The 72,089-nt window shown below is 36.4% G+C and overlaps 1 protein-coding gene across 1 annotated transcript; it reads left to right on the top strand.

Annotated features, from left to right (window-relative positions):
- Window positions 1–42,130: 42,130 nt before the first annotated feature.
- Window positions 42,131–71,535, top strand: LOC131678743 (golgin subfamily A member 6-like protein 25). Its single transcript, XM_058959029.1, has 2 exons — window positions 42,131–42,217; window positions 68,953–71,535. The coding sequence occupies exons 1-2, from the start codon at window positions 42,179–42,181 to the stop codon at window positions 69,841–69,843; spliced, it is 930 nt and encodes a 309-aa protein (XP_058815012.1). The 5' UTR covers window positions 42,131–42,178; the 3' UTR covers window positions 69,844–71,535.
- Window positions 71,536–72,089: the final 554 nt, after the last annotated feature.

Below are 72,089 nucleotides of genomic sequence, written 5' to 3'. Positions count from 1 at the left end.
GTAATGTGAAATATTGTTTGAAACTATATTCAAATTTAAATATATATACGAAAAGACAATAAGGTTTTTACGCGCATTTGGAGGGTGTTTTAACACGAACTTCAAATGGACTTTTCCTCATTCTGTTTCGTGTAGTCCATGTCGGTCAGATGAAAATAATAATAAATAAATAGGGGTGGAGATAGCGTAGTTGGTAAATCGATTGCCTTGTACGCAGATCACCTGGGTTCAATTCCCAACCCTGCACATAGGGTTAGAGATTTTTCTAAAGAGATTTCTCCCTAAGATAACCCGACAAAGAGGTGAATGACCCTAAGGTTAAAACCTCTATAATAAAAAAAAACCAAGTAAATATGCATAAATCGGTGTGTTGCACAACATGAGCACGGATAAAAAAATATTTCGATTACTGGGTCCGTAAGCCGTAGCTGGATTGTCGAAGTATTTTTTTGCGGAAAGCGACGCTGTCTTTCGATAGAATTCTAATACTCTTGCATAATTTAGTATTAAATGATCACAATCATTAGAGCTAACAGTTTTGTTAGCATAAAAAACAACCAATATTCCACGAGCAAACGATCGCCCCCGTCTGTGTGAGTCACTATTGTGATCGGGACACGCAGTATTCGGATAATTTTCCATTATACAGCTTATTTGGTATTATGTAGATACTCACTGCACGCTTCGCAGTCCATGGTGGAAAAAAACAAAAGATGGGTGGGTAATGTCTGCGACATAACCGGAGAGATGTAGAATACATAAGGAACACGTTCTTCAAATATGTTGATATTCATTGGAATTTTCGGACAAAAGGTGATTTGGGCGAGGAATATTTCAAATTATTCTTTACAAAAATGATGGTGGTCCTGACAAGGACCGTTTTTGTTGGCGTTGTTGGCCTTGGTGGGGAGATGCGCTGGCTTCGATTTTCGTTGGATGCTTCTGACTTCTTACTATTTCCGGGCTTAGCTGTTGTCCAGGAGGTGATTCTGACATGATTGGTGTAGGTGTAGGTCGTCAACCGGTTATAATTTTTCAAGCGTTGTTTACATTTGAAATTAAACCACTGGATCAATTAAAAAAAGTATTGGTCTGTGATATGAAAAGTACGAAATATATCTTCGGGTTTCTGCATTGACGTTTTTGACAAATACAAGATCAATGCATGTGCCTGCAAGTGTAGTTGCTTGTGATGGATCAGAGATCAAACGAAGCTTGAAACATTCATTCATAAAATAAACAAATTTCAAATTCTCTTGTTTTGAAACATCTATGTTGAAGTCGCCTGAAACGACCATTGGAACATTCTGATTTCTAGACTAAATATTCTACATTAAAAGATGGGTGGGTAATGTCTGCGACATAACTGGAGTGTCGTAACTACACTTGTGATGTTAATCCAAATCTAATGATATGCAACGAAATTACGTTTGCATGTGAAATTTTCAAATGATTCGTTATAATTATGGTTAAAAATTCTAATTGGGAATTCTTTTCCATCACCAACTATTTTTCTTTTTTTCGAATCTACAGCATTCTTTGAAAATATTGTTGAAATGTTATTGATGAAAAACTGAAAATGCGTTTGGCAACACTGCTCACTAAATGGATGGTGGGAAGACGCACATTCGTTTTGATTATGCTAGTATTAGTAGCAGGAAAGAATGAAAAGGAACATAGCCCGAAAACGAGCAAGCGAGAGAGCGATAGTAATTCGTATTCGCTCTACTAAACTAAAAAAAGATGGGTGGGTAATGTCTGTGACATAACCGGAGCATCGTGACTTCACTTCGAGACGTTAATTTAAATCTAATGATTTATGCAGTTAATCAAAGGAGGCTGCCAAAAAGTTCGAATAAAAGCACGCGACTAGTGTACTTTGCACGTTCTATATTTTATCAACACTAGAGAGAATCGAAAAAATAATTCAAAGTGTAATAGCAACATGCAATTGTGGCAACACTGGCCATGGGATGGTGGGGAACACGCACATTCGTTTAATTTATGATGTATTAGCAGCAGAAAGGAATGGAAAAGCAGTGCGCGAAAACGAGCGAGGATAATTTAAATTCTCTTTCTATCCACATATCGTATTTCTAACCTACTTGCTGAAAATTGTTAAACACCTCAAATGGATATTTCAGTTTAACTCTTATTAGAACACAATTAATTGGTCCTGAAAAGAACCGTTTATTGTTTTATTGCGGGAGCATAATTCAGACGCACTCCCCGCGACACGGTGAGCCAGTTTAATATATTTGGCCTGAAAGTTATGCGTTTGGTGCAGTATTTTGCATTCTCGAACAAACCAGGCGCACTATTTTGCATTCTCGAACCAGTAGGCATCGTTGGCTTCTCGGGGCATCATTACGACTGAGGTTTGTAAGCGTAGCTCGACTTTGCAGTCCTGTACAATCTCACGAACCAGACGCTGGAACGATAGCCTACAGATTAGTTGCCCTTTAGTTGGGGCGAAATTCTTGCAGGGCGACAGTTCCGATGAGTCACCAGTAGCTGGGGCACTGTTTCCGTCCATCGCCATTGCCAACTGCTTTCCTTCGGTGGACTGGCTGCTTGCTAGTGCTTGAACGAATACGAATGATGAGAAAAACCGACTGACCAATATTCATATATAAACACACGAGAAAGCACTACTATCGCTCTCTCGCTCGTTTTCGTTCCATTCCTGCGCCTTTCCTTTCCGTTCGGCTACCAATACTAGCATAACCAAAACGAATATTCTGTCTTTCCATCGCCTTCAATGTAGTGGCCAGTGCTAGCAAACTTGCATGTTCAGTTTTTCAATAACAACATTCAAACAATATTTTCAAAGAATGTTACAGATTTGAAAAGAAGGAAGGAAAATATTTTCACAAATTTAAATTCTTTTGTGTTATTTGTTAGCGCTGATAAAGGCTATTTAGTTTGCTACTAGCAAGGAGCTGCACAAACAAATCGATTTATGCAGTTAATCAACGGAGGCTGCCAAAAAGTTCGAATAAAAGCATGCGACTAGTGTACTTTGCACGTTCTATATTTTATCAATACTAGAGAGGATCGATAAAATAATTCAAAGTGTAATAGCAACATGCAATTGTGGCAACACTGGCCATGAGATGGTGGGGGAACATGCACATTCGTTTAAGTTATGATGGTATTAGCAGCAGAAAGGAATGGAAAAGCAGTGCACGAAAACGAGCGAGAGAGGATAATTTAAATTCTCTTTCTTTCGTTCCACACATCGTATTTCTTATATAGACGCTGGAACGATAGCCTACAGATTAGTTGCCCTTTAGTTGGGGCGAAATTCTTGCAGGGCGACAGTTCCGATGAGTCACCAGTAGCTGGGGCACTTTTTCGGACCGTCGTCATTGCCAACTGCTTTACTTCGGTGGACTGGCTGCTTGCTAGTACTTGAACGAATACGAATGAGAAAAACCGACCGACAGATATTTATATAATCGCGCTAATATGCACTACTATCGCTTTCTCGCTCGTTCTCGTGCCGTGCGTGAGCCTTTCCTTTCCGTCCGGCTTCTAATGGCCTAACCAAAGGAGTATGCCGTCTTTCCCCCACTAACTGCTCTCGTCAAGCAACCAAATACGAATAATCATAAAACAAACATGTAGTGGACCTATATATAAACTTTTCATTATTTTATTGTTCGGTTGGTCCACCATTTTGACGGCTCTGTGCGGGATGGGCTGAAAATTTTCATTTTTCCGAGTCGTTTTCGAAAGATTTTTCAAAACACAATTTTTTGTTATTAGTGCATGTTATACATACTTAAAATTTTAATACAGCATAGAGGAACATATTTTCAACAAATTGACCTAAAAATCAAATCATTCTGTTAAGTATGATAAAAGTTATTAACGTTCAAAATCTGACGCGGTGCCGCAGCCGATATTTTGAAACGGGACCCCTATATTGAAAGCTTAAATGTATTCTACATTAAAACAAACGGCAGCCTCTACGGTTGGCCGCATCTTCTCATCCCCCTTTATCATTTAAAAGCTAATTCATGCACCCGGAAATTTTTGCTGAAGCTGAAGCGCGGATCACCTAGCCTGAGGTACCAAGTCAAAAACTTGTCCCCTTGGTGTTGATGAAACTATTTGACAAGAGAAGGATACGGGTTCTTTCTATACTTCGCGTTGCAAGCTAGGTCTGTTCATCGGCTATGTGCGATTGTCCCTCACCAAGCCACATGGCAATAAAGTTAATTATGTTTCGCTTCTACTGTAACGAAGTAGTTTTCATACCAGCAGCGCACTTTTGCACATCAATGCCTAAGAGACCTCTACGTCATAGAAATCACGAACCTGAACTTTTGTTTCCTTCAGTTTTCATCGAATCGTTTAGTGCTCAGCAAAGTTACAAATAGGGAACGAATCGAAAAAACGTAATACATATTTTCTTTAGTGTGAAAAAGCGTGCAATCAGATCGGCATACATGTTTTCCACCACATGTGGTTACAATGCTGCGGCGCCGAGATTATCCAGCAACTCGACGATTGTGATTACGTCGGTTTTATTGGTCACAGTTGGGATCGGTAAAATTGGTCACTATTTTTTGCAAGTGCGTTGTATTTTTTTTTGCGCTAGCATTCACTCCAAAACGGATCAGCGAAATGTATGCCGATGGGACCATTTGCATGCTAATCCTAAAGTTGTACAAATGGGGTTAGTGCAGTGGTTTATTCAGAAGGTTGGTAAGAAAGTAAAGGAAATATTTTACGCAGTAAACTTGTTCAATGTTTATTGGATGTTACATAAAGCTGTATCTGATGTGACTATGTTGGGCATTGTGGAGTTGGGTAACTGCATGCGGGTGTGGTTAAGGGAAGTTTATAATAAAATAATCGTTTGTAAATTGTACGAGATCTTGCGAGTTGGGAATTTACGCTTACGTATAATGGTTATAAATGGAAGTCTTGAAATTGATACACGATGGGTTATCTCAGCTTTACGAATTTTAGCCCCAGCGATTTGATCGGTTTGAATAGATGTAGTCAAATTTGGAACGGTGGAACCAAATTACTTGATGGAACGAGAGTTGCATTGAAATCGTATCGTTCCGCATAAGAGTTTTACATTTCTTACAAAAGAAATGAAAAGAATTCGCTCAAAATTTGCAAGCTATTTTCGAGTCTCATATACCAATGGACTCCGCTTGAGAATTTGGGACAATGTCTGTATGTGTGTGGGTCTGTATGTATGTATACTAATTTCATGTAATTATCTCAGCAATGGCTAAACCGATCTTAACGAAACTAGTTTCAAACGAAAGCCCTAACGTGAGCAAGTGGCGCAATTATTTTTGCTGTTCGATATGTTGTTTACTTTCTGAGATATGGGTGATTTTTTTTTTCAAAACACGACATATTTTAAGTATATTTTTGAACAAAGAAATTTAGCCACGCTATGTGTAAATAATTAGAAAGCTTATAAAAATATCTTTCAAACAAGCTATAGATTGTCCATTTACGAACGGCGGAGATATTAAACATTTTAGTAGTTTATTCCTCATCAATTTTCAATATCCAAAAATAAGACCGTTCATAAAGAGAATTGCTTTACAGGTGTTTTAGGGGCAAAACTGAACTGATTTCGAATATATAGAGGTATGAAAACATACCAACGTGATTCAAGGAATTTTGTTCCAAAAACTTGATAATGAATTAACTATTTCTCAAAGATTTATATGTAAGATCACAACAAAGATAAAGAGCAAACATTTTTCAAAGATAAGGTATTTGACCCTTGCATTAGGCGTTACGATCAACAGTGAGTTTATTGTTTGATGGTATATGAATACATAGATCACCATATAATCCTCCTAATAGTGAGGTAAGACATTTTTCAAATAATTCATATTCATATAATACTTATGACATCACCGAGAGCAGCTGTCTTTTTGAATCCAAAACTTCTAGTGAAAAAATAGAACACACATGATCTTACCTATTGTAATGATCCAATTTTTCGCCATGTTTCTATCATCACCCTACTAACTTGAAGCCGTCGGTTAGAGCAGCATCTATCATCTCTGCCTAACGTATTGGCTCAAATGGTAGGGCGATAATTGGGGCATTCGATTCGAGTTTTCGTAGCGCTCAAACAGAAGAATTTCACCATTTTCAGGCCGTTTTAAATTTAAGACAAAATAATCGTATAGAATTCGCTAAAATTTTGTATAATTTCTATGAGGCCAATCGACCAATGTACCAATCGATTCAGCTCTGTAAATCGGGGCAATGTCTGCCCGTGTATGTGCATCATCTAATTTCTGTAATGGCTGAACATATTTTAACGACGCTTGTTTCGAATGAAACTATTAATTCGTACCAATTTAACGCTAATAATTTGTTTGATGTTATGTTGTGGGCTTTTTGAGGTATGCGTGCTTTAGTCGAAACACTAGAGAAATCTCTTTTTGGAAAAATATCTAACCCTATGTGCGGGGTTGGGAACCGCACCTAGGTGGGCTGTAGGATAATTCGGTCGATTTCTATAATAATATTAGTATCGAGTCAAACCAGCCGGAGTTCTAGCGGATTTCTACCTAAATTCATGCCGGAATCTGCACCAATTTTGGCAGAAATAGGCGGAATTACGGATTTTTATAGGGTAACTTGGATAGTGAAAGAAAAATTTTAGGCAGTTTTCGGACCCGGCTTAGTTTCCGGATCAGATACAGCTTCCGATCTGGACCAGTATCCAAATTTGGACCTCCCGGATCTGGATCAGTTTCCGGATCTGGACTAGTTCCCGATCCGGACCAGCTTCCGGATCCGGACAGTTTCCCGAATCTGGACCCATACCCAGTAATGGACCAGTCCCTGGATCTAGCCCAACCCCTTTCCCCTAACCAGGTCAGGACTTGAATCAGGCCCAGATTTGGTGCTAAGATCCAAACAAGAGCCTGGATCCGGACTCTCGGATCGGATACGTGGATCCAAACTATATGTCTTGCTTTCCGTACATGACGGGAAGGACAGTCAATGTTTTGTGCAGTCGCTACCTTGCTGTTGACGTTCGTGATAGAAAAAAAATCAATTTAACTACGACCGAAATACCCCACCACTATTCCGAGTCGGCTTTTTTCTGACTGTGCTTTAAAGCTTGAGTGTGAGCCGATGGGTATCTCCGGCGACCGACATTCATTCAGGCTTAGTGGAGGTCGATTTGAATATTTCCCCGATGGCAAAAATAATACCAATAAGTCTTCATTTTTCCGGACCAAAGACAAGCCATTTAACGTCATCGATAAATCGCGTGATCTAACTAAACAACACTCGACCGTGTACGAAAAAGTATTTTGTCTACGTACCCACCCAGGAAGTAGATATTGATGGTGTAGTCTCTGAAAATGGCCTTAATTGGGGGAGGCTCCTTCCAGATCCCTATACTTCAGTCAATGTAAATGCAAGCAATTGTGTTCAGTAAAAATTGAGGAGTATTAGAAAACTTATATTCCATCAGCCTCATTTCGAGCCTTTCGCCGGATTTGTTCTTCGAAAATTTGGTGTTTTAAACGGGGCTCGTCTACTTGTTCGCTTTTTTGTAATTCGGGGCATGAACTGAAGAACCCATTGTATGAATAAGGTGGGGTGTGTGGAAAATGCGGAGAGGATCAAGACAATGGCTCCTGGTCTCGGAAATTCCACATGGGACATCCAAAACTTCAAGTGTCTCTATATTTCAGTCATAATATTTTTCTAGGTTTACTTCCGACGTAGATCTTCCTCAATTTTAGCATTATTCGCCATGGCCGAAAACAATATTGAGGAGCGTTTTGGGGATCAAAACGTGCTATTATTTCAATCGGATTAGCCTTTGCTCGGTACCAGGTATTGAAGTTGTCGCTTGTTAAATCCGAATCATAGGCAAAAATTTATTGACATTCTATCCATATACATCGCACCTCAACTGGTTCGAGAAGACTCCCACGGCATGTCATGGGGTTGTCTTCATGCTGATAACCAATCTATCTTACTGCATGATATTCGCGATAATTTCAGTACGACCATCTTGAATACAGTGGAAATGACACGAATGCCTACCAGCGCGGCCAAGTGCGTTAGATTTATCGTTGTACTCTACCTAATTACTGTGTCCATTGATTGAAAGAGCTACGCGTCCACTATATCCAAAACAATCGAATCAAAATGAGAAATTCCTCCAGTGGCAGTGTGGAACGTTTTGACTGGCTTGTTTTTCTACACTGAGATTAAAGGTCAGACGAAACGAATTCACACTTAATTTAAATTACTGGGTACAGTAAAATTTTGCTGGGGTTTTGAACAGCAAACCGTTCGGTAATCAATTCAGTAAAACAATTTTGTACCGAACTCTCCGCAATCCGTTCTATACAAACGTCAAAAAACACTGGTCAGTCAGGAGTTTCCTCTGAAAATGGCGACTAGACAGATCATTTGCTGTTTGTACGTTTTTGACGAGGTTCGGTAATGTTGGTACAATTTTGCCAAACAATCAATCAGTATTTTACTGGATAATGTTTATCTACCGAAAAAAACAGAAGAGCTGATAAATTCAGTGAAAAATATTGCGGGTTTCAGTAAATTATTCGAAAAATTACTGAAAATCGCTAAAAAATGAAAACTATACCGCAAATTTTTAAACAATTTGCTGACAGCTCCTTAAAAATATCACTTTACTGAGCAAGTCGGCAAAAGAAATTACTGAACAAGTTTTGGCTGGGTTAGTGTGAATACCTGGCGCGAACAATCGTGGACGGTTTCCCACTCCGTTGTGAGCAGAGAGTGCTCAGAATTGTATGCGAAAATATCCTATGAGAACTTTTTGAATCGCCCAATTTTTTCCGAATATATGCGACGTTAGAAACGCAAATAAAAAACTTGTCTGAATAAAATTGTATATTAATATTTTTTGTCTATCGATCTGAACTCATTGTTTTAAGATGCAGATGTGTCAATATGTATTACCATGAGTATAAATATAATAAATAATTCCAAATTTTAAACAAATCGTAATTATCCTCAAGAAATTTAAATTGTAAAGCAAAGAGATTTGTATCTGAATAAAAATATGCAATTATTTTACATCGAGGATTCCCAAGCCAAGAATTTTGTGCGAAAAAACACATACGTGGTTAATCTCAGGTTTTGATTTGTTCCAAACTTTCGAGAGGGTAATTCCCCCCTTGGTAATTTTCAAGTGGGTAGTACTACCCATACTACCCACGCAATCCGCCGGCCCTGCTTAAACCCACCCTCTCCCTTAATATCTTAACGGGGGGTCTTAAGATGTTCTAGTATTCTGAAATATTTGTAAATGTCCAATCTAATTTGATGTGTAATTGTGTGGGTTTAGAAAGCTAAAACAGCTGTTTCCTAGAAAAAGTTTTTGTATTTTTGTTTAGAGTAGAGCCACTCCTGGCAACAAATTTTATATTACATCTTTCCTGACACAGAAAATATTTGTAGTTCTGTGAAAATTTGCGCAACGAGAAAACTTTAACTAATTTGTGTTCAAATCCTGCTTTCTTCTGAAGTTGAATATCGCTTCGAAACATTGCACTATGGGGAGACATGTGATCAAAAATCGTAAAGTACATCAGCTCCAATTTAATTAAAAAATCCTAGGGTATCTTAGAAAAGCATTCGACTTAACTGGGCAATATGGATATTTGAAGATAAAATTTTTGAAAAGAGTCATTCGCACGAGGGTTTTTTAACCTCTTCGTATCTCTATTGCCATTTGAAAACCCATAATATCTGTTTTGAAATAATATAATTGAAAAGGCAATGCATTGTGTTGGTGGGGATTTTTATGAAAAATAACAGATAAAGATCTAAAAATTTATTCAAATTGGATCCAGGAAAAAAAGTCTCACAAAGATCCCATGAACTCGCAATGGAGGATGCAAGTATATTGTTTATTGTAATTATTACGAAAGTTTCAGTTACCCATATGTTCCCTACGCTGAGAACGCTTCTGATGAAGGTTCAGCGGCCGTTGCAACTAGTAGAGTAGATTCAGATAATTCAGCACACGTTTCCTTTGAGTACTTCCTATGCATTTATGCATTGTACAGATAGTTGACCTGGCTACATTTTGGCCATGCACATTACTGTGTAGCATCAAATGACACTGAGTTGTACTGAAAACCACAAGGTACCTTTATCATTATCAATGGGACTACAGAACACGTACGGTGAGTCCTGGAGCGAGAAGTCGATCTTTCCAGTCCGTGCAGTGTATTGCGATAAAGAATAGTACTAATCTGCTTTCGAGGGTATCTTGTGCTTTTTCTGCCTCTTCGAGGCTCTGCACTTTTATTTTCTTTTGTGTGCGCGTGTTAACCGTTAGGCGGCCGCCAGAGTAGTAGTAGTGTTTCGTCTCTTGTGAGCTGCCTGGAGTGCCACCATTATATTACGTTCCCCTTTTTGGTTCTATTACTAACGTGCACTGGGCAATAGGCCCGTGCAAAAATGACTTCCCCTGACAGTGGTTCACCTCAAGGCACCATGGGCAACAAACCAATTTTTTTGTTAGAAAATCCAGAACTTATAAACCGTTAGTACTAGATGTTTAGTGTCTTCGGAAGACATTCTCTACAATAAGTGCCTTTCATTTTGGTTAAAACAAAACTAGTGTGGCTCTCTCGATTTTTGTAATAAAAAAAATATCTCCGGAACGAAAAAAGATAGGAGAACACAATCTTCTAGAGAAATATAAAGAAATCAATTCTGACTAGTAACATTATTGAAAATATCGTAACTCTATCTTCGACGGTTTTTGTGTTACAGATATATCCTTTGTTTCGTTTAGGGTGACTCTTAAAAAAATTCAGTTTTTTTAATATAACATCTGCGAGATTAATTTCTCGTGACAACAGTTAGTTCTTACAGATGTACATATTTCTACTTCAATGACTAGCTCATTAACTTTTATATTTTGACGATTTTATGTTTGAATTCGACATTTTCTAAGATAAACTACGAAAACTACGAAAATGGCAAAATCAACATTACGAACATCTGATAGTACTTTAAAAATACTACAAAATAAGGGACACATTGTTTGTCTCCTAACGACTCTTCATGTGAAATGTTTTCTTGTAAACTACTTCTGTTGCATGGGCCAAATATCTATTTTTTTGTTGAAAATCCAGTTCTTCAAAAGAATTTCTTCACAATAAGTGCGCTTCATTTCGGTGTGAAAAATAGGGTGGTCTCCTAGATGTTTGAAACACAAATAATTTCTTCTGAACAGTAAAAACAGAACTATGCAGCCCTTCTGAAAATTAAAGAGTAATCATTTTTGAGTAACTTTGTTGACAATTCCAAATCTATCGTTAACGGTTTTTATTTTACAGCGCTTTCCTGTATTTGGTTTGGTGTTACCCCTGAAAAACTACGGATACGGATCCTTAACTAGCTTGAATCTCGATACCGCTATTCAAGTGTGAAGTGTTTGATGAAAACCGTGAAACGTAGTTAGTGGCTCATCGATGTTTCCCTCGATAATCCGTCAATAACCCGGCCGTTATATATTATTTCAAAACAGATATTATACGGGCATAGCGTAGTTGGTAAATCGTTTGCCTTGTACGCAGCCCACCTAGGTTCAGTTCCCAACCCCGCACATAGGGTTAGATTTTTTTCCAAAAAGAGATTTCTCTAGCGTTTCGACTAAAGCACCCCTACCTCAAAAAACCATCAAACATAACATCAAACAAATTATTAGTGTTAAATTGGTACGAATTGGTAGTTTCATTTGAAACAAGCGTCGTTAAAATAGGTTCAGCCATTACTGAGAAAATTAAATGATGCACATACACGTGCAGACATTGTCCCGATTTACGGAGCTGAGTCGATTGGTACATTGGTCGATTGGCCTCATAGAAATTTTACAAAGTTTGAGCGAATCCTATACGATTATTTTGTCTTAAATTTAAAACGGCCTGAAAATGGTGAAATTTTTCTGTTTGAGCGCTACGAAAACTTGAATCGAATGCCCCAATTATCGCCATACCATTTGAGCCTATGCGTTAGACAAAGATGACTGATGCTGCTCTAACCAACGGATTCAAGTTAGTAGGGTGATGATAGAAACATGGCGAAAAAAAATTGGATCATTACAATAGGTAAGATCATGTGTGTTCTATTTTTCACTAGAAGTTTTGGATTTCCTGTATTTGGTTTGGTGTTACCCCTGAAAAACTACGGATACGGATCCTTAACTAGCTTGAATCTCGATACCGCTATTCAAGTGTGAAGTGTTTGATGAAAACCGTGAAACGTAGTTAGTGGCTCATCGATGTTTCCCTCGATAATCCGTCAACAACCCGTCCGTTGACGGATTAACGAGGGAAACATCGATGAGCACTCTTTGGCTCACGGCCCGGCGTATGCGAAACTGAAACAGTTCTAACGAGAGCGTGGAACATTCAAACCGTGGGATATTCGATTTCGCCAAGAAGGTTTGTCCGGATTCCGTCCCAAAACAGGAGATCCACCGCGCCGCGTCTTCTCACGATATTGCGAATGAAACACCTTTTTCGATGGTGGAGTTCTCACTTACTCTCTTATCATGTAACAATAAAACCCCAGGGCCAGACAGAGTCAAATTAAATCTGCCAGACACTGCTAGGAGACGTTTGTTGAATTTATTTAATAAGTTTCTTGAGGGTAACATTGTCCCTCTTGTCAATATCAATGATTGTGAAGATAATTAAAAAATGTACGGCAACTAAAATATTCATTTAATGAGGAATTTATTCAACGATCCATTTTGAACCTTGAATAAGGAAGAAACGTGGACAACCGTACCGACCGTTTCAATTTGAAGGGGATTTAGTAAATCGTTGGGAGTGACTTGGCTAAGAGGGTTAATGTTACTCCTTTGGTTTCTGAGATGGGAGAGAGGTATTTAGTCCTGCCCTGGCTAGTGAACCAAGTTTATAGCGCATCTACTCGCTTGGGCATTACGTGTATATAGAAATATATAATAACAAAAATCTATAATTTTCACTGTAATTGTGCAATAATTATTATCAATTCTGATGGGATTCGAGCAATAAATGACAGCAAGTAAATATTTTTTTATCAGATGATGAACTGCTAGCTAAATCTACATCTTATAACTCCAGAAGTTTGCAAACCTATGATACTTTTTCTTTGATTTCCACTATCACTTTCAGTTCACTCTACCATCCGATTAGTATTCCCCTTACTACTTGATATTTTTTTCGGTGTCAGGTTAAAAATAATAAAAAATCACGCTTTAATTGAAATTCCTTGCTTGTCAAGCATTCTTCAGTTTCCTCACAAACTAAATAAAAAATGATCAAAACTTCCGCTCAAAACATCACGTCTCTCTGTTGCAAAAATGCATATCCCTCCTAAAGATGCCACTCATTCAACAACTTGACCTCATCGGACGGATTTCCAAGTGCCGATCTTCGTCTTTCACTAACCCACCATACATGGTTTCTTTGGCTATGGCACTACTCATCGATGGTCAAAATGACTTGCAGATTGTTTAGCATGTTGACCCGTGTTGGGATAACTACCTTGACGCGTTATTGTGACTCTCGCGTGTGCTTTTGAGAGATGGCCATAACACACTACCCGTGACATAATTAACCGAAAACGAAAAGCTGTTCTGGACTGATTTCTGACCTGAAACGATTGAAGTCATCGATAAATAGAAAAAATAGATCTTTCCTGGGCAACGAATTTCCTATTTCTTGAGGCAACACAACATAGATTGTTTATTAATTTTTTCACAGCTTAGCGAAAAATGATCAGTCATTCAGTGTGAGTCAAAAAAATGCGGTATCGGTGGTATTTCGCCGCGTCGGACCCGTACCGGGCCGGGCTTACATCATATTCAACGCAAGGTCAATTGCTTCGGTGCATCTGGTCTGTTTGCATTCGTCTTCTGTGGTGGATTGTACATTCTCTTTTTTTGCCTTGCGGTCACTGTTACCTGCTGACGAAAAAGTAAAAGGATGAATATTTTTGCTCACTAACCCGTATCTTCATTTGGCCAATTATATGGGTTTTCAGGTTTCGGGTACCATTGGTTGTAGTAAATGCTGCTCTTTTTTCGTAGTAACCTTGACGACGATTGTAGCAGAAAATGCACGCTTATCATTGACAAATTATGGCTGCGCTTTGCTATCAACGCAACCTTATGCAATCGGGCTCTTTTCTACGTGGACAATTCAAGGGAGAAAAGAGGGTAAGATGAGAAGGTCAGTGTTTGTTCTAGGGGAAGGGGCGAGAATATGGCAAATGATAACAATAGAAGTTTAGAGCTATGTGGATGTCGCGGTACTCTCCTTACGTATGGGCACACTGGGTCTGGACCAGAGGCCCGGTGTTGAAGATTTTATTTTCGTAATAAAGCCTGTATTCGAAAAAGGGTGCACCCAATTTTCCAACTCTTTAATGCGTTGCTAAAATGGCAGAAATTTGGATTGAAAGTCTTCTTCTCGATGAATCGGTAGCATAGCAGCTCAGAATCGCATTTTGCTTCGTATCCCATATGATCAAAACGTTTAAAGAGCATCAGATAATCAAAGATAATGACACTAATGACAGGAAATGCAGCACAGCAAAGCCAAGATTAATCCAATTTAAGTGGCGCTTCAACACTTCGATTCACGTTTAAATTTCTTTTGAGTTAAAACAATGCTATGTTTTGTACTACATGTATACAAAGTTCGGAAGGGACCATTTATAAACCATGTAGACCGAAATTTAAGATTTTTTAACTTCCCCTCCCAGCTAGTAGACCCAAGTAGACTTTTAGTAACCATAAATTTCAAAATTTTTGTTGTCTATTACTCTATTTTATCCAGCATCCTACGCTAGTCCAATGCGTTGGATGTTTATTCAATGAACGCCCGACATCTTCAACTGAGCGTTGATGTCAAGCTGGCGTAAACGATTATTGTCAAAAAAGGGTAATTAAACGTATTACGAACTGAACAATTTAGACCACTATTATGGCACGTAAATGCTGGATACAGCAAAACTATCCGAGAACGAGTTACAGGGAATGAATACTTCTTCGTGAAGAAAATATACACTAAAATAATTTGTTTGATCTTTCATAAAAACCAAAATTTATATTAAAAATGTAAATATTAAAAAAAATAATTTTATATTGTTAACAGAAACCTTAAGAGAAAAGAAAGATTTTGAATAATTGAGAACTTATCGGTAAAAATGTTTTTCTTGCAATAATTTTATACACGTATTTAAATATCATACTAATTGATATATAAAACTGTGAATTTATTACAGAATATAATTCTAAGTATCATTTCAAATCAAAATGCATTTAACAAAAATCTTCCAAAATTCGATAGCTGTCGAGATTTTTGGAATTTTGCTTCAACAAAAACAATTAATTCGTGTAATTATGCCCTTTTTAAAAGTTATTCGCGTTACCTCATCATAAAATGTCAAGAGTCTAATGTTTATAGTTTTAAAGACGCAAAAGAAATTTTTTCAGTGTATTTGGATAATGGAGAAGCTTTCAAAAAAGAAAATATTTCCTAACAATAACTTTTGATATATTTTTATAATATATACTATTTGCAGTTAAAAATACAATTTTCATTTTGAATATGATTCTAAATGCCATTTCAAATCAAAATGCCCATACAAAAACTTTCCGGAAATGTTGTAGTTCTCTAGCTATTTCAAATTATGTTTTAACATCAGAATTATAACCAGTCGTTGCACAGTGGAAGAAATCCGACCAAAAAGGTAATTAATTGGAAGCCGCTGAAAAAGTATGACAATTTATACACCAAAAGTTGCGGAATTTCTTAGGAAATAAAATGCAATCAAAATTGCCGCAGTAAAAGTACAAATAATTATACCCTCAAAGCTGCGGAAAACTCTAGCGATCAAGACGCAATCAAATTTGTACACCGCACGCAACTGTGACCGGAGGTATGGGGCTTTGCAGATCCGGAACAATACCGGTTTTTATCAAATCAAAGGCCTAATTCAGAAGCTGAAATCTTAAATGAAAGGTACAACGTTCCTATAGGCAGCTATTGAATTTCTAATGGATCCGACTTCCGGTTCCGGAATTACAGGGTAATGAGTACGATCACGCAGAAAATGTCGATTTTAATAAATTCGGCAATGGATGTATAAAGGTGAATTTTTTCCAAAATGTGACCACAATTGCTTCGATTTGTAGTATTAGGTCACTAACAGACAAATCAAGTCTCTTTGGACACATTGACCGCCATCATCGGTTTCGGAAGCCCCGGCGGAAGTATCCAAATTCAGAATAACAGTCACATCGGTTTCTCGGAGATGGCTAGACCGATTCAACAACCATCCCGATCCGACTTCCGGTTCTGGAGTTACGGGTTGTGGCGTGCGGTCACAAAGAAAATTCCGATTCAAACCGATACTCCGATGAAAGCAAAAAAGGTAAAAATTTCGCTAAAATGTCTCTCAAACAACTTAAATTTGCAGTTCTAGGTCACTGGCGGCCAACCGAACTTTCGTTGACTACATTGACCACCATTAACGGTTCCGGAAGTGCCCGGGAAAATCGGCCATCTTTCAAAATTAACAAACTCACATCAGTTTCTCAGAAATGGTTGGGCCGATTTTCACAAACTAAGTCCCAAATGATAGCTGAAATTCCCATATAAGCCGTAACTCAAATTTTTTTTCCATGAAATTTCAGAAATCGAAATGATTCCAAACATGATTCCAAATGCATGAAGCGTCGAGATTTTATGTTATCCCGAAATTTTTTTTTCTTAAATTTAGTTTTAGGGGCTTTGCCGATTTCGCACCTTTTTCCAATTTAATATTACCGTGGCTGTTTTTTCTTTTGCAAAATTTTAGAACTCGAATAATGATTTCTTTTCTTGTATATAGTTGTCATGTCATGTATAATAAAAAAGAAATATATGCATTTAAAACCTTTTAATGAATATAAACAACGCAAAAAATCTTATGTTATGATTGAGAAAGGCACAATTGCACCGCTAGGTGGATTTGAACAGGTTTTACAAGGTTTTTTGGAACGTGTCTAATGGAAAACAGACAGAGAGCGAATTCCCGAAAAGGTGACCTTTTTATTGGACACACTGAGGGAAACCTGTTTTAATCCACCTAGCGGTGCAATTGTGCCTTTCTCAATCATGTACACGAGATTTTTTGCGTTGTTTATATTCATTAAAAGCTTTCAAATGTATATAGGGTGATGAGCCTATTTTCACCATACTAAGCAAGGTGCCTCACTAATTCGGTAATTTCTTGCCTTACAATCAATGGAATGCGTAAAAATTGACATCAACCGCTTTGCTTCGTTGTTAAGAACCAATATAATAACACAAATGCATTGAAAACAGTAAATTTCTCGAGTTTGAGCACAATGAAAACTCGAATCGAGTGCCCCTATTGTTGCGCTACCATTTGACTCAATGCGTTGAACAAAGATGGCAGACACTGCTCTAACCAACGGCTTCAAATGGGTAGGGTGATAATAGAAACATAGCGCAAATAGGCTCATCACCCTATTACATTTTTATTATACACGACATGACAACTATATACAAGAAAAGAAATCATTATTCGAGTTTAAAAATTTTGCAAAAGAAGAAACAGCCACGGTATTTTTTCCGTAAAATTTAGTAATTAATGGTATGACATGCTTTTGTAAGCATTAAATTCATTATGACATGTCTAACTGGGTATATATCAGTTTAGGATCGCCAATGATATTAAAAACTTCACATTTTTGCTCCCACGCTTATAAAATCTGAAATATTCAGATATATGTGAAAATAATACTTGTAATTGAATATCAAACCAAAAATTTCAAAAATTGTGGCAAAAAAATCAAAAAAAAATTTTTTTTGCTGATTTTTGTATGGAAAAGGTCAAAAAACAAGATAAATTAAACTTACCCTCTTCATAGGGTTCTAGAGGGCCACGCACCAAATCTTCTTAACTTTATTGTGCATAATTTAGACAGTGAAAAAGTGCCTGTTCGTGCATTTTGGTTTGCACCTTTCTTTCTTATACATAGTTGAAGTTGGTGTAAAAAATGTAAAAGTCTTCAAAAACTTTTAAACGAATGAGTATTTTTACATGCAGTCTTCGGCAATATTATGTATATTTGATACCTACACATTTGTCTAGAACATAGTTTGCACGAAAAGTCACAATGAAAAAAGTTGTATAAAAAAAACAAGATATAAGGGGGTTGCCATAGAAAACGCCTTATAAATCGATAACCTTTTGTCCTACAAGCTCAAGTTCTTCAACAAAATTCTTCACTATGAGCATTTCTAAAACTTTGTCGAAGACACCAACTTTCTACCTCATCAGGATAAAAAGTTATTTTTTTAGTTGGAACATAGTAAGCCATGCCTAATTTCAATTGTTATCAGATTGTGGGAAATACTCATACGAACAATTCCTCCAAAGACACCCTGTGAATATATTCGATGGTTTGGCCTCTAGTGATTTAAGTTTACGTTTTTGGCGTTTCCGACCACTGTGCGTTGTAGTCCCGGCCGGTCGGAAGAAACCGTCCGCCTTCCCGCCATCGTTTGCAGTAGCGGATCTGAGAAACAACCAGCAGTGGAGAGTGATGCAAGAATAAACGGTAAAGTTAAATTTATATTTGTTTGTTTACTTTTATGAATGCATACGAAAGTCCGAAATTCTTGTAGATGCACCTAGGGCGCCCTGATAAGAAGGGTCCGCCGTGCAAACAGAACCCGAGTAGATGGGCACCCGCTACTTACACATTAAAGCTGAAGTTTTTCGTGACATTACAACGAAACGAGATAACGCTTTTCTGAGAAAGGAGCATTGTAACGTCACGAATATAAAATATGGTTAAAAAGAGACGAAACAAACAAATAAATATTTCATCGCGCCAAGTTATTTGTTTGTTAGTTAAGAATAAATCATAGAAGATTGGTTCTTGATGAAAAATCTAATAGAGCAAACATTTGGACTTTTATAGTAATACGTTTAAAGCTCTAATTTCTGACGCGTTGTAAAGTCACGTTACATTATCGTTCATAAAACAATGCTCTTCTAGTAAATTCAGTTTATGAAGATTGAATCTTATGTAAACTTTAGTCTACTTTCTGAATCTGTTATAAGTTTTGATGTAGCCGTTCATTTGAAAAAGTTATTACGAATTTATGGAATGAAGGTGCGACAAATCTTTGTAAGGTCACGAAAGAATGCGTCGCTAGTTTTTAACCCTTGTGAAGGCAACCTAAAATCCTAACATTAAAGGGCAAGCCGGGCCTCTCAGGCCCGTCTAAACTCAAGCTCCTTTTTGCCGTTCTCACATAGAAAGGTTATGCAATCAGTCAAAATTTCGATTTTTTAACCGAGACCCGCAGGGCCAAATCTCTTATACCATTCGACTCAGTTCGTCGAGCTCGTAAAATGTCTGTATGTGTGTGTGTGTATGTATGTATGGATGTATGTATGTGGCAAACAATCACCGATTTTTCTCAGAGGTGGCTGGACCGATTTGTACAAATTTAGTCTCAAATGAAAGGTACAGCCTTCCCATCGGTCGCTATTGATTTTTTTTATTGATCCGACTTTCGGTTCTGGAGTTACGTGTTGAAGAGTACAATAACACAGCAAATTTCCGTAGAAACTGATACCACCATGAGGTCCAAATGATGCAATTGACATTCAAATATGTGCAATATTACTTGGCTTTGCATGTCTAGATCATTAATGACCCACCGAAGGCACTTCGACCACATTGGCCAGCTATGGCAGTTCTTGATGCCCCGGAGGAACTTACCAAGTTCCTAAGATAATATCATACCTATTTCTCAGCGAATTCTTTACCGATTTTTACAAACTTGATTTCAAATGAAAGGTACAGCATTCCCATTGGCTGCTGTTGAATTTCTAATTGATCCGACTTCCGGTTCCGGAATTACAGGATGATGAGTACGAAAACGCAGCAAATCCCGATTTCAGCGTATAAGGCGATGGATGTAAAAAGGTCAATTTTTCCAAAAGGATAGTACTCGGAAGATCACGTTGACTGTCGATTGGTTCTGAGCTCCATTTCGTTTGAACACGACCAATAAATGTTTCTGGGTTGCTATTAACCGGAGTACATATTCGGATTTTTCTTCCGAGTCTGCATCAGATTCATCGTCGGAAGCAATATCATTCACATCTTCTTCCTCGCTTTGCAAATCAGTTTCGGAATCGTCTGCTATTGAATTTGCTCGAATTTCTTCCATTATTTCAGATTCTTTGAGACGATTGAAAACATGGGCATATCGTCTTATACCCATTTCAATTTTTTGTTGCTTTTAGATCCTACAATTTGAATAATTACGACAACTATAACACAAAGAATAGACAACAAAAATAGACAATAACGACAGAGTTAGGTTATGTTGTATCCAAATAATTGTCAAGTAGACCACAGTGGGTGAAATAAAAGTATTTACCCAAAAAAATATGACACACGTCATTATTGTATGCTATTTTTCATTTCTTATAAAAGAAATGTATAGATTTCACTCAAACTTTCAAGATTTTTTTCTTATAAGATAAGGTAAAAAGATAAAATCAATCAAAACATGAAAAAAAAATCCTGCTAATATGAAGATGAACTCATCAAAATGTTTTTTTCAGATAAATATTAGTGTATAAAACTCGTGGTATTCCTAGTAAATATTGCATGCACACCGGGCCTGCCAGGCCCGGCTTGCCTTTTTGTGCATGTAAAAAATTCAAACATAGCTGCGCATCACTCCATAGATGAAAATTTCACAATTCTTTATTTTTGTTATAGATTTCAAAGCTACTTATCAAAATTTCCATGCCCAAGCTTATACTGCATACACATTTTTTTGTAACTAAAAAATTGTAACGTGCCGGGCCTCTGAGACCCGCTTGCCTTTTTGAGGGTTAAAAATATATTGATAATTTGCGGAGTTATGGCTTTTTCCTGGAACTTTTTTTTATGCAAGAGGCTTGCGTTTAATGTGATCACGATTGAAGACCAATAGATCAACTAAAATCCCAAAACTCAAAACATTACATTAATGTATTCCTCGAACCTTAACGATTAGTTGGATAAATAATAATTTTTCTGTGCATTCGGGAACGTATTCTCTAAAAAAATTCCAAAAATTGAATTAAAAAATTCTATGCATGAAAAAGAAATCGTTAAGATACGATAAAAATTAAATACGAACAATCGAAAATATGAAGAAAATCGATTGAGTGGTTTTTCGGCAATTGTGATCACGGAAAATCTTTTTTTGGGAAAACGATATTTTGAGATAATCGAGTTTAAAATTTCAAGTTACCACTGCTCTTGGTAGACGAAACGCGTTTCTAAGCACAATAAGTTTCGATCTATTTTTCGGATCTTTATGAAAATTTGGGAAAATATTCTCATAAGGTCGTACTTCTAGATAGAGTAATAAAAGAATTAGTTTTGAAAAAAATTAAAAGTTATGTAACACTTTAATGATTTTCGGACGGACCTTCGTGGAATTCCTCAATTTAGTCAAGATCTACGGAGAGTGCCCAAAACATCATCGGGGACACAAATGTAAATATCGGAAGTGAAGAATTCATTCATCCGGTTATTAGAAAGGAGATCAATCACCACCCAAAACAAATTAAAAATCATAGCGCAAAACAAACTGATTGCGTTAAATTGTTACGTTATGTCATTCGTTTGAAACTAATTTCGTTAAGATCCGTTCACCAATTACTAAGATAAATCCATACAAACACATATACAGACATCATACCAAATGGTTGAACTGAGTCGATAGATATATAAGGCTCGGCAAGGCGTGCCTCGAAAGAAGTTTTTAAAGTTTGAGCGAATTCAATACAATGCTTATAAGAATAGCAAAAATGAATTTCAATTTGAATTGATAAATATCCTGGATATAATGATCACGTCACAATTTGGGTTAAGGCATGTCTACGGTACGGGTCTTGATATCCACACGCAATGCATCCGCTTATTCAGCTTCTACAGAAGAAGCCACTTAGTTACAGATTTTTCAAAACAAACATGGTTGATAATATAGATGTATTCCACAAAGATATCACTTTGTCAGTATGTATTTTTCTATGATAATGAATTTAGAAGGTTCGCATTGCTAAAAGAAAAGCAAAAACTTCTAGCACGTACAAAAGAAAGGAATGATCGCACTACCAGTTAACTGAGATAGATCCTAACCACAGAAACCAACCAAGTTTCCCGTAATCAAACAAAATAAATTCCGCCAAGCCACCATAGTCCCTCCTCTGTGCAAGGCTGTTCAACTCCCAGAAACCTTCATACGGTATGCATCTGTGAGCAGGTAGTGAGGGGGAGGATTATCGCATCCACAGTCGTGAGCGGCATGCAATTATGCAACGAGCTGCGGGTATGGAAAGGCAAAATGAAAACTGGGAAAGTAGGTACCCTGGTGCACTACTGACTGGGTAGCAAGAGCTTCTCGTTACTGTCTTGCCTGTCTTCGGAAGGACTAGAATGGAGGTTCCCTCATTGCTGATGCTTCTTTTGGGATGGATAGTCGAATGCCAACTTTATGTAATAAACCAGCTGGCATAGAAAGGGATTAAACTTCAGAGCGAATATGGGGATTCGGTTTCTCGATGGTCATTCAAATACAGTTTAGAGGACTGAAACAATTATGAAACCGCAGAATGAAGCTGACAAGGCTGAAGTGGGTATAGCACTGTCATAACCAACCCTCGTGATGCGAAAAACAAATAGCAGATACTTGCATAGTGGAGGAACGTGCACATGATGAACCCGACTAGAATCGTGACTAAAATGAAAGTTTCGAGGGTGAACATTTATTTAGATTTTACCCAATAAGACAGCACCTGAAAGGCAAGCTAGCGAGGTGTATTAGTTGTTTTGTATGGTATTTGATATGGGCGAATATACATATCAGATTTCTAATAGCAAGCATTTTAACACTGTTCCAAATATATGAATGCAAGAATAGACAAGATGATCATCAACATTTCTCAGCAGATTGCATAAACGTTAGTGATCTTTCACGATTATAAACGCAGCTAGTGGTGCATCTAAATATGCCAGCCTAAATATTTCAAAACACATCATATGATCGCATCGTAGATAGCAGATTGATGGTGAATAGATCAAAATTAGCCGCAAATTATGTTACGTATACTAAAAGTGATTTACTCAACACACCTCTTTAGATGTACCCACTCTATACTTACCAAACATAAATTATCCTAAAATCAACTACATCAGATGGCTATATATCACGGAAACTTCACACGCCACCCAAATCCGTCACTCCACTTCAGTACCAGGGGCTCGGCAGTCAACCACATGAACGCTATTGTCTTAAATTTGTATCAGTACTTACATGAATGGTTGAAGTTTTTAACGACCTGTAAACATGAACAACAATTCTGGAGAAACATATACTCTCAACCTTTGGCAAACCGTGGTCACCGCTTTCAGTTCAATTCAGTTCAGGGCGCTACGCCTCTTGAGTCTGGAGAGTCGAAGCACTTTGGCAACCCACACAGTAAAAAAAAATAGATCTACGCCAGTTGAATGCAGCAAATTGCTCTTCTTGTCAATCGAGGTTAGGTACCTCTTCCTTCACCTCAATGGAAGTACCAGAGACGGCCGCGACGCAACGAGCGACGGACTCTCGCTGCATCTTACCGTCTTAGAGGTGCATATGTTGGTCGGTCGGTATCAGATGCGCAAACTCATTTGCTGTTACTAATGGTAGCTAAGCTGCACCACTCTGCTTTGCCACTCGCCTATCATAGCATCTGGTGGCGGGTGAGTTGATCTATCACTGGCTAGTACGATCTATTATACTATAGGTAGTTCAGTGTGTTACTGTTGCACAATGATTACTATCTCGGATGAGCTGGCGGTATGCAGATTTGTACTGATCATTTCGTTTCGGTAGCTTCATCGTCAAAGGTTGAACTGATGCTGTGAATGATGCAATCAATGGAATGTGAAAAAAATTTGCGAAGGACTTGTTTTCGTTAGACAACATTCAATGTTCGAGTTGATAAAAAATCGATGGTATGTGCCTCCGGCTAAAAGTCCTGTTCAGCAAGGCGGGTAATTTAATATAATTTCAATAGCCCCCAAGCGCTTTTAACATTACGTTTTGGATTTTTTTTATTTAAATAGGGAAATATTTATGGCTCTGCAGTCAGAATAAAATTGAACATCATGTTTTATAACGTCCAAACGTTTCGACCATTGTTTTTGGTCTTCACCAGCGTATATTATTTGTATTTTTCATGACCGTCACTTTTTCTATACGGTTTTTTGTCGGTGGTAATATTTTCCAATTTATAGGGGATGAAAAATTGTAGTGCTTATGGTTCATCTGTTTGAATAATTATTTCACTTGAGTATCACGACTTTTCGGCACAACGAGAAAATATGGATATGAAACGTGATGTTCAATTTTATACTGACTGCAGAGTCGTAAATATCCTAGAACAAAGACAGCCGTAAAACACCAAATATTTTTTTGAATATTTATTAACATTTGCTTGGATCGTTTGCTTCTTAGAAGACTGTTAAACAAATCGGTACTTTCTGACCTCTTCCTTTGAAAACTTTTTAAAGGTTGAACCACACACTGGCGCACGGTGGTCGAAAATTGAAGAAACCTGTTTTAATCGACCTAACAGTGAGATGAGACATTTCTTACGCATATCACTGTTGGATCATTCATAAGTTTGCAGAGCTCATGCGAAGTTGGCCCTAACTACAGGAGGGATGAACACAGTTTCGAGACCTGCACTAATAGAACCTCAAAATGAATAAATTATAGAAAAATCAATAAAACAAATGAAGTTTAAGGCTTGAGCTTGAGCTTGTGCGACCACCCCTGGCTGCTACTCACTCCGTTATCGATATGGACTAGCTGAAGTTGCACAGGGAATCACTATATAATTAGGCTTGGGAGTAGCGAAACATGTTTCAATGTTCAACTCCTGGTAATCCTAAAGTGATTATTGACCAAAACCGGCGCCGGCCAGGCCCGAACGTAGATCGCGGAAGGAAAGGGAAGGGATGTTAGCCTGATACACTACTGCGCACTCCACAAGTATCACGGGAGGATGATATTTGTTAGTAGGTATAGGGGTGCAATTCTTCACCAGAGTGGTGACTACACTATCTGGACTAGATGTCGACCCATCAACTCATGGGCCGGCGACCAACGCCTTTACTTCTCTTCCGAAGCAAGACGTGACCACAGAATTTTTCACTCCTGAAAAATCTCAACGACCTCGGCTGGGATTGAACCCAGACCAACTGGGATGGGTGGCGGTCACGCTTACCACTCAACCACCGGCGCCGACTTCTATAAAACAAATGAAAAAATAATAAGACAGAAAAATGAAAATAAAATTTAATTTGTTTCAAACTAACAAATGGGTTGAAATAAATAAAAGGAATGACTGAACAGAATTAATAAAATGAATAAACTAAATGAAGTGAAAGAATTTTATAAAATGAATAAAATAAAAAATATTTGAAACGAAGAAAATGAGTAAATAAAATAAAATAAATAAGACATAATAAATAAAAAGAAATGAATGAAATTAATTATATGAATAAAATTAACAAAATCAATTGATTGAAAAGAATGAAATAAATAAATAAAATAAATTTAATGATTAAAAACAATAAACAGAATTAAATGATTGAAATAAAAATAGCGATATTAAAAAGTTATAAAAAATATAAAATAAATAAAAATTAATGTTAGATTATGAAAATGAAAAAACCTAATAAAATGTATAAACTGGAAAAAAATTAATAAAATGCATACAATGCTAACAGTGCACGAACTAAGTTAAATGAATGATATGAATTAAATGCATGAAATGAACAAACTAATAAAAAAAATCAAAATATTGAAACGAATAAAATAGATAACATGAACAAAACGAACAAAATGGACAAAAAAATGGAATGAAAAAAATGATTAAAATTAAATGATCGTATATTTAAAATTAGTCAAATATTAAAAATAAAAAAATAAAAAGAACGAATAAAATCCATGGAGAGAATAAACTGAAAAAATAGTATATAGAATGAAATTAAAAGAAATGATTCAAATAAAATAAATGAATAGAACGAATTCTACAAATTCGAGAACCATTGTTTCAGAAAGTTCTAAAATAGTTCTGAAAATTCTTATATTTGAAAAATAAATGGCTAGATATAAATGCCCTTTCGAGTGTTATCATTCTTTTTCGTTTTCGTTCTGCTTTTCTTGACAACGTCGTTTAATATTATCTGGTGTTTCTACTGTATTATTGAACCTTTATTAGTTATCAGAGCGTTCAATTTGTTTTGGAGTTTAATGATGTCTTTTTAGTCACAGATTAATGAGAAATGACAGAGAGCGAAACATATATATATATATATATATATATATATATATATATATATATATATATATATATATATATATATATATATATATATATATATATATATATATATATATATATATATATATATATATATATGTATATATATATATATATATATATATATATATATATATATATATATATATATATATATATATATATATATATATATATATATATATATATATATATATATATATATATATATATATATATATATATATATATATATATATATATATATATATATATATATATATATATATATATATATATATATATATATATATATATATATATATATATATATATATATATATATATATATATATATATATATATATATAGAGAGAGAGAGAGAGAGAGAGAGAGAGAGAGAGAGAGATTGCGCTTCGTGAATGTGATAGGAAGGTATTTCAAAGTTCTCATTTGCATTGCTTTGATCTATTGTTGATTATTTTGTTGACAATAGCACAATAGTGCATTCAGTCGATTACAAAGCAATCTCTTTCCAGTTATCCTTATAACCTACAAATTGTTTCGTTCGAAATTCTCGTTCCGGAAATATCAATTAATGATTCCTATAGCAACCAATACCACAAAAAGAAATGATTCAAACTATCAGAATAAGTATTTGAATTTTTACAAAAGTAAATGGTTATTCCCTCCCCAAGGTTTATGGGTTTGGTATTGCAAACATCATTAAGCATATTGCGTGCATCAGTCCTACAGAACCTCTGACAGACAATTGCTTGAAGAAGGTTATTGCATTATGCCTCGATAGTGGTGCATCGAGGAGACCGAGAGGGCTTATGCGCCTTGTTTATGTTATATGTTTTTTCATACTCTGCACCTGCGCATACCAACGCTAAACCACTGGTCTATGCGCGGTGGCGTGGCCGACTGGCGGATCGACGTGGATTGACTTTTGCAGTGTGCCGTGTTTGCAAATATTGTTTTATTGGTGGTATTCGTGGACGGGGCTCACAGAGGGAGTCATTGTGTGTCCATTTATCGGTCGACTTCGTCATCATGCATATACTAATTAAATTAATTTAATAAAGTAGAATAAGTAGAAACCTATTAGTTGTAGCTTTGTAATGATCGTAGTTTTTTGTACTAGTGTACAACTGTTATGTGCTAGTCGTATGTCTATCTATGTATGTATTCGTCTGAGTATTTGTGACAGTTGGGCCAGGGAATGGATGCAGAACTGACGTATATGATAGAATAGTGGCTAATACTTCTGGTGATCAATCTGAGCATTTGGTTCTATTCATTCGGAAAAGTCGGGTTGGATAAATTAGGGTACAATGAATTTAACGACGCGCGTGAGTCATCCATTCCCGGCCAGCATAGCATGATGAAATTCTAACAGCATGCAATTGTCGTTAATGATAAATATACAACATTTGCTGCATTTAGACAAGTTTGATAGCATGTTATATGTGTTTTTCTATTCTACTTCATTAGTCTGTTTCTTTTGTACATCTATTAGTTTGCTTTTCCATTATTTATGTATACTAAAATAGTATTGTTCAATTTATACACTTCTAGTCAAGCTCTTTGCATCTTTTTTACTTTATTCGGCATATTATGATTCCTTTTATTAGTATATCTCTACCATACGCTATCTATACTCATATAAGTACAAGCGCTCGTGGCCTTCGCGATATCACAAACCTAGCCACAGACGTAACCATGCAACTGCAATAATCCACACATGCTCACGCCCGCGATTTCGCCTACATGAAATCACCCCGGTAGTTAAGTAAACGTAGCATCTTTAAACTTCCAAACGCGGTCTCAAACATTAACCCACCACTCGCGCGATCATGAAACGGTCAAGTCCGAAAGTTTTACCAGTCAGGACTAATGCCTCCAGTTGAACCCACCAAAAATGACGCTCATGTTCACTAGACGACACGTTCCATGGCCATGACCTGGAACGCTAGTGATATGGGGAAACTGATTCTCTTCTACCATCTGTACCATACATTAAAAATTAAGCATTAGATTAACGGTCCGCATGCGATCATTAAAAAATACACGCAACATGATTATAAAATCGAAATTATACACGCAAAGTCACATACACGTGACAAACACGTTAATATACAAATGCTAGAGCCCTTCGCGGCCATCCCCAGCACCTACACCCGCGATCTCGTAAACATGATAACATCCCGGTGATAAAGTGAATGTCTCAGCTCCTATAAATTTTCAAACGCGGTCTCAAGCGTGAACCTAAAAACTCCCGCACTAGCACGATCATGAATCGGTCACTTCCGGATGTATCAGCAGACTAGGTACATGCCTCCAATTGGATCAATTAAAAAAAGAAAGCTCCCATATCCACTGGACACCACGTTACATGGCGACATGACCGAGGACTCTAGTGATATGGAGTAACTTACACCCTGTCAGAATGTGTACACCAAAAACTAACTATCAGAATGAAGGTCCGCGTGACCATCCAAGAACGCACGGTTATATAGGAAATGCCACACGGTTGCAAAATCCAGTCTTATACACGCGAAGTCACATGAACGCGAGCACACGTGACAAACGTGTTAGCATACGAACGCTTAAGCCCTTCGCGATGAATAACGCACACCTACGTTCGCATTCACGCAAACTTAATAAAACCCCGGTAATAAGAAGAACGTTTTAGCACTTATGAAGTTTCTAACGTTGTCTCAAACGCAAACCAACAAACGTCTGTTTTCGCGCGCTCATGAATAGGTCACGTCCGAAAACCATTACTCTCGGTCCTAATAACTTAGGTCCATACATTCAGTAGGATCAATCAAAAAATAAAGGTCATATCCGCTAGACGACACGTTCCATGGCGACATCACCGGGAACTCTAGTGATATGGAAGATCTCATTCTCTTTTAGCATCTTAGCCGTACACCAAAAATAAAGTATTAGATTCACGGTCCGCGCGCGATTATCCAAGAACACACGCGAATATGCGAAAGTCACACGGTTATAAAATAAAAGTTATACACGCAAAGTTACACACGCGATCGAATACGTTAACGTACAAATACTCGAGCTCTTCGCGATGATACACGCGATCGCGAGTCCCTACGCCCGCACATACCTGAACCGTACAATGAATATTACATTCAGAATCACGGCCCGCTACAATTGGCCTAAAGCAGTGTTTTAGTGGGCGACATTACCTGTCTCGTCTGCAAATTGTAGTATGTGATTCTGACGGAGAGCCCTTCCGAGGACCTAGCTTTACAGCTCCAGTCGGACAACCCCCGAAAAAAAATTACAAAAGTAAGTGGTTATTGAACATGACCATTCCTGAACTTTCAAGTCTTCTTTTTATGCAAATAAATATTTTTAGTCACATTCATGAAAAAGTACCTTGGGGTTTTCAGTACAACACGGTATCATTTGTAGCTGCACAGTAATGCGTATGGTAAAAACGTAGTGAGATCAACTGTCTGTCCAATGCATAAACTCTAATTGTAATCCTCCTACGAAGCTCTCAAGCGATAGTGCAATGAATTGAAACTTCAATTGAAGCGTTCTCAGCGTAGGGCAAATATGAGCAACTGAAACCTTCGATATGATTTAGAAGAATGCTACCTGCATCCCTCATCGAGAGTTCAGCGAGTTTTCGGGGGACTTTATCCCGGATCTAATTTGTGGATAATTTTGGTCATACATCCGTTATCTTTCCTAAAAGTTCGTACCAATACAATGCATATACATTTTCAATAATATCATCACAAAGCCGGTATTCTTAGTGTCAATATATTTGAACATATGTTTCATTCACAATTCAATGGATTAAATTATTTTTTTTTCTACACCACTTTGTGTAATTGTTAATTGGAGTAACTTTATTACTGGCATTATTTATCCTATATATTTGTAAGAGAGATAAACATCTATGTGTTGGTAGGGGTTCCGTAAAATTAGTTTTTAACGTTTTCTCTATACAATGAATTTATATCAGCTAGGTTTATTCTTGAAAGCTTCATTTTGAAAAAGTATTTGGTCGCTAAAGCTTTTGTTTTTATTTCCAAATTAGCATCAACATGTGTTTAGGACAGTTCGTCTCTGAAATTTTAAAGAATAAACCCAAGTAACCAATACTTAGATGTGTACCGCCATAGGTGGCCCTAGCCAGATAGTAAAGAGGAGGGGGGGGGGCGGTCACGCCTTTTGGTAAATGTATCAGATACATGATTTCCTGACATGCGTGGAGAGTGGGAATAGAATTTGGCAAATCATGCACAGAAAATATTAAAGATACACCCCAAAAAAGCCACTAAGGATTACTCGTATGTGTTTCATTCGTCAATAATACTGATTCCATGAGCTTCAATGTACTAAATAATACTTAAATTTGCAAAACTTAATATTAACACAAGGGTTGTGCACACGCATTTCTACTTGATCACTTTTCGGTACGTTATTCTGACGACGCACAGTGGCGGGTCTTCAAACAAAAGTCGGACAAAACCTCAAATGTTACCTAATTTGGCTGAAAATCACAATTTAAGCTAATTTTGAGGTGCTGAGCTCATTTTTGATGTCAAAAGTCGTAAAATATTGAATGCATTTTTCTATACAGTGTCATTGAACCTTTCTTATAACTATGATCCCGTTTTCATGATAGATTTCCCGTTCCTGTTTACCAATGTCAGAAATATCATAAAAAAATTACTGTAGATTGTCTAACTATTTTACACAAAGCACCATGCGCCTCCATATCAGCAACAAAGCTTCAAAATCTCCTTATACCTTTTTGCGCATCTAGGCGCAGAACGCGACCATGATATTCGAAAAGTAGAGGTTATTTCCCATAGAATGTATACTATGTGACCGTTCCGAAATGATTCCGAAATATGTACAGAATACATTAGTGAAAAAAGTATTTTTAATCTGACCACCTCAAACATATTTAAACAAAAAAGTCATAGTTCCAAGCAAATTTACCAAATTTATTTCATTCACTAACCAAGTTCTTTCGCTCCTCTATACAATGAAACTAATTGTGCTAAAATCGGACCAAAATCAAAAGAGCAACATGCATTTGAAGTGACCAGAGCAATGGTGGTTTCGGAAATGAAAATCATTAAAAAGTCCGGACTTTGCTACGTTTAAACTCATGTTAAAAATTGTGTTCTTGTCCAATGATCATAAAATTTTGAATATACATCATTCAATACATGAGAAATTTAGGAAAAATATAAAATATCAATATTTCAAAAATAAATTTTTGAGGTTTTGGCCAGCCTCCAGCCACTGTGCGACGCTCCACATTATTTCATCATACGTGATGCTGACTCGTTGTACTTCTTATGCTCAAGCAACGCTTTGTACCTAAGAGAATCAAACAGTTATGTGACTGTACATAAAATGCACTCCTCGGAACTTTCTAACGACGTAGTCTGCGAAGCTTAGAAGCACGGGCGGTCTTTTAATAATAGTTCCATTCATTCACACACAAGATTGCCGAGCTCCATGTTGAATGAAAAATTAATTAAAAGTAATTACCTACTCGCAATTTTGGAACAAAGTGAAAATTTCAAATCAACCATACATGTGTCTCGAGCACACAATGCGCCCGTTTGAAATCCTCGATGTACCACGAATCATGATTCCATTATCCCGAGCACATCGCGAGTGATTTTAGGAGAATGTAATGCAAGCATGTGTATGCAAATGCAATAAATACCCAGTTATAAACCCCTCATCTTCTCTTACAGCCCATTCGGCCTAAAGGTGTGATGCCGGCCATGAAACCTTCTTACTTGTTTCCTATCTTTTCGTTGGTATGAATGGTAATTTTGAACCTTTCCTTTTTGACGAATAAGTTACTGTGGTTGCTCCCTGGACTTGTTTGGTTTTTGTTGTAATTTTTGTTTACGATTTGGGAATACACTTCTTTATATCAACTAAAAGAACCGACAAGTGTTAAACGATGTTCATGATTTCCGTAACTTAATCGCGATTTTTATGTTATCGTTATATTTTATTCATGAGTTTAATATTGGATTTTCAGAAAGGTTAGATTTTTATGTTTGTGATTTCAGGGTCTTAGTTACGATTTTCGTAATTTAAAAGCACGTTATCGTGCTATTTTATTCTTGTTCTTGCTATCGAATTTGCCACGAGGAATAATACAACTTTACTTCATGATATCTACAGCTAATATTCCAAATTTTTTCCGCGTTATCATGAAAAGTTATTTTTGGGTTACTATCGAATTTTTTACTCGGAGCAACGTGACAATATAAACTGGATCTTGAAAGTGTAGTCGATTCACGGTATCTTGTTTTGTGAATTATTTTACTTGTTCGATTTGTGACTCTATAATGTATTTTTGGTGTTCAGTGCAGTTTTCGTATTCATTCCGGACATCACATTGATCTATAAAAAATGCATCACGATGTTCCAGGTCCCAATAGTTTTCTACTGCTGGTCGCTAGCGATTGGACACAATTATGATATATTTCATGAAATAGTTCACGGAACAAAAATGATCCCGTTTCTGTAAAAAACAGGTGACATAACGTTCTAGCTTACTCCCTCATATGTCACCCATTACTTCAGCTCGCCCCGGCAGCAGACAGCAATACTTAACCCTCGTCATAGGTTACCGCAATAGGTTCACTCATTTGCAAACACCTTCGTCGTCATTCACGATCATGCATGTCTGTCAATCGGGTAGGCACATGAAACGCAAAGATGCAAAATCATCCGCCCCCTAGAGCGAGCGGTCTGCTTGGTGCATTGTCGGTGGGAAATCAACTAGTCGAACTACCTATACACAACCGACAATACACACGTGCGGCAATTCTGCAACTATGCTGTAACAGCTCCCGTTGACAGCTGATGGAGATGAAAATGTGTATCCGGTGAAACTGAATAGCTCTGGTTTGCAATACAGATTGCCGTTTCGATCGTTCAATATGATCGATTGGCCATTATAGCCGGTAGTGTTTCGTTGATGTAAGATACAGGCCAGATACAGGGAACAAAGCCATTGATCTGGTTTTGTTTCGTTCGCGTAGGATGGAGGTATGTAGTTGGCACATTTTCATTGAAAAGTAGAATATGTACAGTATTAATAATATTAGAATGGTAAATAATAAATTTTTAATTTCTTTAAACAAGTTTTTTCGCACTATTTAGAGGAAAATAATCGACACGTTTTTTTCAATTCTAGATCGATCGATTAATTGGAGTGACCTCTTCCCTAATCAATGTTATTATGTGCCTTTCTTTCTCCTTCAGTCAAGTTCCTTTCATCACAACCAATAATACGAAAATCACTGGCGGCTCCAGGGTGAGACACGGGGGGCACGTACCCCCCTTATTCAACCGGAAAGTTATTTAGTGGAAATGCATGTATATGAAAATCTTTTGTGAATACTTCATTTGGTCGGTGATAAGTCAGACCGGACTAAGTCGCAAAACATCAAAAAATGAGATAATGATGTCACTGGATAAGCAATTTCGTCAGCTACATTCGACTTTTACCAGATTTGGAATATGTAACAATAATCAAGAATTATGACAAAAATTAATTTTCAATTATAATATAAAGGATGCTACGATTCAAACTTTAAACTCGTTTTTCTCGAAATCAATATTTTGTCATTATTTTGATAAATAAAACGGATACTAGTAGTCCTTAGAGGTATTGTCTCTTCGTTGCAGATACGACCACAGACGTTACTGGTTTCCAGTTTTCAGGAGAAGGATACGTACCTGGGTGAACCATCACTCGAAGATCACCGCGATATCAGTCCAAGACTAATTGGCCTGGATTACGCCAATCTCGGGCACTGAATCAAAAGTCGTGAAGGTAGGCGAAATGAACCAAACGCCATCAATACCCGCTTGGGGTAGACGATTTACTGCAATTGTATCTGTAATGGAGACGCCGGCGAATACGTAAACTTTCACGGTGTGGGAAGATATGAGTGTAGACTGGACAATGATAATGATCTTCAAAAAGCGATGAAATCTCAATTCACGCTGGGTAGCTGCTCCTCTCTCAGGACGATCAATGGGCTAAGTCATTGTTAGAATCTCTAACCCATCCCCTACTGAACCACTTCGAATCCGGCCTACTCTGAAGACACGATAAGGTTCGATTTCCGGACAGTGAAGCGATGGCTTGCTACCGATGGAAATGTCTCGAAACCCGTTTGAGCAAGGATCCAGTACTAGTCGAGGCTCTTGAGCAGAAAAACCAAGAACGCGTTAAGAAGGGTTACGTGAGAAAACTGACTTCGGAAGAACTTCAAGAAAAGCGTGCCCGTATATGGTACCTACCTATATTCGTTGTGGTGAACTCAAATAAGCTGGGCAAGTTTAGCCTAGTGTGGAACGAAGTTGCCACCGTCTATGGTGTTTCTTTAAACTCAGTTCTTCTGAATGGTTCAGATCAGTTAACATCGCTGTTGTCGGCGCTGATCCGTTTCCGTGAGCTCCGAGTGGCAGTATACAGTGACATTAGGGAGATGTTTCACCAAGTGCAGATGAGAGACGAAGACAAGCGCTTCTTTTAAAAAGGAACCAACGAGTCGAGGCCAACAATTTACATCGTTCAGATGACCTTCAACGCATGCTGTTCACCGAGCACTACACAACACGTTAAGAACCTGAACGCAAGACGTTTCGAGCAGGACCATAAAGAGGCGGGCGACGCAATCATCAAGCAAAACTAGGTTGATGATATGCTCTTTAGCACTGAAGCAAAGATAAACGCAGTTAAGCGCGCACAGGAAGTCAAAAAGATTCACGAGCAAGCTGGGTTCCAAATTCGAAACTGGATATCAAATCTGCTCTTCGGCAGTCACGGCCGATCAAACGCGAAATTCTCCGCACTTTGATGATCGTATACGATCCATTGGGTTTGATTACGTACCTGTTGGTTTTTTGAAGGTTCTTCTGCAAGAAATATGGAGAACATCAGTGGGCTGGAATGCTCCTATAGCTACACGCAATTCGAGAAATAGTTGACGTGGCTGGTCGTTTTTCGGAAGGTACGATCTTCGATTTCGCGAGCAGCTCACGATTGAGAGCTAGTTGGTAGGAGCGAAAAGGAGAGTAGTGCAATTAAAATTCCTGTTCATCCCGAAGTCCGGACTGTAAGCGGCCTTACTCGGTGTTCGATTGGCGGATACGAAAACTGTCCATCACGGTTAGCAAGCGATACTTCTAGACAGATTTCAAGGACGTGTTATGCTGGCTGAGATCCGACCACCGACGATATAGCCCATTCGTTGCGTATCTTGTCAGTAAAATGTTAGAGTCGACGGAAGCTTGTGAAGGGCGTTGAATTCCGACGAAGCAGAACGTTGCCGATGAAGAGACGCAGTGGACACATATTCCCAAGCTATCGCCGGATAGTCGCTGGTTCTGGGGACCAGTTCTTGGACAAAACGAACATGTCTGGCTTCCGATTCCTAATTTCGAGAAACCGACAAGAAACCGACAAGTCCGCATCTACTTATTCATTTCAGAATTATGGATCCTGTTATAAGTAAAAGTAGGTTTTGTGTCCTTGGGCGCATTGGTTTGCTAAACCAAACCAAGGTTCGATTTCATTAATTCTCATCAGCTTAATCAGAACTCCTTCTCTGGCGGGACATCACGCAGGACTAGGGGTTTGCTCAAGCACACAAATATTGTTTTTGTTTTTTGGAGCTATTTTCAATCTGGTGCTAGCTTTATCCTGTCACTAAGTTAGTGTCGGATTCTGAAGAGACGGCATCGAAACGTAAATTCCATAACTGTCGTGTTTGAAATATTTTAGAACAAAACAGTACTGAAATACCTCAACTACCCGAAGCCAAAATCGTTTATCTACATCATGAATGATGGTATTCATTATCTCCATATTTCGTTGCAAATAGTTGCAAGTTCATTGTATGTGCAACTAGATGAAAGAATTTTATTTCAAGGCAACAATAACAAGCAAATCCATAAAATTGCTTTGTGATGCCAGTTGTTTTCGACCTCCGTCGCAGTGCCTTATGATGTTTAACCTGACAGTGAACCCATTTATAAGGTAGACGCTCCCTAGTTCATCTCAGTCATCCTAAACGTTAGGAACAGCGTCAGCTATCTTCGTTTAATGTATTAGCTCAAATGATATGATGTAATGAGTAGGATGGAAAGAGCGTTCGATTCAAATTAGCGCATCACTAAATCACTAGCATTTTACATTTCACATTTTCGTCATAATCCGATGGATAAGGGATCACTTACCCTATCAATGTCTGTCGGTTCAGGAAAAAAAACTCAATTTCTCGTGTGCAAAGAATCGGGCTCCAATAGAACAACTAAGATTATTAAGAGATAGATTCGCCGAGGATTGTGAACACCAAGCGAACGATTGTTTCTGTATGTCGAAATTATGCAACAAGATAATGACAATTGCCTTAGGCTACAATCGATTCCAAACCTTAAAAAGGCGTGACAGCTTTAGCAACACACCGGTGAAGTCATTTCTTTCGATATTGGTAATCGGTGATGCTTGCTTCAACGGAATTTTAGTGAATATTGAAAGATATGAGAAATTCCAGAATGCTTTTAGATATATGGAATGACGAGAATCTTTGTGAAGTGCTCAAAATTGAATTCATTTCGTATCAGAACAAGAAGATTTATGCATTTTGGAATGTGAACATATATCGACGTTGTTGTGCTATTTTATGACAAACACCATTTAAGACTTTTCGAAGAAAAAAAACTGATTTGAGTTAGAATATTTTAAAATTTATAAATGTTACAGACTTTTTGGAGGATTGTCGTTTCCGACGCTTCCTTGTTTTCTGTAGTAAACTCTCGATTTATGGGAAGATCGGTTGACTGTTTAGGTACAAATTGTAAATAAACACAAATTGTAAATAAAAGTCACTCCAACACGTGTCATAAGTGTGTATTGATGACAAAATTTGTAAGCAGTGTCACAATTGTGCACAGAAGATTTTATATAAAATGAATCATGGGGCCGTTAATTTTTTCCTGTAAACTTCAACCCGAGCTGGAAATGGATGAATGTGATGCGATATCCCGGCTAAAGTTATACTTGGCACAAAGGCTGTACGAGGTCGTCGGTTTCGGGGCAGAACGCGCACTCGCCGTCTGTGCAATCGAAGAAGATGCACGTGCGGTAGGCGTTCAATGAGACTGGAAGATGTCGGACCAAGATCGAGTAACCAGGAAATCTAAAATACATTCGGACAAGGTTCAGAGCACCCAGATTGTTCAGCCACGGTGATAATGATGATGCAAACACCAATTCAACAATACAACTAAAAACCACTTTAATAAATTTGTGCCAAAATGGCTCCTACTACTGTGGAAGGTTGCGGTAAGGAAGTTTTGAAAGATTCGACTTATTTTTTGCCTTCCCATCTGTTTACATTCAAATCAACTCAAACTCTGCCAGAAGAAGCGCTGGCGCCTAGCAGGATTAATAACATAAAAATGCAAAACAGCTTAACAACCATCGACTGGTCAGTTTGTAATATATAATCTAATATGAACAAAAAGAAACACCAAACAATATCCATCGTCTGTGAAGTTCCCGCTGTGTTTTGTTTCAATGTAAAGAATCACATTTTGAGCTCCTGTTAGTGACCGAAACAGTATTCAGATAATAAGGAAACAGACCGCAGGTTTAGCTGATGCATGACGGCTAATGATAGCATTATGTGTAAATTCGTCAAGTATACTAACTATCAAAGTTGCATAGGGTACAGAATCTATACAAACTACATGAACTGACGCGTTTAGGAATTTTAAACTTAGACGAGGAAATCAGTTATTCTATGGGCTGCACACAATAATCGTAACAATTTATAATGGCATTGATGTTGCATTCTTAACTTTTGAGCTGATGGAATCAAGCGGCTTAGCTGTCATTGGATGGCATTTGAAACAAATGTTCTTTCCTCTCATTCAAGAAAATAAAAATCAATTTACTTGCCAACCATGATTGTCTGTTGGGATCAATGGCTTAACAGCGTTTGTTCAGCTTATTCTCTCGTATCAAAGGCTTGTTCAGCTTTTTTTGAATGTTAGTTATGCTACTAAAATGTTAGTTTACTATAAAAAAAATGTAAAACCCGTTTTAGATAGACTGATTTATTGGCACAATAAGAGCCAATCGTGTGTGGTGAGATCGAATCAAAATTTTGGAGTCGAAATTTTGAGGGGTCTGTAGCATTTTCCCATCACTCAAAGCTTCCGATTTATTCCATAACCTCATAATCATAACGTCTCTCCTTCAAAGTAGATAGCTTATAGTTCTAATTGCAACAGGATAGAGAACAGGTGTCTTGGCAACGAATGGTTTATGAAAATAGACATCAGTTTGACAGCATTTACAGCCTAAAGACAGTAGGGTTCGCAGTACCAATCCATTTTGTCGAGAACAGGTACTGCGGTATTGAAGCCCCCAGTACCGATAGTACCGGTAAAGTACCGGTACTCGAATATATTTTTCAAAAGATTCGAGAAATGCTTCAAAGTGAAATTGAATGCTCAAACTGATGTCTCATAGCAGCAGAAGGTATTTTTAGAATAAGGCACCTTCTTTTATTTAGAGATCTAGGCTACATTGAATTCAATAACTGCTGAGCAATACGACTTTCGTCGACTTCCACAGATAGTAAATGTAAGAAACCCTATTATCAACAGTAACTCGAAGCGAGAATGTGAATCTGTGTATGTTGGTCTCATTTTCTCTCGGTATTATCGCTTTGTTGTACATTGGTTTCGACTTTTATAAACACCAAGGCTCCTAATTTTCTGTAAACTATGGAGTTTTGCTGACTTTTCCGATCGCCAAAAATTACGAATCGCTTCATTCGAATCAGTTCATCAACTCCAAAATTGTAAGCTACTAAATCGCTGTTCGTTCATTTATAGATAAAGATTTAAGCGCAATCCAAATATAGACATGACTTTGCCAATAGCCTTATTACGCGCCACACAGTGAATAATTGGAACCAATCAGAATGTCGCTAATAAAAAAACCCAAGCAAATTTTTACTTTTTTCCTTTTTTATTTCGACTATGTTAGTCACATTTTCTTTTTTACGTTTTAACGACATTCAATTAGCTAGAGATTACTGGGTAGGGAAAGTTATGAAACTTAGAGCCATAGTACTCAAGTGAGAGCAAGGATGTGAAGTAAACAGATCGGAAAACTAGAAGTGGCAGGGTCATTAGAACAGGCTTAATATCGTGCGGGCTTAATTTTTGCCGGTTGTCACGGTAAAGATAGATACGTCTACCTTTATCAAGGACACATGATAGTAAACTCGGGTGATTCGTAGTTATTCTGCCTAAGCTCGACCCTCATTATCAGAAGGCAAAAATTAAGCCCGCACGATATTAAGCCTGTTCTAATGACCCTGCCACTTCTAGTTTTCCGATCTGTTTACTTCACATCCTTGCTCTCACTTGAGTACTATGGCTCTAAGTTTCATAACTTTCCCTACCCAGTAATCTCTAGCTAATTGAATGTCGTTAAAACGTAACAAATTTTTACTTTTATGCTTGATAATACTTTGAAATTTAGTAGAAGATAGTTGAAATTTTGTTTCAACCAAACAGTGCAGGAATTTGAACATATCATAGCAACGAGAGTTAGTATTACTAACTTGTAACTTCTACAGAATTATTATGATAATGATCACTCCTCATTTCTCCATAAAGGCGTAAACTGAACGATTTATCTAGAAGATAATGAAAAGCAGACCGACATTTGGAAACGGGTCCCGCTATAGTCTACAAATTTTTCATAAAAAATGTTGTATGGTACCGAAAATACCGATACTGGGTTTCATTCAGTACTGGTATTACGGTACCAATAAAGGGTCGGTATTCTCGGGATTTTCGGTACCGGTATTACCGGTACCACAACCCTAAAAGACAGCAATTTAAACATTTTGGGTTACAATTGAATTTTTTAATTCGATCCGAAATAGAGGTCGTCATTCAATACACTATAAATTTGTTTCGAAAGTTTTTGGTTGACATTTATTATTCTCTGAAATTGGCGGGTGCGGCTTAACGAGTGTCTAATCAAATTACACTTATGCAAGATATTTCAAGACCAAAAAAATTTAATTCAGTTAAATGAAATCGGAAAATGTATATGTGTATGTGTGTCAAATGTCTGCCAATTTCTCCAGAGATGGTTGATCGGATTTGCCTAAGCTATTTGTCAAACGAACGGTATAACGACTGCCTTTTTTAAGGTCGGAGCTCCTGTTCCGGAGTTATGGGTAGATGAGGGTGGCCACACAGTAAATTTCTATATAAATTTGGTAAAATGGTAAATGGTAAATGGATGTAAATATTTTTGGATTTGCAAAACCACTAATGACTGATCAAACTCGCCCTTATCACATATACCATCTAAGATTGCTCTTGATGTTCCAGGGGAACATGCTAAGCTTCGAAGTTAATGCCATACCAATTTCTCAGAGAATCCTGTACCGACTTTCACAGACTTGATTTCAAATAGAAGGAACAATACATAAGGGAACATGGGGAGACTTGACCAGGTTTTCAGTTAAACCTACGGAAATGTCTAAAAAACTTTTCAATCCTTTAAAACTCATTTAAATGTAATGCGCAGCAGTATTGCGCATATTCATGATTTTTTGTAGAATTTTTGGTTTACTTTTTCCAAAGTTATAAAAGTTTTTCAGAGATGAGTTTTTTTGGTCAAGTCTCCCCACCATGGAAAGTTTTTGGTTGAAGATTTCCCAAAAAAACTGCGCAACATATTTCAACTTTTTTGATCGAGGGTTCAAATTATCCTATGCCACGATCAACAACATGAAACAATATATCATGTGAAATAAAACTGATTTTCGGTAACGATTGTATATTTCGACAACCTCGAACCTTCGCAATCGAAGTCAGCGGTGAGCGAACGTGGTAATATTCCACACTACAGATCCAAACGAAAGCCTGTATGGATCGATTTATGCTCATGTGCGCCGGCACTAAGTAAACGGGCGTCGGTCCATCAACACCTAAAAATGTACTCAACAGTTAGTCAACATAGTCCGTGAGTGACTGGCGCCGCATCTAACAGGCTATAGTGGTTAAAAACAAATCCTTGCAGCATTCAGACTCCCCAGGGCGGCGGTGGGGACTTTCGATTTCATGTTGTTCATTCTCCCTCGGGTCGGGTTACCATAGCGAACGGGTGGGTACATGATGGGGTACCCACATGGCGTGCGCTGTTGATTTCATTCATGACCGGTTTATTCCATCCGATAGTAGAGTAACTCTCTTTCAGCCTATGACTTATGCTTGATACACTACTTTGAGTAGTTTGCGCGTGTTGTAAATAAATCGCATGCGCTGGAGTAGGTAATAAGGTGAGTGAGTTGCTCTCGCCTAGAATGGCTTTCGCTTTCGGGCTGAGAGTAGCTGCGCTGAGCGCCTTTGCCGAATCGATGCCGGTTGCTTGGGGGTTTGAGCTTTTCGCGCGGCGAACCAGCCAGCGAAAGAGTTTACGCGCCAGTCGCGTGGAGAGAAAAAAAGTTACCTTTGGTATAAAACGGTTGATCTTCTTCAATTTATTAACAGTATCAAGACCAGCGTGGTCAAGAAGTGTTGTGTTTGCTTTAGTTTTAGCCTAAAACTGATGCGTCGACCATCTAGGATGAGGTCGTTAGCACTGTTGGTTAGTGTCCTTAATTATTTTACTATTTTTAGTGCTAAATGTTATTTGTTTTATGATATGGACCATTCATAATAAATATGTGATAAACTGCGTATCAAGGTAGTGATAAGGTTGCTCCCGAATCCAGAACCAAAATTTAAGTGATTCCATGAGTTTGATATGTGAAGAATATTTAATACCTGAAAAAAACATCAAAAGAAGCAAAAACAGTCCTAGGTGGAGCAGTAGCAGTTGGATTTGTGGAACCCAATTACGTTAATTAACTTACGAGTTACGCAGTGTTGAACTTCCATTACTGGACGATCTCAATATCAATGTCGCAGAAGTGCCCTGTGGTTTAAGTGCCACTTCTAACCTGTATTGGTCACAGTGATCTTGATCGGTGATCTGAACTGCACTGAAGTGATGTGATTAATTTGAACAGCATACTCGACTGTTACTAACAAGAAAGGAGTTGCTCGAACCTATGGTGATCATGCATCTAGCAATATATCTGTGTAGTGTGGAAAACTATGAGAAGCATATTAAAGAATGTTGAATGAACATACTAACAAGAAGCTGGTGATGTTGTATAAGGTGATGGTACTTGATGTCGTCTGTAACAAAGAGATTTTACCATAGTTCGATTTTAAATCATAACGCCGGAATGGATGTGATAAATTGGATCAGTCATTTTATTAGAAATCACAGTAAAGCCTATTTTAATAGGGGGACCGCATAAATTCATAACCGCCTAAAATTTCCATTTAAAATTTTAGTACATCGTAAATTACTGGCATGTTCAGAATACCGCGAAACGAAAGAGGCTTCATCTTGTGTTTTTAGAGTAACGAATTTCGGAAAAATATCACAATTCTTGAGCGTTTTTCCAAAAAGACATATCTGCAATGAATTACTCTCTTTGTTTACTTTCACGGCGTCACTATAACACATTTCACTTATTTTACAGTACAGATCGAAAGACGGTGGTTTTAACTAGCATATGATGCTGTTAAAGTGACCGAATTATTAACAGAAGAGAAAGTAAACAAAGAGCAGATTGCAGATATGTCTTTTTGAAAAATCGCTCAAGAAATAATGGATTAAAAATAATTTTCATTGAATGATTCGCGCCACGTTCGGTAATGACACACAACAGTCGTTAAAAAACCATTCAATTCGAATATGTTCTCGAGATATTTATTTTCATTCTTTCTTATATACCAATTCCAGAATGCGGAAAGATTTTTAATGACTATGGTTTGATGGTTTAAAAGAAGTAGGCGAACATGGGGAGACTTGACCAAGCGCGAAATTCAACAATTTTAAATGATGTGTTCTATTTGGTACCTATTTTTAAAAAAATGCTTCTATATCTGTTTTTATCTCATCAGGTAACTTTAAAAGTTTGGAGTGAAAAATGCTTTTCTCATAGAAAAATTCATTAATTTGCGTTATATGATCTAATTTTTTATCAAACTTTATATGGACATATCTATTAGGGTAATTAATTCTTTTTTATAGAACTCATATATCATGTAATATCTTATGAAGTAGTGAAATGGCTTTTCAATAATCGGATTATTGGAATAGTTATTTATAAAATTAGCCCGACATTGAACGTAAGAACTGATGTTGGGTAGACTTGACCAAGAAATGAAGGGAAGTGGGGAGACTTGACCAGAGAAAACGACAACATTACATTTCAATGAGTTTTAAGGCATTGAAAACTTTTTATACATTTACGTAGGTTTAACTAAAAACCTGGTCAAATCTTCCTATGCTCCCTACCTTGGTTCATCGTAATATAGTCATACGTACACAGCCAGCTTTCATGGTTTTGTGGGAGAGTATATTCGTCCAAGAGCAAATAAAATAAATCAGAAATCCCTTCATTTGTAACTATATTTCCGTGTTTGTTCTTGAAATCTCGCTGCGTGTATGAAGCATCAATGAAATTGGTATAACATACCCTTCATTGTCAGTAGAATAGCTTTTCTGGCTATGTACGATATAGGGCGCTTCCGTGGAACATCTTTTATCTAGGCTCTATTCTGTTTTGACAAAATTTAGCTCATTTCCACGATATGAATGATGGTCTAATGCTCACCATTGAATTTGTTGGGTATTGTTTTCATATATTACTGAACAAATCAACACATGAAATCTTTTGAATGCATTGAAATCATGTCTTAAAGATAGTTGTAAAAAATGTCTCGATTTTGGCTTTCTCTGACTGGTAAATATAATTTAAACGAATTGGTTTTCAACAATCCGACGTTTCGGCCCTTTTTGTGGCGTTTCTCAAGGATAATATCTGTATTTCGATTTTGCTAGGGACATTTTAGTCCAGTGTTAGGAGCGCCCCTAACAAAAACAAAAGACAGCTATTTTTTCTTGAGTAAGGCTACTAAAAACAGCCGTAAACGTCGGATAATTCAATATCAATTCATTTGAAATACATTTACCAGACTGTGAATTCCAAAATCGAGACATCATTCACCCCAGTCGATTATCTAATAGTTGTAAAGAATTATCAAAACATTTTTCAAAAACGTATATATTTTCGTTTCAGTGTGTATTTTGAAAGTTTGGATAATTTTTTACAACTATTCGATGCCCGAACGGGGGTGATTTTTTTCTTAACTCGTTTATTTGATAAGGCACGTTTTCGTTAAGTGCCAAATTCTTTGTTTTACAGTTTAGATTTCCTAAGACTAGGGGTCTTATATCTCGATTTTGGCTTTCTCACTCTAGAGGGATTCCATGAGAAACCGGCAAAATATGAGCATCGTCGATTCGAACGAAACTTTGCAGTTGTGTTCGGTTTATGAATCTCCATGATTTATTCTGCCAATTGCAATATTTAGATACAAGAGCAATTTTACAAAAGGGCGTAGACGTTACGTGCATTAATTTTTATTTTTTTTGTTCGATTACTGCATTTTATTCAGTAATACTATTTGAGAACGAGTTACAGGGAATGAATACTTCTGTGCACAAAAAAATATGCACTGAAAAAAATGTTGCGTCATTTTTTACAAAAACAAAAATTTGTGTTAAAAATTTAAATTGCGAAAAAACCTTTTTTTAATTTTTTTATATTTTGTCAATAAAAGCCTAAAGAGAAAAGAAACATTTTGAATGTGAATGCATGATGGAGAACTAAAAAAGTTTTTCTGATAATATCTTAACACATGTTTTTAAATGTTATACGATTTGGCAAACAACACTGTAATTTTATTACAGAATATAATTCTAATCATTTTAAATAAAAATGGATTTAACAAAAATCTTCTAAAATGCGATAGTTTTCGAGATATTTGCAATTTTGTTCCAACCAAACCAGTTAATTCGTGTGATTATGTCCTTTTTAAAAGTTATTCACGTTACCCTATCATAAAATGTCAACAATCTAATGTTTATCGTTTTAAAGACGTGAAAGAAGCTTTTTAGTGTGTTTGGATCATGGAGAAGCCTTTAATAAAAAAGTTTTCCCAACGACAAATTTTGACATATTTTTATAATTCATACTATTGCAAATATACAATTTTCTTTTTTAATCGCCATTTTAAATCAAAATGCTTACAACAAAAAATTTCTGAAATTTTGTTTCAGCAGCGCATTTTTTTATTTTATTACGACCTTTTCATAAATTATTCGCGTTTCTCCATCAACAACAAAAGGTTTTTCAAAAGGCCCATAACAATTCCTGTATCTTCCCCTTTGACATCAAGGCGATATTGTTAAATGTTTGAAATCTATGCGAAAACAATCAAAAAATTATTCAATCATAGGGTCTGATGTTTAAGCTATATAGGGTAAAGTGCCTATTTTCACCATACTAAGCAGGGTGCCTCGCTAATTCATTAATTTCTCGGCCTACAATCAATAGAATGCGCAAAAATTGACATCGACAACTTTGCTTCGTTGCTAATAAGCAATATAATAACACAAATGCGCTGAAAACAGTGTAATTCTCGTGTTTGAGAGCAGCGAAAACTCGAATCGAGGGCCCCTCTTGTTGCGCTACCATTTGACTCAATGCGTTAAACAAAGATGGCACTGCTCTAACCAACGGCTTCAAATGGGTAGGGTGATAATAGAAACATAGCGAAAATGGTCTCATCACCCTAGTTGAATCATATTTTGGTTGTTTTCGTGTAGGTTTCAAATAGTTCAGCATATCGCCTTGATATTAAAGAGAAAGTTACAGAAAATTTTATGGGCCTTTCGGAAACCCTATTGTTGTTGATAGATAAACGCGAATAACATATGACAAGGTAATAAAAAAGAAAAATGCTGATTGTAAAAACTGTTACGCCCTTTTAAAAAAATTCTATTGAATCAAAATAATCTTATTGATTGTGGAAAATGTTTAGTATCTCATGCCGGTGAAACGCGAAAAGTTCTATTGGAATCAAAGATGGTCGGTCTCGATTTTAACGATGTTCAGACGGTTGTTCGTGGAATTACTCTCTAGTAAATGTATTTGAAATAAACTGGTTTTGAATTATCCGATGATTCGGCAGTTTTTAGTAGCCCTGCTCAAGGAACTTATCTGTCTTTCGTTTTTGTTATGAACGCTCCCAACGCTGAATAAAGTGTCTCTACCAAAAGCGAATGACATATTATTCTTGAGAAAGAGCACCAACAACGACCGAAACGTCGGGTAATTCAGCATTAGTTTTGCAAATTACCAATCTCGACTTTCCACTATTAAAAATTCTGAAGAATGTTTGAGTAGTATGAAAACAAATTGGGACTTGACAAAGAGCTACACTGGACAAAAAAGATTCCCAAAAAGAAACTTTTCTTATATATTCGAAATTTTGTGTTTTCGTGTAAATAAGTAAATTTTAGTCATTCATTATGATTCTTCAAGTAATATTCATAATCAAAATTTAAGCATAGATGATAATTTTTAAATAAATTCGGTGAAACCGATTTTTATTAAAAATTTCGTCGAGTTAACGAAAAATTCTTCAGAACTCAACACTCAAAATATTTTTTACAAGTGGACTTCCGTTTGTTTGAGAGGTTTTCGTTCAATGATGTCCCCAGAGGTCCAAAAAATCAGATGCATTTGGAAATACAAATACAAATTGAGCATTAAGTTTTTATGGGTAATTACATGTATGCCCAAAATACGATTTTCTAATTTTAGAGCATTTTTCGCATTACATTTGATATAATGCGAATTTCGCATTATATGCGCGGCACAAAAATTCATACTTAACGAAAAAGCGAAACAAACAAAATTGTGCCACAAACCCTCTAATATGTTGGTGCCTTCGAAAACAAATCAGCAATACCTGTAATTGTTAAGAAAATCTTTTATTTACCGAGTCCGCCTATTTACTGACTGAGTCATGACGTCGCAGCTGCTTAATCGTAAAGTAGCATACATACGTTTCGCATCAGACCACTAACTCTCCAAACTCTTCAATGTGTACGTTGTACTTTGTATACACTACCCATCAAAAGTTTGGAATCGCATCAATAAGTATTGCAATACCCATATTGAATATTGCAACTCCCTTCGAAAAGTTTAGTATCACCTAGGAAAGGGTTAATTCATGAGGCTGTATCTCGAAATCCTGATTGTCTACATATTGGCTCTCTTCACGAAAGTTGTTCTTGAAGGAAATCCGGCAGGTGAAAATTTTAGTTTGGTATTTATGTCACTATGTCATCAATCATTTTAATAAAATTTTAAGATGTTGCCAACAGTCTGCCCTTTCATGCCACGTGTTCTATTTTGCAAGATCTACGTAAATCAAAACGGGAAAAAATGAAAACTGAAAACACCGCCAACTAGCCCCAGTCTCCTCTTCATATTTTGCAGTTTCTCTTATGAGAAAAAATCTCAGGAATCAAACAGAATCTTTGTTTGCGACCTTAGCCATGATACTAATAGTTGGGGCTCTAAGGCTCTTTGTCACTCAAAACAAAATTTTATCTATTTCTCATGCATATATCGCAATTATTCTTCAATCACCTTTCATAAAGTAACCTCGTTGCACGTGTAAAATTGTCAGAAACAAAATGGAAGTAGATTCGATAAAGGTAAAATTCAGAAACATATTTCTTGACATTTAGTCTCGATGCCATATTTTTTATTAAATTGCATCTATCAACTCCCTTAAATAATAAATTATTTTTCAATTCACTTTTCCTACTTTAAAACCTGCTTAGGTATCAATTTGTAGAAGTTTCATTTCAGAAAAAATGCGGGAAGTTCGGGTATTTGGGAATTTATTGAAAAAAATGTGGTTTCCAGATTAATTGTCGTAAAACTAATATTTCAGAATTTTTGCCATACCCAGAATACTTTCGGTTTGTTCCTGAGGATTTTCCACTTTCATCAAAGTATATTTGATTAAAATCGATTTAAGAATTATTAAGATATATGCATGAGAAAGCGATAAAATTTTGAGTGAATGACAAATGGCATTGGAACCCCAACTTCTCGTATTCTGACTAAAGTCTCAAAGGTTCCGTTTGATTTCTGAGATTGTTTTTACATTAGAGAAACTGCAAAAAATTTATGGTTGGTATCGTGGGGCGGAAATGTCATTTTATATAGGGGATGTTGGAGACATAATATCCTAAAACCCAACACTTCCCAATTTTTGGAGTAACGAGCATTTTTCCATTCAAATACCTAAATTGTTTTTTTTATAAAAATAGGAACAAACAAAAAAATTTCACTTCAAAAGTTATTGCATTCAATGTATTTTTCCCTTAGTGAAAATTCGATGGAAGATCCAAAATTGTCAAAACGATGTGAAATTTGACATTTGATCTTTGACATATGTTACAATATGGAGAAGGAAGGGGCGGAGGAGAACTTAATAAAAATGTTTTTTGCAATGCCCTATTTCACTTTCAAAAATAGTGAATCGCAGCATTGTTGACTAATCTGAATCAGGAATTAGTTCTCGAGGCAGGAATGGTTAATATATGAATTGAATCATTAAATCGATTGGTGGTATCTTATGGTTTTGTGAACCATTTCACAAACACGAATACCAGGTCGTGATTAGTTTTCGAGAATTCATAGATCAGCTCACGGAATAAAATTGTATTCAATAATAATATTTCGAATTTTGCGCAATAATTTACGTGAAATTATAAAGATCATAATCTGAGTTGCTCTTCTAAGTTTGTGAACTAATACACGAGCACGTAGAACAGGTCGGGATTAATCTATCTATCTATCTTTCTATACATATTAAAGTCAATGTTTGTATGTATGTGATTTATGGACTCTAACACGGCTTTACCGATTGCTGTAAAAATGTATACGTGTAGACATTTGTTATGGAGCGTGTTGAGAATTATCTGCCCGCCAGATGGCGCTTCGAAACAAATTGTGTTTTACTCCTATTTTGTCGAAAGTCGCAGCAACGCGTGGCGGGTATTAGCTAGTATTTTATAAATCAAGAACCAGTTTACGAAGCAATAATTAATCCATAAATAAAATGCTGAGTTCTGTGAAATTGTTCATGTGAACGTATTCCAAGGTTATTTCTCTAGCTGGTACTTGAATGCCTTCCTAAAAAATCACCACAAATCGCAGCTGAGGGAATTAATGAAATTTATCTGGTCCTCTAGAATCTGGGTTACTTAGTAACCGTTCTAAGCTCAAATCGCCAAATGGTCTCGAAACGATGTGAAACAGATTTTTGAGGTGATTTCTAGAATTTGGTAATCTATATTGCTAGGATTTTATTGAAATTCACAAATCGTATCCCAGTACTGGGGCATGCACCCGGCAATCCAGAATTTCGGGAATAACATTACCCCGTCTTATTCTTACTAGCTGCATCCTAAAGTGGAAAAGTTGTTAAATACAAAACATCCAAAAGTATTCAAATGGGTTACAAATTAACGTAGTTATGAGTTATTCAATTTGCTGTTACCCGGGTACCCTGTCGGTCTGTAAAAGGTATTATTTGTTAGACACATATCAGTTAGCAATCCTAGAGTAACAATATATATATATATATATATATATATATATATATATATATATATATATATATATATATATATATATATATATATATATATATATATATATATATATATATATATATATATATATATATATATATATATATATATATATATATATATATATATATATATATATATATATATATATATATATATATATATATATATATATATATATATATATATATATATATATATATATATGGTATGACCCTAATTAACATTTCTTTGCGTCTGGCATCACATCACACAAAATAATCAGTTAATCTGTCACTAATTCGAATTCCATTTAAATTAGCATAAACACGCTCCCACCGGGTTATTCCTCCTCAACGATGCGACAGTCAATTGAATAGCGCCAAAAGGAGCACCAAAACGCAATGCTCATTCACACATATGGCACGTGCGAGCATATCTGCTTTCATTTGCATGCTAATCGGGCGCCTCCCGTATTATACCTCTCTCGGTCCGGGCGATGGCGCTAAATATATGGCTGCGCATGAATCATAAATCATACGAAGCGACCCGTTCAAGCTAATTATGATGATCATCCGCATCATAAAGCACCGGGTGGCTGTGCATAGAGGGAACCCGGGCTCTGGAACTGACGATAAACGAAGTCGAAGACGTCGGGCAGTCTACTGACAAGAGCACGGGAGACGCCTTCGATAAACATTCAATGCGACCGGTTTCCACCGGTATACTCTATCTTCTTTCACCAAGCTTTCGGACGCATTGTTGTGACGGCGGCGCTTCTGCTACGGCAGATGAAAGCATCGAGTTACTTGTTTGCATAGTACTCGGCTTCGATGTTTTAAGAGATCGCCAAGCTGTTTGCATATTGCCATACGTTTATGATGGTGATGATCTACTCGTGTTATGGGATTGTGATGTTTATGTTTCCAGGTGTTCATAGGAGGTCTAGTGACCTACTGCACTGGTTGTGATTGACCGATGGAACTCATGACATTTCAATGTCAAGGTCTCTCGACCTTTCTCGTTGGTGTAGTTGGGTTGGTGTGGTATTTTGTGGTGCCACGTTTTTGTGAGATTCTCAGGGATTTTTAATCTATTCAATTCACTTTGAAGGCTAGATTAGGTAGTATATCCGGCACCTTCGATGGACCTACAAGTCTTAACGAGTAGATTATGATATAACTTTTCAATATGGAACGTTCTTGAAAAATAATAGCATTTACTCATGTTGATTTGAGATTTTAGGGACGGGTTCATACAATCACTTTCCAGAAGAATGACTAGGGCAATAACGCAAAGCGATTTTTGAATAAGTAGTTAGTGGAGATATTGAAGTCAATTTCTAGGTTTCTTATTAGACAAATTTTGACAACCAAGCACCTAGTTTACGGTTTATTTTTCTTAACGTTGCCGAGCACTACAATAAACAAATTGTAGCAAAAGATGGCAAGTTTCTACATTTTATAGAGATAAAAGTCAGTGTTTTCGAACCCAATTAGTGGATGATACATTGTAATAATCTCTACGATCATATTTCGACCAAAATATCTGCCGTACTTATAAAAAAGAACAAAGCAAAATATAAAGGAATCTATTACAAATTACTCTACATATCCCAATATAGCCACTACATATAGCTTCTACAAAGTTCTTTGTAACTCTATTTCCTACAATTATACTGAAAACGCCAAACCCCTGTCTAATTTTGCTGAAAAAATGAATTTTCAATTTCCTCTGAGCAGAATTTCTCTCCCAGCTCATTTTAGCAAAAGATGTGCCTTTTTCTGTCTAGAAACTTCCGCAAGTATTCCAAATCTTTCAAATTAATGATTTAGAAGTTATTCAATTTTGATCGTGAGACTTGCATTTTGAGAGTTTTGTGTAGGTTTTTATGTCGCTGGTTGTATTTTTATTCAACTACACGGTATTGCACTTCATACACTAAACCGATAAGAGCCTTAATGTGCTTTTCGGGAAAATATCTGGCATTGACTCATAACTGACAATGACTTGGTCAATAACCTCTCTGACTAGTTCCATAACTTCAACAGTAAATGATTTTCCCGTTCTACTATATGATAAATGAAAATAGCGTGCCTCAGTTTCGTGGGATAAATTGATTCGGCGTGAATCCGTCGAATAAAGCTACAATTGCTGCGCCAAAAATTTATCTTTAGATGCAGTTCGGTTCACCACACAGACAACTCTGTGAGAATTTCCACTCCATCTTGCAAATTGAATGAGTAAATACCTACTACCGAAGTGATTTGCGTGCACAATCATAGTCAGTACATTGCGTGCAGATCCGATAGAGTTTTGTCTATTCAGTTAATTTTTTTGTTTCTGCAGCACCGTTAATAAAGGTTGCCATTTGAAACTTTTTAGGAAAAATGAATTGTAACGAAGAGAAAACAATTAAAATTTTTATCGAATCGCTGATTTTTTAAAACGATTTTAGCTTTTGGAGCTGAATAAATATTCTTCACAGACAGAAATATTATGCATTATTAAATCATAAATTACGCAACGCTTTTAGGGGGGGGGGGGGTTTCCGAGAAATTTTGACATATTATTACATATGGGGGAAGGGGAGTAAGCTAGAACGTTACGTAACAGTCTTTTACTGAAGAATTTTTTTTTCATGAAATTTGTTACATAATAGGGGAGGGGGGATAGAGAAATTTGTTACATGAGGGGAGGGGGAAGTCAATTTTGGGCAATTTTTGCGTTACGTAAATTATGAATGGCCCCTAAATGTAAAATTAAGTTCCACCTCAAATACACACAACTTGTTGTGCTTTCTTCAAGAAAATTGATTAAAATTTTACACGTTGATTGAAAAGTACAGGATACCAATGCATTTTAATGTATTATTAATACAATATTGCTGTAAAATAAACGATATGTATTATCACACGAACAATAGTGTAAAATCATATGCTCTTTGATGCTTCCATTGTGTGCATCGAATTCAACATAATTTTCAATCAAATTTTTGATTCAAGCTTTGTATATGTTTACATTCACACTTAAACATATTTACACACTAAGCCAGCCAAAAGTTGTTCGGTAATTTCTTTTGACGACTACCACAGTAAAGTGATATTTTTACGGAGCTTTCAGCAAATTATTTAAAAAATTGCGGTAAAATTTTCATTTTTAACGATTTTCAGTAATTTTTCGAATAATTTGCTGAAACCCGCAATATTTTTCACTGAATTTATCAGCACTTTTGTTTTTTTCGCTATATAAACATTATCCAGTAAAAAACTGACTGATTGTTCGGCAAAATTGTACCAACATTACCGAACCTCGTCAAAAACTTGCAAAACAGGTACAGCAAATCATCTATCAAATCGAGGAAACTACTGACTGACCAGTATTTTTTGACGTTTGGATAGAACGGATTGCGGAGAGTTCAGTAACCGAATTGTTTTACTGAATTGATTACCGAACGGTTTGCTGTTCAAAAACCCAGTAAAATTTTACTGTACCCAGTAATTTGAATTAAGTGTGTACATCTCACAAGATGCACATAAAAGGAGCGTAACAATTCATTTGAATTTACGTTCAAGAACATGTAAAAATACACTTTGTTCACAATTCTCCATCTCCATTCAACCGAGTTCTACATAAAAAAAAACACAATATTTTATTTTACAATGCGAAACAAGTAAAATTCCTTTATTAGACAGCAAAATACGTCGCAGTGTTGTTTACGTCAAATGTAATTTTCATTTTTTCTAAGTGTATTTGTAGGGGAGACTGAGGATACTTGATCCCCTTTTTTTATTTTTCAATCCAAGTCCGTGGAATGATAAAAAAACTATGTATTTTTTGTAATTTTATATTGTTTCTAGGGATGACTGATAATCATAAAAAAACATGGAAATATTATACTGGACATGAGCTATGAGCATTTCTGGAAAACAACAAAAAAATGGAAAATTCTTAGATTAGTGGAGACTCGATCCCTAATTTGGGGACACTTGATTCCTTTTTCAAAACGTGTTTAAAAGAGCATGCAGGGTAATAAGCCTATTTTACCCTGTTTTACATTTCTTACAAAAGAAATGTATAGGATTCGCTCAAACTTTGAAAACTTTTTCCGAGGCCCGGAGGGCCGAGTCTCATATACCAATCGACTCAGCTCGACAAATTGAGACAATGTCTGTATGTGTGTGTGTGTGTGTGTATGTGTGTATGTATGTATGTACAAAATGTCATGTAATTATCTCAGCAATGGCTGAACCGATCTTAATGAAATTAGTTTCAAATGAAAGGCCTAACGTTGCCATTTGACACTATTATTTTTGATTTTCGATATGTTGTTTACTTTCTGAGATATGGGCGATTTTGTCAAAACACGGCAGGTTTTTTGCAAATAACTTTCAAACAATACAATCACGTCCCACAATCTGCATATAAATAGAAAGCTTGTAAAAATACCTTTCTAACAAGCTATAGATTGTCTAAATCCGTGCACGAGCAGCGGAGATATTGAACATTTTGTATTTTTAGTCCACGCTTACCAATTTCCCCTAACTAAAAATGAGATTGTTTCATACAGAGTATTGCTTTACTGGTGTTTTAGGTGCAAAACTAAACCGATTTTGAATATCAGGGTATGAAAACACATCTACGTGATTCAAGGAATTCGATGTTGAGAACATTTTGTGAATTACCTTTATAACAAATTAACTATTTCTAAAAAATCAATATATAAGTTTACTTCAAAGACAAAATAATGTGTTGATAAAGAAACAGTGAGTTCTAGTATTTATTCCTTGGATTAGGCATTGCGTTCAATCATGAGAGAAATGTTGGATTGTATATCAATACACAGATCAACAAGTAATTCACCTAGTAGTGAGATAAAAGATTTCTTATATAATTATACTCGTGGCGTCACCGAAAGCAACTGTATGTTTGAAGCCCAAAAATCTAGCGAAAATTTAACTCTTTTGCAAGATTTAGGTTATACTGGTTAAGGCGCAAAAATTACTACTTACATTATTTATGATAAGAATGTAAGAAATCAATATATCATAATAATATACCTATAAAAATAATGTCACTGCATTAACCATCATTTGCCATTCCTCACACGCCCCCCCCCCCATCTCTCTCTCTCCCTCTCTCTCTCTCTCTCTCTCTCTCTCTCTCTCTCTCTCTCTCTCTTGCTCTCTCTGTCTCTCTTCTATCGCATCTATCTAACTATTTCTGTATCCATTTCTAAGTTGTGTGATAAGATCTTCTGCCAATCTGAAATATTTATTAATTGTAATTGCGAAGGTTTCAGAAAACAAAACTATGTCTTGTCTGCTGCTACATCAACTCAACTTTAATTCAATTCTATTCAAAGCCTGTATCTACACTATAATTAAGGGAATTCATGGCTATATCAGAAAAAATATTTGGCTTAAATGGGTAATATGAAAGTTTGACAATGAAAATTTTCAAAAGAGACATTCCACGTGAAATATTTAAACTATTCGTATCTCTATTGAATTTTGAATGAAATATATGTTCAAAGACTGAAAGCTGAAGCCAGAAGGATTGGACTTGCCACCAACGTTTCGAAGACAAAATACATGAGAGGAAGAGGTTCTAAAGACGACAATGTGAACCTCCTACCCGAGTTCGGATTGACGGTGAGGAAATCGAAATGGTCGACGAATTCATGTATTTGGGGTCACTGGTAACCGACGACAATGATAACAGCAGAGAAATTCAGAGACGGGACTTGGCGGGAAATCGTGCCTACTTTGGACTCCGGAGGACGCTCCGGTCGAACAAAATTCGCCGGCGCACGAAGTTGATTATCTACAAGACGCTGATTAGATCGGTAGTCCTCTACGGCCACGAGACCTGGACTATGCTCGTGGAGGACCAACGCGCCCTTGGAGTTTTCGAACAAAAGGTTTTGCGTACCATCTATGGTGGCGTGCAGATGGAAGACGGAACGTGGCGCAGGCGAATGAACCATGAGTTGTATCAGCTGCACATTCGTTGTATTGGTACGAACTTTCATGAAAAATAACGGATCAAAGACCAAAAATATCCACAAATTAGATCCAGGAAAAGAAGTCTCCCAAAGTACCCACTCTCGATGGGGGATGCAACTACAATGTGTCTTCTAACTTATCGTCGTCTATATCTGGATATACTGAGTAGTTTGAACCATTTCTTTTTCACAGTATTGGTCTGCATAGGACTTTTTGATCCATATTTCCTGCACGAGAATTTTGAACGAAACAATATGAAAGCTATAAGGATGAATGGAAAGCAGTCTGCAATCAACTGAATGCACGGCTTTTGTACTATCGACATAACCTAGACATTTCACAATATTTACTTCAATGCAAATAAAAACTTTGAAATATCTACCTGTCTCATTCACGAATCGCATTCTCCCTGTCGTTCTCTGTTCAAGGGACTTGAAAGCACATGTGGCCTTGTCTCACTTTACTATATTCAATTGCGCGTTAAAATACTGGATCTGTAAATTCTATTCTGTACATAAATCTTTTTTTCGGGAATATGTGACCAAAAAGTAAACTTCGAATTCCAAAGCAAATTGAACGTTCCAGGTTCCTGAAAACTAATTAAGGTCCAACAATAAAGTAGAAAAACCAGATAATCTTAAAACGAAGCCGTCAAGTAAAAAAGCATGAAAACAAAAAGATAAAACCAGAAAAAGATGGAAGCTCTAGAAAGTCCATTGCATATTTATTAGCCTTTTCTCAGAAGATGAGATTTTCAAAAACATTTCAAAACTTTCTGATGCAATGGTTCTCAAATTCGTACAATCCGGTTTATTCATTTTTTTTATTCAAAAATATTTTTAGCTTCAAATATATGACCATTTCTTTTTAATTAATTATTTCATTCCGCATCTTTTTATTCGTTTTGTTCATCTGCGTTCATTTTACTTATTTTATTCGTTTCATTCTTTGGATTCACTCTGATCAGTTTACTCTTTTTGTGCATTTTACTCATATCATTCATTTAACTTATTTTATTCATTGTTTTCATTGTATGCATTTTATTCATTTTTTACAGTTTATTCATTTTGTTCAGTTTCTTCATTTTAATAATCTGACTACTTTTTCAGTTTTAATCATTCCATCCAAATAATTTATTTGATTCAATTTATTTCTTTATATTAATTTATAACCTTTTACCATTGTTCAATTTTTCATCTTAATCAATGCATTAAATTCTGCTCATTTTCTTCTTTTTATTCATTTTATCACTTCAGCTCATTTTGTTTATTTGATTCGTTTGTTTTATTTATGCATTTCATTTATTTTTCACTTTATTCATTTTGTTCATCCATTCTTTTTATTCATTTGATCCATTTCATTAATTTGATTCATTGTATTCACTGGATAAATTAAATCAATTTGATTCATTTAATTCATTTGATTTATTTGATTTATTTGATTCATGTGATTCATTTGATTCATTTGATTCATTTGATTCATTTGATTCATTTGATTCATTTGATTCATTTGATTCATTTGATTCATTTGATTCATTTGATTCATTAGATTCATTTGATTCATTTGATTCATTTGATTCATTTGATTCATTTGATTCAATTGATTCATTTGATTCATTAGATTCATTTGATTCATTTGATTCATTAGATTCATTAGATTCATTAGATTCATTTGATTCATTAGATTCATTTGATTCATTTGATTCATTTGAATAATTTGATTCATTTGATTCATTTGATTCATTTAAATCATTTGATTAATTTGTTTCATTTGTTTCATTTGATTCATTTGATTCATTTGATTTATTTGATTCATTTGATTCATTTGATTCATTTGATTCATTTGATTCATTTGATTCATTTGATTCATTTAATTCAGTTGATTCAATTGATTCAATTGATTCATTTGTTTCATTTGATTTATTTGATTCATTTGGTTCATTTGATTCATTTGATTCATTTGATTCATTTGATTCATTTGATTCATTTGATTCATTTGATTCATTTGATTCATTTGATTCATTTGATTCATTTGATTCATTTGATTCATTTGATTCATATGATTCATATGATTCATTGATTCATTTGGTTCATTTGATTCATTTGATTCATTTGATTCATTTGATTCATTCGATTCATCTGATTCATTTGATTCATTTGTTTCATTTGATTCATTTGATTCATTTGAATCATTTGAATAATTTGATTCATTTAAATCATTTGATTCATTTGATTCATTTGATTCATTTGATTCATTTGATTCATTTGATTCATTTGATTCATTTGATTCATTTGATTCATTTGATTCATTTGATTCATATGATTCATTTGATTCATTTGATTCATTTAATTCATTTGATTCAATTGATTCATTAGATGCATTTTATTCATATCTTCAATTTTATGCATTTAATGTTCAGTCATTCGTTTTATTTCATTCAATTTGTTAGTATGAGTCAATTTATTCTATTAATCTTATAACTATTTCTAAATATAATCTTAATTTTTATTTAATAACCTAATCTAATTTGATTTGTGTATATTATAATTTTGATTTACATTAATTTTTCTACTCATTTTATGAATTTAAAAACCTATTATTTCATTTTTTGCTTTACTTTTTTATTTCGGTCGTTTTGTTGATTTCTATAATTTATTCAGTTTATTCGAGATTGTATTCGTGCAAGACTAGAAACTGTTTTCATTCCACCTCTAGTTGGGTGCTTACTTCTCGTGAGTTCTGCAAACTAATCCAATAGTGTGTGAATGTGTAAGAAATGTCTCATCTCACTGCTAGGTGGATTAAATCGGTTTTTATTATCATTCTACCCATCTGAAGCCTTTGGTTAGAGCAGCTTCTGCCAAATTTTGCCCAACGCATTAGCTCAAATTGTATTGCGATAATTGGGGTACTCGATTAAAGTTTTTGCTGTGCTGTAACAGAAGATTTTCACCATTCTCAAGACAATTTTGTTATCATATTGGCTCTTAATAAGAGGCGATTGACCTTAAGGTTAAATCCTCTATAATAAGAATATAAAATAATTGGCTCTTAATAACAAAGCAAAGAAGCTGAAATAGTAAAATTATTAATGAAGTAATGTGGTACCATCCCTAATAAGGCGAAAATAGGTACCTTATCCCATTCAATGTTATAAGTGGATTGCGGTATTGATTAAAATGTTGTGATTATATATTGTTATTTTTGTTACTACATATTACGCATCTCTCACCTGATTTTTTTACGAATTCCCCAAATCTCCGTGCAATTATTTGGAAGCTGTCTTTATTGTGGTTGAGGAACGTCAAATGTGGGAAGCATGGTTGCTACGTATACTGTAGACACATTCCGCGGGCTTGTACACCAGAAGGATGTTTTTGTTTTATGTTATTTTGTAATCACAATTTTTTTTCTCGTTTCGGTAGTGTTTAAACCATTGAAAAATTATGTAATCAAATTTTTGACATTTCTAAAAATAGTTGAAAAATATATAGAGAAGTAAGTTGAATTTCACGGAAAATGGTTTCTGGATTATTGACTTCTAAAAAAAGTTCTATTTCATAAAACTATTATTGAAATTTTAATCTGTTTCACTCATATTTGACTACTAAATTATTTTGAACTAATAGAAGTTTTGATTGTTTCTGTGTTATAACGTCACGAAAAATGCATCTTTATTCAGTTTATCAAAAAAATAGAATTTTGTTAAAATTTATATTCCAGATTCTCTTTCTATTTAAAAATACTTTTCCAAAAAGCCTCCAACTACTTTTATTAGATGTGCGGAACAAAAATTACAGCAGGATACACTTTGCGTTGTAACGTCACGTAAATCAACTTTTATCAGACGCTTAAATGATTTTTCAGATATAGTATTAAAGCTTCCCTCGAATGGTTTATTAAAACGCTTTCAAGTTGTTTCATAAACAGGAAATTATACTAGCGTGATATTTATAAATTCAGAATGTACACCCTCAAGTGCTTAAGGGGTTATATACCATCAACACACACGACGTTACAACGATTTGACCTTCATTCTATAAATCTGTTATAACTTTTTCAAATGAAATCTTTCATCAAACCTAATTATAGATTCAGAAAATTAACAAATTTTTATATGAGATTCGATCTACAAAACTCGAAAGCACTGGGCGAGGTATTTTTAATAAACGATTGTACAACGTCACATAATATTTCATTAACCCTCCGGCACTCGCGCGAAGGGCTCCCCGAATGAGCAACAGCTGGTGCTGGAAGAAGATTTCGCTAGAGTTGCACAAAATACGAGTGCCGGAGGGTTAAAGTTCATCTCCGCTGTATTCTCCTCGACGCACAGAGAAGTAATTGGGGTCGAATCTTGGCCAAAATTATTTGCTGCTGCAATTGTTGTTGTTATGCCTGAATATGAACTAAAAATAGACAATTACTAGTTTTTGGAACAATTTGGCATCTACCCACCTACCAGTGCAGAGGCCAATTTTTTATATCCTTTCGAATACTAGTAATTTCTAGGAGATCTTTGTGAATACATTTGTTTTTCCAGTTGCATCAACAGTTGATCAGTGGGAAAGGGAGAAGAAAAGGGACGCCTGTGCATATTTTCATAGAGATACATTTTGGCAAACATAGTATTTGGTCCTACAGCATTTCGGTGTACCTCAAATTCGCAAAAAAATCAATATTTTCAAATCGCTTGGGATTGGTGGATCGGACAAGATCGGAAGAGTTCGAATATTTTTTGTATAGCTGAAATCTTGTTTTGTAGTACTGCTGAAATCTTGTTTGTAGTACTTGTTTTGTAGTACTGCCTCAGCAACTTTGACTTCGAATATGGAATAAAATGTTCAAAAAATGTATTTTTTAAAGTTGGTGCAATGCACAGCAATTCTACTATTTTCAGTTAGTTTTAAGCTGAAGTTAAACAAACAATTGTGTTGGACTACGTTTGTAATAATATTGTCTTATTTAATACAGTCATCATCACTAGAAAACGATTTTGCTGAATATATAATAAAAATGATTAAAATATCCCTTAAAGTATCACCTTTGGGCATCCATGCAAAAATTCTTTAACAATTTTTGATATACTCCTAATTTTGCCACGTTATACAGTAGATTATATATAAAAAGATGGGTGGGTAATGTCAGAGACATAATCGGAGTGAAGTAGAATACACTTTAGGCTGTTAATGCGAATGCTACAATTTTGACTATATTCTGATAGGTTATATTAAAACCAGCCATTTCGTTATTTCTAATGAAAATACCGAAATATCGGTACACGTACATCGAAACCTAAAATATTCCAACATATTTATCCTCATATGGTAATCCTGACAAGAGCATTAAATGAGAGTGAATCAATTCATTTGACAACAGTAGAGAATCGTATATACATGTACCGTTATTTCGCTATTTCCATTAGAAATACCGAAATAACTTATTCTAATAAAACCTTTCAGAAATTAGTAAAAATTGCAGCAATAGTATTAATAACTTAAAATATAGGCTACTTCATTTTGCTAATGTCGTTGACATTACCTACCCATCTTTCTAATCTAAAACAATTGTTTTGAAAACCTAATAATTGCATAACCTAAGACGATTTAAAGCTACACTTTTGTGAAATCTCAAATGAAAACAACATTACGTAATAGTCCAATGAGCTTTCTGTCCCGTTGTTGTTGTGAATCATTAAAATTTTGATCATTTTTCAAAGCGTTATGATTGCGATTACAGGAGGAAATGTTGGTTGGATGATATTTATTAAATCCTCCCAATTAATGTTCTATAGCTAAACTATGATCATATTTCCTTAGGAGGTGCGTTTTACCTCATGTTTTCATAAATAATAATATGCTCGAACCTTAACCAAGCAGGTATCTTAGAGTGGAGTTTTCACAATAATGGAGCTTTTCATTTGTGTTGCCGCGATATTCGCAAACAAAATAAGTAAAAAGCACATGGCGTCATTTAGCCGCACACAAAATAAGCCGGGCTTAATGTGGATACAATTAATCTGTTTTATGGACCGTTATTTAACTGAGTTTATAACGTAAAACTTTTTCTCAGTTTGCTCCGAGGACCGAGTACTTTAAATTTCTCCTGGTAGTGAAAAAATGCACTATAAACTCGTAAATAAACTTTCCGAAGTAACTCGTATCAAATCATCAATAGAAAATCATATTATCAGTATCCAATAAGCCAACACCATCTCCTTTACACAACGAAACAATCAGTACGCATTACGGCTTGCCGGAGGAAACAAACACACAGATAAATTCATCACGGTGCACACTGGAACGCGCGCCGTGGTGAATTTATCTGTGCAAGCACCTGACGCCACATATATTTTAAAGAACAGGAGAGCGCGGTTCTCGCACCAAACCACCCCATCGCCAATCCATTTATTCAGCTCTTAAAAAAATAAGTGTTATGTGCAAGACACGACCACTATGACATCAAAAATGCAGGCAGTTTTATGAACAAGCAATATTATCCGTGGCCAAATTAAAACCCGTTAATGCCATCGACTGTTCCAGAACTACACACAGGCATGCTATTCGTCACTAGAAATAATTGTTGAATTTTTAAATTAAAATCGATAACCTATAGTGTGATAAATTCAAGTTTTAAAAAAGTTTTATTCAAATCCATGAAATGGGAACATAAATTAATGATGCTCACAAACAAAACGGTACATCTATCTTTAAATACCTGCTATCAAATCAAATGTTTGCAAGCACGATAGAAAAATAGCTGGTCATAAATCAAATTATTCGTAAACGAAGAAAGTATAACATATGTATCTTTATATATTCGGTGGTTTAATTAACATTAACTCTGAAATGTTCTATATTTGGGGTCCTAAAAAGAACGATTTTAAAGGAATCATTCAATTAACTGTTTTGTATGTGGGGTCCTGGAGAGGACCATTAGTGGAATCCTGAAAAGGGCTATTTGTGGGATACACAAACACGCGTGCTATGGAATGAAACATATTGAACTAACTAGGGGCTTTTGGTTTAACAAAAATAACATGCAGAATGGAACAATTAGTCAGCTGCAAAAAAAGGTTTGCCATCTTTTCCAGCCGCATGTTACTTACATCAGATAAATATTTCTAAATGAAAAGAAACAACCTTTCTATTCAGCATCTAATATGAAATCTAGAGAAAATTTTCAATAGGACGTAAGTAACATTGAGAGCCTCTCTTTGTTTACTTTCTCTTTCGTTTATTACGACGTCATTACAACACTTTGTACTAATTTTCCAGTACATATCGAAAGCCGACGGTTTTTACTACAATATTATGCAAAGAGTAGAGTAGTAAATGTTGGAATGGCCGAGTAATGAACAGAAGAGAAAGACCTCAAAGAGAATCTCTCATTGTTACTTACGTCCTATTGAAAATTTTCTCTAGAAATACTGATAGCTTGAAACGTGACATCGGCTTTTATCACTTTCGCATTGTTGATAGAAGGACTCATGCAGAATAACGAAAAAAATATTTGCGGATTCTTTTTAGTACGGCTTTCGCTAGTTAGCAGTGTTGCCACATCCTCCAATTTTCTGAAACATTGCAAAATTTTGGATTATGTTTCCGAAAGACTATTTTTAATAAATCACAGGGTTTTGCTAATTTCAACCTGGAAATGTATTTTAAGTAGCTGTACATTTTTGTATTGTTTCGGAAGGATAAATTTAAACAAACAACAGATTGTTGCAAATTTCAGATTGTCAATATACGCGCAAGCAACAAATAACGAATATAAACTGCGCAATTGGATTATAGCTGTCAATGATTGGAAATATTCCAATTTGTTCTTTATTGTTTGTTATTGTTATAGCCCTTAAAAGGGCTTTTAATTTAACAATAATAACATGCAGAATGGAACAATTAGACAACTTCAACTGAGGTTTGCCAACTCTTCCAGCCGCGCGCTATTTACATCGGATCACCCCCAGCGGTAGCAGTGATACGAGACGCTATAAACACGATGTTACTTGTCTGGCAAAAGAACAATTCTCGAGAAACATATGATTACGGCTTAAAAGCCAACTATCCAAATACTCTTTGAAAGGAAATTCCGGACAAACCGTTAGTGGCTAAACACAGTTCATAGCAGTTAATGAAAGAGTAAAGTTTTCTCTTTTGTTTACTACCAATATCTACGATTGGCGAGTAACGGTTTGTCCGGTATTTCCTTTCAAAGAGAATTTTGACAGTTGGCTTTTAAGCCGTAATCCTATGTTTGTCGAGAACTGATTCAAACAGGCACGCGGCACATTTATTTATAACTTTTCGTGTTCGTTTGAATTACTAACCTGCTCCCTCCGGTAAAACCATTCGGAATTTGATTCGGAATCCTGAATGGAGTCAGTATGGATTCCAAATCAAATGCAACAACCGATTCTGAGTCGGAATCGGTTGTTGCATTTGATTTGGAATCCATAATGACTCCATTCAGAAATCCGAACCGGTTCCGGAATGAGTTTAACTGGGCTATTGACGGCTCTGCCGGGGATAGATTGACTGATGTATGGGAGTTTTCACGTTTTCGAGATCTGTTCATTTTTGCTTGTTTTTCAATAGTGTGATATTGAAATACAAACATTGTCACGTCATTTCATGATTAGAATCATCAGCGCCTGGCGGCAGTCATGGTATTTATTACCTACCATCGAAGAATGTGAGCTGACATGAAACGCAGCAGCTGCTACGCTTACGTCAGAACACAAACTAACGAATTTCGCCTGATTATGACTTGATAAATGATCTTTATTCTTAGTTTTTGTCGATGGCTAACATATTTAATTTTTAAGTGACACAGAATATTTCTTTACATCTTTAGTACTAAGCTATTTGTAATTAATATTGAGATTTTTAGACCAATTTGTCTTGAAATGATGGACCAGCTTGGTGGAATAGTTTTGTTGGCAACTAACGAATTTTTCTTGTGTTCTCTTTTTATACGCGTCGCATGTCATTCGATGAAAAAGAGGCAGTCCCAGCAACACCTGCTTTTTGAGCGAATTGTACCAACCAATCATGGATCAGATAATTACTACTTTCATAAATTCCATTATTTCCGCTATTTTTAGTAATTGTACATACTACCGAATTGGATACAAAATTGTTGTACATATTTCTCATCAGATAGCGTAATAATCTTATTTTTTCATTCAGTACAAAGGCAGATATTCACGTTTAAAAAATCGGGTGAAATTCTGTCAGAAAATTTTGAAACGAGAACCCTATATTGAAACGTTAGAAGTATTCTACTTCAAAAACATAAGTTTATGGTGTTTCAAAACTTTCTAGGAGCGAATTACAATTGACAACAGAATATATATTGTGCAGGCATTAAAAAAAATCGACCTATAATCGAAGCTAACTAATCGATTACCAGATAATCGTCAAATGCGGCAATTTGATTTGATCGAGAACTAATCGGGCATCCCTAACTGTAGCATGCATTCCTAGTCAATTTTTTTCATCGTGGATTATTTTGTTTTGGTATAATTCCGAAGATATAGGGGAGAGTGGGTATACTTGATCCCACTTTTGTTATTTTCACATAATTTTTAAATGAAATAAAAATGTTGAATGCAAATATCGTCATTTTGCAGTCAATTCAAATTGTAAGAGCTGTGAATAATATGTAAATCCAAATACCATGTCCTGTCAGTAATATGAACAGTTTTGAAAATCATGTCAAAATGAAGTTTTTGTAAAAAGTGTGGTAACTTGATCCCCTGCCTACTAGGGCTAAACAATCAGAGCACACTATGACTAATACACCCAAAACTCGGCCGTAATACCTTTACGGTAATGAGAAAAAAATGCTCTAATAGCACGACGTTTCATGCCAAAACGGTCCCAACAAAAAATTCCCCAAACGGCAATACCAACACATTCAAATCTTCTCTGCGTCGCACTCATGTTTCATCAATTCTTATTCAATAAATATTAACGCGTCGTATTGTCTGGAAGTGTGTAGCACTTCGCTTGTCATTGTATTGTGCTTCAAGCGGAGTAAACACAATGGGGATAAAGACGAGGTTCGATTTTTCTACACGACACATTCTGTATTTGAAGATCGGCTCACACTCGGCTAGCTTCAAAGCACAGTCAGAAAAAAAAACGACTCAGAATAGTGGTGGGGTACTTCAGCCAGTGTTAAATTGAAATTTCTTTTCTATCACGGACGTTGACAGCAAGATAGCGACTGCACAAAACATGAACAGTCCTTCCCGTCATTGACGGGAAGCAAGGCCTATGATTTGGATCCACGTGTCCGAACCGAGGGTCCGGATCCAGACACTTGTCTGGATCTAAGCACCAAGTCTGGGCCTGGTTCAGGTCCGGACTTGGAAAGGGGAAAAGGAGATGGGCTAGATCCAGGTACTGGTCCGGATCCGGTTACTGGTCCAGATCCGGGAACTGGTCCGGATCTAGATACTGGTCCGGATTTGGGAACTGGTCTGGATCCGAGAACTGGTCCGGATCGGGAACTGTGTCGGATCTGGCAACTAGGCCGGATCCGAAAACTGCCCAAAATTTGTTTTTCGCTATCCAACCTACAAAGTAAAAAATCCGTAATTCGGGCTGGTTTCTGCCAATATTGGGGTAGATTCCAGCCTGAATTTGGTTTGATATCCGCCAGGATTCCGGTTGGTTTGACTCGGTACTAATACTATCATAGAAATCGACCGAATTATTCTTAATGCGAACAGAACCGAGGTTGACACATACTGAATTGTATGATTGTATGATGCACATACATGAACAGCAACCGAAATTCGCCATTCCACCGTTTACTACCTTTGCGGGAATATGAGTTTAATACCGCAATGCGCAATTGCGTGGTCTGTTACCGAAAAGACAATAGAATCTTACCCAAAAGTTATAGAAACATACTCGTCGGTGTAGCAGTTCATTAAAAGCACTGTTTGGCTGTTTCTCCCAATGAATTTATACAACTTAGGTTTGTTCTTGAAAGATTCATATTAAAAAAGCATCAATTCGTTCAAATTTTCTCTTTTATCTCAATATTGACATCACTACAAATTAATGCGTTCACGAAAATTAGTGTCTGAAACTTTAAAGAATAAACCGAAGTAATTAATACTTAGATACATGTCGCCCATTTAAATATATAGATAAATAGACTCATAATCCTATATGTCACTGTGTTAGGTCCGTTAGTTTGTGGATATACCTAATTAAAATCCTATACCTGACGCAAATGATCATTTAATGACATTCCTGGGTGAAAAAAAATACATTTTAGCTATGCATCCTCTTCCATTGAGTACGGCATCTCACCCGCAATTTTGATGCGGCATCTCTCCCAATTGTAGGGGAGAGATGCCGCATGATGCCATTTTCCTCTAAAATTATGAATGATCGTGCTTATGATCAGAATGCCTTCTAAAAGGTCCCAGCTATTCAACCGACATATGATTTACCACAAAAAAAATCGAACAATTTAAAAAAAGCGAAATTTTAATGTGGTGCTGAAAAATTTTCGGCACTCCGTGATGCAACTGAGCGCACAAAATCATTAATAAAATTTTCGTGAGTAATTAAAAAGGATGATTTTACATCTCTAGAGCTATAATTCTTCGAAAGACAAACTCACAATATCATATTACCGTATAAAAGCGACCCCATATACGAGATATAGAGAGTGCGGCATCTCTCCTGACGCGGCATCTCTCCCGAAATTACCCTAAATCAGTGCTGGTTGACGGCCTTTTCCAACTTTCAATAACTTATATCAAAATTTGTTCACGAAACAAACATTTTAGATTAATTTATACTATCGGGTACTTTATGTAAGTGATTATTTCTATTCCTCTGCATTTCGGAAGTGTGTGTGAGAGTTAATGATAGGGATCAAGAGTACCCAGTGTTACAGGGATCAAAGGTACCTCTTGTATGAGGCGAACGAAAATTAGTTTTTTTTGTAGAAGTTGTGTAACGTGTTGTGAAAAACGTGTTTTTCTAGACAAAAGCTCTTATAAAGTAATTGTAGTTGAAAACATTCATAAATAATTTGTCGACGAACTCATACAATCGTTCAAAAAAATCGTAAAAAGATCTTCGAGATGTATTGTAACCTATATTTTCAAAAATAAGATACAACTTTTCCAAAACCAATTTAATACATTCGATTTGTTTTTTAAACACCATAAACTGCTAAATATGTCATTTTCTTTTTATATTGTGTTTCCTTTGGTGTTTAGATTATGCGATATGGAAGGGGAATCAAATATCCCCAAGGATCAAGTGTCCTCACTCTTCCCTATTTAGGTTACAATGTAAAGAAGACAAAATTCTAATTCGGACTGTGCACGAAACGATGTAATGCATTATTTGCATTGGTGAAATGTTTTAGTTGTAGTTGTGGATTGGATGGCAAATTTCTAGATACAAGGCTGAGCTGGAATGTAGTACAATGTAATACAAAACCCAACATGAATATTCACTTTGTTGCACAGGTCGTTTTTCAGAATATTTTATCATTTCAGTGGTTTCACGAAAAAATCGTCTTAAGAAATATATAACCAGATCAAAACTAAAACCCCTATTTTAGAAGTTGCTTGTGATTAATATCTATACGACAATAACATGATATATTCACATTCGTTGGCGCACTCCATTTCAGAATAGGTTTTTTTTTCAATTATTTGCATTTTGAAACTAACTACAACTATTTACTCTTCCCCAATTCCAGGTAACATTTGGCAGCCTGTGTGCCACACTGGTTCTGGCAGACGAATCGGTTGCAGTCCGCGTGAAACGTAGTCCGACTCCGTTCTTCTTCAACAAAGGTCACGACGAGCACCACCACCCGGAACCGAAGTGTGTGTGGGAGAAAAAGCTAGGCTGGAAGGAGGACTGGAAGAAGGTCTGGGAATCGAAGAAGATCGAAGTGTGGAAGTCCGAATGGAAGAAGGAGCAGATCCCCGTCTGGAAGAAGATCGAAGTGCCGATCTGGCGCGAGATTAAGGTTCCCGACTGGAAGATTGTGAAAACGCCTTACTGGAAGGAGACCGAGATTCCAGCCTGGAAGGAAGTCAAGGTGCCTGACTGGAAGAAGGTGACGAAGCCGGTCTGGAAGGAGGTACAGGTCCCAGTGTGGAAGGAAGTTCAGGTTCCTGAGTGGAAGCAGATCTGGGTACCGGACACCGTGAAGGTGGGCATTCCGGGCGAGAAATTCCTGGGTAAGGATGAACACGGTTGGGAGTACACTAGCCACGATCTGTGGAAGAAAAAGATGGTCTGGAAGCCCCTGTGGAAGAAGGTGTGGAAGACCGAGAAGAAAGAGGAGTGGAAGACTGAGAAGAAGCTGGAATGGAAGGACGAGTGGGTTCAGGTATGGCGCACGGAAAAACAGCAGATCTGGGTAAAGAAGAAGGAAGAAGCGTGGAAGGAAGATAAGGTTGAAGTGTGGCGCATTGAGAAGAAACAGGAGTGGGCTACCGAGAAAAAGTTAGAATGGAAGGATGAGTGGAAAGAAATTAAGGTCCCAGCCTGGAAGGAAATTCAGGTGCCCGCATGGAAGAAGGTGTGGAAACCTGTTTGGGAGAAGGTCTGCGTCCCAGTCAGCCACGGATGGCATTAGTCTTGTAGCTTAGGGATTTAGGATTTAAAATTTAATTAGTCTCGTATCACATAAACGGATAGGCTCCTCTATCTTAAGCTATACCTTTCTCTTCACCTCTGTCGGAGTATTTACATCCAAAGAAATAGAAAAAAAAAGCGCAGCTCTGAACACGATAGAGTCAGAGGCAAAGATCGCTAATTTTTGAATTTCAAATTACACATAGACGCCATACAACTACTTGCACCTTGGTTGCAACTCCACATCTTTGCAATTGCTCATCTTTGCGAGGCGCAATAATAATGTTTCTACTACACTTCGCGCAGTTTATGTAAATACTTTCAGCGCAACTAGTCTATTATCTCACACTACTTCCCAAGCCAAAATATTTCTTCCCCTGCCAACCGAAGCGTCTCGCATTGAAAAAATATGGTGTAATAGTTTCCTATATTTGTTTGCAATGAAAAGTTATTAACTGTAATTTTCGGTCAATTTCCATTTTTTGTCCGACTGCATACTCCCAACATCCGGAGCTGCTCGGTTACATCTTATCCGTACCCCTTGATTTAATTTATCTTTTCGGACGGTGTGAGCCAAATAACTGCTGATGATTTGTCATACCTTCACCTAATCACGTGACAAATGCATTCAATACTAACGGAATCAGTCGTGATTCAACCAAAAAAAGTCGTTAACGGGGCCCGTCCCGTAAACTCCTCGGCTATTGTTTGGTAGCAAAGCAATCCGCTACTTGTGTGTGAAGTTAAACGCAATTGAAGCTGTAATAGATTCGGAACGCGAGAGGCAATCCGAAGTGACAATTAACGGTCATCGTTCATTACATTTAGGAACAGTTCTATTTATCCCAAAACATCAGTTCAAGTTCCGCAAAACCCTGAACAATAAGGGGCACAAGTAATACATTTAAATCCAATGCCGGATAAAGTTTCCCATGGTTCTTTTTTCTTTTTCAAGTAGACAAAACTAAGCAATTGTAAAGTCCGGCCAACATCAAGAGCTCAGGGAAAACACCTTCGAGCTGATTTTATATTTACTATGAGGGAATAATTACGCGCGCGAAACTGGCGAAGCGCTTCAGCCGAAAGGGAACTTTCCATCTTTCTTGCTCTCGTTGAAGTCACTGGCTGATACGGTTTCGGAATTGGGTGCACAAAATGTAGTAAATAGTACGTGTATAGATATATGAAGTCAATCCGGAAGCTGCGGTAGCGGAACAACAGCTCTGTTGAGGCAGGCGGCTCGGTAAAATGGGAAAAAGGTAGGAAAATCAATTGGCTGTATATGGTGCGTCGGAGCTAAACGAATTAGGAAGAATCGGAGGCCGCAAAGAGTGTAAGGAAAATAAAGCGGTGCGTATATGAACTTCCACTGCAAGGTCTAGTTTTTACCATCAGATACATAGTAAAGCGATCGTGAAAGTGAAGTAATTTTAGTTTCTGATTTATTTTTGTATATTTTCATACAAAAAGCAAATTATGAATAATGTATTTAACAACGAACGGAGAAACTTGCTGGTGTAACTCTTATTATTATTTTTCCTAACGATACTATCATGTTTTTTGACTGTCCTATTTTTTATGAAATCGAATACCATTTGCGAACGAAAACTGTTGGAAGAAAATCTGTACATATTAAATGTAACGAGTTAATTATTTTGTAAATAGACTTTCAAATCGTGAATGAATCAAACAAATAAACCCGATGAAAAACATCCATGTTCCAGCCATCAAGTTCATTACTGATGACCTTCTTGAGCGAGGAAAAACGCTTTTCACCTTGTTGTACTAGGAAATACAACGCGTGTATGTCAACTTCCCGTTGCCCCATAAACTATTACAACTGGTCTGCAACCAATTTGGACTCGAGCAAGCCAAACACCCTTTCGTAACTGGCAACTTGTTGGTTGTACCGTAGTCAACAACTCTCAGCTTCGAATTACGCAAAAAATCCCAGTCACATAATTATGTTTCCCCCCAGCCAGCGGCGGTGGCGGCAGCGGTCACTATTCGGACAGATAAAACCTTTTTGTCACTGTCCAAAAACAGAAGTTACCCCTATTGAGTCTTACCAACAGAGGGCTGAGTGTATGTATGCCGCCGGTTGGGAATGGAAAAACAGCATCCAACATGTCTCATGAAATGGCAATCCGCCTCAGTAACGTAATCCGTTTCCGCTCTCGTCAGCTGACTTGGACAATTTAACCGTATACCCAGGGTACAGCGTCTTTCTCTCTCTTTCTTTCTGGG

Source organism: Topomyia yanbarensis, chromosome 2 (assembly GCF_030247195.1).
Source record: "Topomyia yanbarensis strain Yona2022 chromosome 2, ASM3024719v1, whole genome shotgun sequence".
Classification (NCBI taxonomy): Eukaryota; Metazoa; Arthropoda; class Insecta; order Diptera; family Culicidae; genus Topomyia; species Topomyia yanbarensis.
Note: the sequence above shows the minus strand (reverse complement) of the source record. Positions and strands in the feature narration are given on the sequence as shown.

What these genes read in the sequence shown, in the direction of transcription:
- LOC131678743 (XM_058959029.1), top strand. Translation starts at nt 42,179, where the DNA reads ATGCGTCGACCATCTAGGATGAGGTCGTTAGCACTGTTG. An exon ending in TGAGGTCGTTAGCACTGTTG is followed by an intron (nt 42,218 to 68,952) that starts GTTAGTGTCCTT and finishes CCCCAATTCCAG; the next exon opens with GTAACATTTGGCAGCCTGTG.